The 72089-nt window shown below is 37.6% G+C and overlaps 2 protein-coding genes across 2 annotated transcripts; both read left to right on the plus strand.

Annotated features, from left to right (window-relative positions):
* Positions 1 to 18544: 18544 nt before the first annotated feature.
* LOC311292559 (peroxiredoxin-6-like) lies at positions 18545 to 23938 on the plus strand. Its single transcript, XM_084412284.1, has 5 exons — positions 18545 to 18931; positions 21316 to 21472; positions 21544 to 21690; positions 23414 to 23560; positions 23654 to 23938. The coding sequence occupies exons 1-5, from the start codon at positions 18840 to 18842 to the stop codon at positions 23795 to 23797; spliced, it is 687 nt and encodes a 228-aa protein (XP_084268410.1). The 5' UTR covers positions 18545 to 18839; the 3' UTR covers positions 23798 to 23938.
* Positions 23939 to 52710: 28772 nt separating this feature from the next.
* LOC311292534 (protein NLRC3-like) lies at positions 52711 to 59392 on the plus strand (the record flags this gene model as incomplete). Its single annotated transcript, XM_084412254.1, has 7 exons — positions 52711 to 52893; positions 53731 to 53860; positions 54469 to 54573; positions 54952 to 55059; positions 56790 to 56874; positions 57153 to 57348; positions 57444 to 59392. Exons 2-7 carry the CDS (start codon positions 53802 to 53804, stop codon positions 59390 to 59392), a joined length of 2502 nt encoding a protein of 833 aa, XP_084268380.1. The 5' UTR covers positions 52711 to 52893; positions 53731 to 53801.
* Between the last annotated feature and the right edge of the window lie 12697 nt (positions 59393 to 72089).

The raw sequence follows: 72089 nt of genomic DNA on the forward strand, positions 1-72089 counted from the left end.
ACAGTATCATTTCTTAATAGATTATCGTTATGGTAAAATTTCATTATATCTTTATACTCAACACCCCGTGAAATATGATACAGAAAAAATACACAATGTTGTCCACAGGTGACTGATGTAAAATCTTGGACTTGTCTGGTAGAATAATGAACTCGTGTAGAATTGTTTTTTAGAAACTCGAGAATGGATGAAGGAAAAAAATCTGAATACGGAGGATTCCCAAAGCTGTCGAAAAAACATCCGACCCCATCTCGGTCGATATAGATAGCTAGCCAATGGCGTCCCGGTTCGTCCGATCGATCCGTATTACAGATTAATAGAGTCGGGAGATCTGTCAGCGGTTCTTTTGGAAAATGATCGCTAGCGAGTACTCCTAAAAAATTTACATTACATGTGATGTTATCCATAATTTCCGTTAACTCCACAGTGTTCATTTTCAGTAGTGTTCTGCCAGCACCTGTCTCCGATTTGATATTTCAAGTAGAGAATCGTAGATGGCATAGATCAAAATGTTTACTGTGTTTTGTAGAGGTTCTCTAAAACGGACTTCTAACCTAATATTTCCTGACCTAATCAGGGACACATGCTGGGAGCACTCCTCGTCCGGACAAAGATTATAGGCAAACAGTGTATAACCGTTAAGAAAATCCTCGCGATCTATGGCCAGAGCCTGATTCTTTAGATGTCTCGCCGTAGCGGTAACCAATTGATAATATTCCCGGACCGCGTTGCCTAGATTAAATTGTGGCTGAAAGGGGCGATTTGGGATATGCCCCCCGTCTGAGGTAAGATTTAAATATTCAACATTGAAATGTTTGAACGAGAATGGGTTTTTTTCGTATGAGCCAGTAAAAGCATCGTTATCTGTCAGTCCAATAATGATAGATTTTGGTAAAGTCCCGAGGAAGAGATTTTCGTGATTTGAGACGCGTGCTCCAGCCGGCACAGAAAATGATTTAACACACACTTTGTCAAAAGAATACTTGGCTGTCGATGACAGTAATGCCTGTGCATGACCGAGGCGAAGAGAAGGGGAGACAGATACTCTTTTGATAAAAAGAGATGCGGAGATTATTTTTAGTTTATAATCGATCGCGTCCCCGCGCATAAGGCAGAATTCGTCTTTTGCTCTAGTTAAACGAATACGAATATCAACCCCGTTCAATAGTAATTTTGGCTGAAAGAATATATCGCTGTGTATCGGAGCTAGTAACTCAACAACATTGCCACCGTCAGTAAACGCAGCTCTCTTTGTCAGTCCTGCATTCGCACCTGCCGGATCCGTAGCATCCATGTGTCCAGCTGTGTCCTTGTAAAACAGTCCTGCTGAAAAGTTGTTTTCTAGGGTATCTTTTCCATAATTGATAAGCATCTCCAAAATGGATCTGTAAGGATACGTGTTGGAGGACTGTGATACCAACCGATCTCCCAGCGACACATCCACTTGCGAAAAAATACACGCTCCAGGATAGTTGACAAGACCCACTGGGGCTCCCTGCGGGGGGTCAGACCCATCTGGCAGGGTTATTTTAACGCGAGTATATAATAATGTATTATTCAGATCAGTGTAATCTTCACCAGTCCCTGCAATGAAAAACTCAATCGGAGAAGCATCATTAATCGCTGACATTGGGGGGATTTCCACATAAGTGTTTTTCTCAATAGCTGTCTGAGTTAAGGGAAGTGTAAAAATATCCAGTTCGGATTTAATACATTCGTCTGACAATGCATGAATCAACGACATGATTAGAAGATAGTCTTGCTTCGTCTTTTCAAACTTGTAGATCTTTTTAGACGCTTCGTCCGGCTTCTTCCTCTGCTTTTTGCAACTGGGCGTTTCTTAGTGACGCGGCTAGTCTTCTTTATACCATGACCACGCCCCCTCCTCATACGGGTCCCTGGGGGCTTCAGCCCCCTCCGCATGATCATAAGACCGTGACCGCTCTGCCCCTCTCCCCTGTCATTATTATTAAATGACTTTGATAAGGCACTGGTGACTACATCACTTACTATATTTTTTGCCGCAGCTTTTATGTGGGGCTTTGCAATACTGAAACCCCTTCTTAGAAACGGGATTGCCATACGATATAATCCACGAAAGAGACCTCCGATCCCTGACGCAAAACCGGAACCATACATGACTCCACTTCCGGTATAGCCTGGCATTCCATGCCCCGTCTGGGCCTGGTAATATGATATGTACCGGTGGGGGTCTTCTTGGTACGGATGGAGATAAGCCATTTTTAAAACAAATGTTTTCTCACCGGTCTAAAGTGAAGCTTCGTCACAACTTTTCCGTAGGTGAATCGTACGTCTGTATTATTATCCCCTTTAATTTCGATCCCAATGTCTGAGATGTAGTTCTTATTAAGACGAACGTAATGAGGCTTGTTGTATCTGACACTGACTGCTTTGTTAATGATCGGTTCAATGTGTACAGTCTCTAATAATGGAACATACGCATCACCGACTGCTTGATATTCTATTATATCTATGTATACAAATAGAGTGTAAAATCCTCCGCTTATATCAGCCTGATGTGGTGCGTATGTGCGCTGTTCTTCGTGTTCATCAGAACTGTTTAGATTTTCGATAGGAACGCCGGGTTTTAATCCTAGAATAATGGCTAGCTTTCCGTAAAACGTTAGCGATGCTCTCTGATTTGATTTCAGGGATATCTTATTGTTTATATTATCGTACCTGAGTTGCACTCGTGGTGGAAGAGCTGCATTTATTTCCTTGAGTAATACTAAAATATCCTCAAAATAACCGTATTTTATTTTTAGGTCTTTCCGAAAAGTTTCAACACTATCCCCGCGCACTTTGCTACGTTCATCCATGTTTAAACATGGTGTACATTCAATAATAAAAGTAGCGTCTTCCTCGTTGAAAGTATACCAAGTTTTTGGATAGTGGAACTCAACCAACGCCACTTCCCATAATCCTTTTAAATGTATTGCTCTTGCCAGTCTAGTTCTGTAATTACCTATCTGATTTTCGGGGTAAACATGACCTGATGCATTACACGGCAGCGTGACGTAGAACCCCTCCTCCTCAGACATTTTTTAAAAAATGAGAACGTGAGCGACTCTCCTAATGTTTTAAAGGAGTGTGAAGATCAATCACCTGTTTTTCAGGAACCCAGCTATTGAATTTTGATGGCCATCCAAACCATTTCACCAAAACATACGTGGCTTTTCCGCGTCGCTTTTTATCGAGAATTTTTTCGACCTTAAACGATTTATCATCGCTCACAATGATTTTTTGGAGTTCTTTTTCGTAAAAAAAACCCTGTATTATTTCTCCATCATAGTCTTGTAATTTATACACCGGTACATCCCTTGGTATACAAGATGCTATTGTAAAATATTCTTCGGTATAGTTCTGCTCATAGCCTTTGGCAAATATATTCCGTACTTTAGATATTCTGACCACATCCCCCACTGAGAATTTAAAGATGGGTGTCTTTTTAACCATTTTCCCGTATAAATTGTTGAATACCACGGATTCGTTTTCTTTATTTACGTCCAACGGTCGCATTTTTATGGATTTGTGATAACTGGAATTATAGCCATCTGTCAAATCTTGCAATATATCACAGTAGCGTTTGGAATTTATAGCTGTAAGATACCTCCACATTCGTCCTTTTAAAGTTTTATTAAACCTTTCGACTACACTCGCTTTTAATTCAGAAGCGGTTGCAAAATGTGTTATATTATATTTTTTCATCATCTGCTGAAAAGGCCTGTTGAAAAACTCTGAACCCTTATCTGTCTGTAGTTTGATGGGTACACGTCCCTCTTTCAAAACGGACAAAAAAGCTTTAGTTACTTCGGACGATGATTTATTTTGGAGCACCCTTGTCCACGCGTATTTTGAGAAAATATCAATTATAGTTAAAATATATTTAATATTGTCGTTCTCTTTTGAGTATGCGGTCATATCGACTAAATCAGCCTGGAACTGTTGGTCTTTCCCATACACCACTACGCGGTTCCGTTTATAATGTATTGGTGCGGTTCGATGGAGTGTGTATGTGTCCTGACTAGCGAGCCAATCACTCACATCTTTATCAGATAATCTTACACCGTGTTGTTCTAATACAGCTTGTTTTAATCTATCTTTACCCCCTAAACCTCCAGAGCTCGCTGGGTCGTAATATATTTTTTTCATTAGTTCTGCCATGTCAACGCTATGAGATTTCAGTCATAATGATTCGAATTACAAATTTGTTCAGTATTTATTTTTTTATTTTTACAATATAAAAGTCACAAACATTTTTTTCACAATATAAAAGTCATAAACATTTTTTTCAGACCATAAAAGTTACAAAAACATTTCCAGACAACAAAAAATGATTTTTTTCTTTTATTAGAATGTAAGAAGTAGAATGTTACAAACATAATGTGAATTATATCACACAAACAAAAAATAAAATTTCACAGACATTTCAAAATTCTTCTCCATAATGTATTCGACTATAAAATCAATAATATTACATACATCAGGGTTTTCGTTACTTAACAAACTACAGACATCTGTTACATACGTACAAATACACAATATATTTCCTATTCTAAAAAGAGAGTTCTGATCTTTAGACATTAGATCGATGATGTTTTTGATGACAGCAGATGGCATGTTGTTGGAAGTGACAGAAATGTTTATCATATGATCCCATTCGTCCGATAATCCTCTCACGACATTCATTAAATCCATCACCCGTTTTTCATCCGAAGTTATGACGGTATTTGTATTCCAATTATTCCGGATAATCTTGTGGAGTAGGTTAGATATTCCCCATTTAACACGTGATTTAAAGAAATATTTTGTAATCCATGAGGTAGAGCAGAAGTTTCCCATTTTCAAACCTGTGTGATTTCCGGATCTTCAGATACAGCAAGTTTCCATTTATCCACAGCCGTGTAAATTATTTCCTCGCATGATTCGTCGATTAATTTCTCACGGATTAAAGATAATTGTTCCACTATGTACATTTCATCTTTGAGGCCGTATAAAATAACCTCAACAGCTCCCTCGATCCTCTGGAGATGAGGTTTGCCTCCGTACTGACTCAAGGCCTGAGCCAATATGTTTTTTAATTCCGGGGTGTGAAGTTTCAGACTGATTTCTTCAAAACATCCGTAAAAATAATATGCAGAAGGTTCAAACAAACAACTGTGTCTTGTCTGCGAAGGATGATCCACTGTGCAGCCCAGACAGTCTTTCTTCATTTGTTTGTCTATCAAAATTTCCAGAATGACAGCCAAAATAGCTTTGATAATCCGGTGACCTGTATCCCCAAGACAGCCATCTGTCTCATCGTTTGTTGTGTCTGGGGTCTCGCTCACGGGACAGGGTGTTGAAACTCCGTAGTTTCTGAGGAAAGCCAAATTGTGGTATCCGAGATCTGTACAAAATTTATTTATCCAATCGATGCTTTTCTGAGGTAATCCATCTGTACCATCCGGTAATCCATCAGTAGTTCCAATTAGTTGTGAAGAAGAGTCACTTTCTTGAGACATGATGCGTGAATGAGGTAAGGTTTCAAGAGACACCCCTTTTAAAGTTTGTAGATTGTGGGTGGAGTTATCCGAGAGCCCCGCCTATACGGAATATCCCACTCTGGGTGAAAGAGCTTGACTTTGATGTTTGTGTAACGTTCGTATGCATGGGTCCAGTGGAAAAGCTGATCTACCTTGGAAAAAATCTTAGCCATCACAGCTAGATCTTTCCATTGGAACATGAATTTGAGATCATATAATTTCAAATGATCTTTTTCACATATAGGCCATTGAAATTCCGGATTTGCACCACAGTCGCTACAGAGAATAAAAACATAATCGTTCGGGTGCTTGTTTATCTGATCCCCTAAAATTCGGTATCTCGTACCCATAATTAAACCACTCCATTCACCGATAAAAAGAGGGGTGTCCGTACCTTCTTGTAAATCCGGCCACACTTTTGAATAGAATAAAACCCAATCTCTTTCAGTGAATTTTAACGAAGGATCATCCGTGGACTTGCTGGTGAATCTCTCGTTGTTATCCACGTTAAAAAATCTGACTTCTCTGTTGATTTTGTCATAATCATATGTACACGCACGTCCATCTGACAAGTGAAAACTATATATCACAGAATCTTCCGGGTCATGAAGAAATTGCGTTAAGCATGGCCCGACCGTTCCTCGTTTTTTTCGTGGAGCTAAAGTCAAATCTTCCATACCTTCAGCAATGTTTCTCTCTGGAGTTTTCGGAGGGGCAGCCGTTGCCATTGTAGATTATCTTGTAAAATCACAGGTAGTATTTCACTGTAAGTTTGCGGTCGTTTTTAAACAGCTCATGTGACTGTGACGTTGTGGGAAGGGAGGGAGGGAGGGAGGGATGGGGGGATTCCCACGTGACGTCATTTTTACACACACCCTTAAATCAAAATTGACCTCTCAGCTTTGAGAGGGGTGTGTTAGGGGGTGTGGTCTCTTCGAGCCGTTGCATCGGTTTTCTTTGGTCATTTAAGTTCGACCACGGAGATGACCACATGTGTTTTCTATTTGGGAGCTTGAAGGGGGTGTGGGGTTTTCCCACGGTGACAGCTGTTGGGGCGGGGCTAGGGGCGGGGTTTGTGTCTGTCTCTCTGTAGGCCTGACAGAACTTTATTTCTTGCTGACCTCCGGAGTGAGAGGACGCTCTGCTCCACTGTGCTCCAACATAAGGAAACACTTTTGTATCTTTTAAACTCTGAGTACTTTAACGAATGGTATGTAAAAACGTAACACTTTTTAAATTAGTTTGTGTTTCATGTAAAAGTTTTACAAAATAGCCTACTATGTGAAAGTTAAATGCTTACAAGTCAACATTTTTAAAATTATCTTTTTGTCAATGTTGTTTTAATGTTTTTAACATCTTGAAATAACACTAAGTCATTTTTTAATAACTATTTTTAGAGAAAAAATGCAGTTTCAACTCATTTCATTAATGTTTTAATGTTTTTTAACGTTGAAAGTTTAACGTTTAAAGTGGTGAATGTACATCTGTCTTCTTTAATAAAAAAAAAACACTGATCTCACACTCTGACTATGTTTTTATTTCTTAAAAAAGTTTTAAATATACACTGTTTAGAACTACTGAGCGTGGGAAATTTCTCACGCTTCAGATGTTCAACCCATAAGGAGGTGTGTCACAAGTCCGATTTTCCCATGTTGTACGTACAGCCCCTAAGTGGGAGGAGCTAGCGTGGGAAAATTCCCACGGTGTACGTACAGCCCATAAGTGGGAGGAGCTAGCGTGGGAAAATTCCCACGGTCAAAAGGGGCGGGGCTTTGAGGGCCATAAAGCAATAAAACTGTCAGTTTTTTGACGAAAGGTGCCCTCTATTCTCTCTCTGCCAAGCTCAAACCCTCAGGATCTCCCTATGACGCTCTTCCCCCACGGTTTTTTAAACAAATTTTTGAGGTGATTGGGCCCATTGTTCAAAAGATCATGAACAGCTGTCTTGTAGCAGCAACGGTACCAGATGACATGAAGCATGCAATTGTACATCCACTTCTCAAAAAGCCAAATTTAGATCCGGCAGTTCTGACAAATTTTAGGCCAGTCTCAAATCTTTCTTTTATATCTAAGATTTTAGAGAAAATAGTGTTTCATCAATTACAGAACTTTCTTAATGAAAACAAGATATTTGAGGTGTTCCAATCGGGTTTTAAGAAAAACCATTCTACAGAAACAGCATTGGTTAAAGTTTTAAATGATATTTTATTGACCCTTGATTCCGGCAAGTCTGCAGTGTTGGTGCTGTTAGATTTGAGTGCGGCGTTTGACACTATTGACCACTCTGTTCTAATTTCACGGCTGGAGCATTGGGTGGGCATTCGGGGAAATGCCCTTAAATGGTTTCAATCCTATTTGAGTAACAGAAGTTTTTCTGTTAATATTGGTGAGTTTACTTCAAATGCAGCGCCGCTTACGTATGGGGTCCCTCAAGGTTCTATCCTTGCTCCGATTTTATTTTCCTTATATATGCTTCCCCTGGGGTCGATTTTTAGGAAGCATGGCATCTCCTTCCATAGTTATGCTGACGATACCCAAGTTTATCTGCCCCTGGGATCAAATAACTTGGGTTTAGATAGTCTGTTGGCTTGTCTAGCAGAGGTAAAGGCCTGGATGTCGCTAAATTTCCTTCACCTTAATGATGGTAAAACTGAGATCATAGTTTTTGAACCATCAGAAGCTGCTAGCTCCCTTTGCCCTAATTTTGGCTCTTTATCTCCATGTGTGAAACCATTAGTGAAGAATCTGGGTGTGGTTTTTGATAGTGCTCTCAAATTTGACAAACAGATTAATACGGTAGTCAAAACCAGTTTTTTTCATCTTAGAGTTTTAGCCAAAGTGAAATCATTTCTTTCTTTTAAGGACTTTGAAAGGGTGATTCATGCTTTTATTTCGACAAGGCTTGACTATTGTAATTCCCTGTATCTGGGCACTAATCAAGCAACTCTTAACCGTCTGCAAATGGTGCAGAATGCAGCTGCCAGGCTCCTTACTGGTGTGCGCAAACGAGAGCACATTACCCCTGTTCTTAAATCTCTGCATTGGCTCCCAATCCGTTACAGAATTGATTTTAAAGTTGTGATGCTGGTTTTTAAATCCTTGAATGGATTGGCTCCTGTATACGTCTCTGATTTACTTTCCATCCACAATCCTGGAAGGTCTCTTAGGTCATCCAACCAGAGACTGTTAAATGTTCCGCGGGTCAGATTAAAAACGAGAGGAGATCGAGCCTTTGCCGTTGCTGCACCAAAACTTTGGAACAGCTTACCTGTTTTTATTAGAACTGCCACTACACTACATGAGTTTAAAGCTAAACTCAAAACCTATTATTTTTCTCTGGCTTATAATTGTAGCTGATTTGTGCGGTGTCTGGTATGTTCTGTGTTTTGTCATGTTTTCTTATGTAGTAAATGATGTTAATGCCAATGTTTTGTGCAATAATGTACAGCACCTTGGTCAACAATCGTTGTTTTTAGTGGTGCTATATAAATAAAGTTGAGTTGAGTTGAGTTGAGTGCGAGTCAAGAGCGAAGTGATTGACATGACCAGGCTACCATAGCTATGGCTTGGATTCATTAGCAAACATTGCCCCCCTGTGGTATTTGCATGTTACTATCACAAGCATAATGTTGTGGCCTGCCCAGAAAAACGTTGTATCTAATAATAGCCCCGGGGCCTGTTCTTCGTACGTTGCAAAACATCCGAGATCAAATGAGACATCCAAGATGATATCATCGTGCTAATCATGATCTGGCTAACTCGGTTCTTCGAACACACTTGCCGGATATGATTAGTATAGCTGGTTTGAGTCATCTGAGATAATTGCGCGTTCATGCGCTGGTTAAAAGGGATATGTATCGATAGTAGAAACATTGATCAGCAACGCTGCTATTGGCTGCTCAGCGTGGGCGTGGCCAAAGAGTGCGCACAGTTTTTTCTCCTCAGCAGAGCAAGAACTAATAGTCAAAGTTTATTCGGAATTTTAATGTTTAATTAAAACGCCAGGGAACACCTCAAAGTCTGCAAAAGCCAGGAGAGAGGGCTGGCAAAAAGTAGCAGACAATTTAAATCCGTTAGAAGTGGCCATGTTAGATGTTTTTATCACTTATTAGCCTATATTTTTGTATTTTAATAATTGCATAATTACTTTGTTCATTGTAATGTCAGAGTCACCACACTAGAACATGGGAACAAATAAAAGTGAAGTACAAAAATATTCTACATAATGGTATTTTTTGTTATATAGTCTCTTTTATAAAAGGCACTGTTAAATAAATGGTTGTCTGAATTATAAAAGCAACCAAGAAAAAGGCTGAGAAAAGAAAAGATCTTAGTAGCCTACACTGTAAAATAATTTTAGCTGCATTAAATGAAGGCCATATAGTCATTTCAATTGCTTTGACTTGTGAAAGTGAAAACTGATAAACTTATGTTAATGTAAAAATATTAACACTTGTATCTGTTCCCAAGAAAGTGGTGGCTGAAATATGTGCAGTAAGTGGACATTTTCTAACTTTCCAAAATAAATAAAGTATAAGACTTTATAATGTCCATTTGTTTCCATTGCACTGGGCAGTGAATAAACCCTCTCAGATAACTGTCATATGGAGGAACTAGCCTACCTGCAAGTGCATAAATAACTTTACTTCATTTATACTTGTATGCTTTATGGCTGCAATATAAGTTGCAGGATTCCACATCTACAGAAAGGCCTACAGAAGAGTCTGCACAGACAGAGGAGACATAGGCCTACAGGTGGCCAGTGTATAGCCAACTTTTCCTTTTTATTTGTTGCATGAGGCATGTGTCTAATATCACTTGACCACTGGCTTTTCTTTACAAAGAACAACTGAAATAAAACTCAAGGAACTAAGCATATTTGTATTTTATTAAACATTTAATGAAAAGTGTGTTTTTTTGGCAATGTTGTGTAATATGGCACATGCAACAATGTCACAGGCCCTGTCAGGTGTGCAACCCTCAAGAGTTTTCAGACACTGACATCTTCCCTTTAGTTAGCCAAAGTTCATTTCAATGTGTGCCCTTGTCCTGGAGCTGCATTGTAACTGGTTTGGGTCAATGGGGTCATAAAACACCTGTCTGCAGGCAGGAACATGTCATAATCATCTATGAAAAAATGCAGTTCTGTTAGGATCAGCATAAGTGTATGTAATGCAGTGAGCTTGATATTTAATTGTGTAACTTTTCTTACCACTTTCAAATAATGTGCATAAATGTGAATCTCTGAAAATGCTTAAGTCATGCACAGACCCTGGCCATTTTGCTTTCACATTTGTGATATGGAAGATTTTAGTCAATTGCCTTCTTTTTTTTTTTTATATAATATTACTAATCTGGAATATTAAGAATCACAATAGTAACTGGGCGGCACATTTACATTGTGAACCCCCTTTCTGTTCACATAATCCCCTTATTGAGGCCTTGATGGCAGTCTATAGCCTATAGTCTACCAATCACGTTAGTGAAGCCTGAGTGACATATACTGTAATCGGCATGGTCATGATTGCATGATCTTCATAAAAAAATTATGACAGCCTAAAAAAATAAAAATAAAAAAAAAACTTTAAAAAAAAATGCTTTACAACATTGGGTCTTCAGTGGCTTGGAAATTCCACACAAAAAAAACCTAAAACTGTTTTTTAAACCTAAAAGCGCCAGGTAAACTCCGAATGACACGACAGACAGCACTTTCCATCAAGTTCTCCGCATCTCCAGTAGTGTAAAGGAAAGAGCCACTCGCAAATAATCTTAGGGCAATGCAAACAGTTTGTGCTGTAGTTAAAGCCCGACTCCGACAAGTCGAAAATAAATGTGCGTTTCCAACAAATTAATAATGTAAACGACAATCTCACGAGTCCCGAGAAAAAATATATATCTCGGAGAGTGCACTATCGCGCTGCGCTGGACTTCCCGTATCAGCTCCGCTTATGAAGCCGCAGTCTAATCCTGTTAACATGAAATAAGCTGCTCCCGAGCAGGTTTAAGATTGCGCACCTGTTGCTATGACAGCAAGTCTAGGATGAGCGTTGAAGAACCAAACAATCCAAGATCATGCCAAATCGCCAACAATCAAATCCAGCTAACTGAGTTAGCGACGTACGAAGAACGGGCCCCCGGCCACTATTAGAGACCGGCCTTTATTTACCTCCGCCAACAGCGAGACCGGCCAATGTTAGAGACTCGGCCACTAATGGAATACAGGCCACTATTAGAGGATTTACGGTATATAGCCTGATCTCGTTAATGAATGCGAGCCGTACGTCATCCGCCATGTTGGCGTTATCATGTGACCTACAACGTTATCACAAGCGCAACAACTTAAAAGAACTTAAATCAACCCTAAATGTATTGGTTAAACTACAATCACAAAATAAATGGGCACTTGATTCTTCAACAAAACCACAAAATGATCAAGTTTCATCAATATCAAGATATTTACAGAGAGATGAATTAAAGCTGTCGCTCATATCTTTTATTTTAACCCTATAATGTGACTCACAGTTTTATCCTTAAATATATAATTTTTTATTACGAAAACCCCAAATCATCATCTCTTGAATATGTTGTTAATTTCTTTATTTTATATGCAAAATGTTTCACCCACAAGCAAAAGTGGCTTAAATCTCATTTATGTTTAACTCGTTTCATCCCTCAGGTTTATAAATGATAAACTTTTTTTTAATGTATTATGATCAATTATTCAAATATATTTAACTTTGTCATTGTGCTTTTTCCCCTGTGTATATAATCTCATACTATGATGAACGCAAACCCATGATATTTATGTTTTCTTAGTTTGTTTTGTCTATTGTCATTATGATTGTTCATTGTTAAAGAACTGGAATCTTTCCCTGATCTTGTATGTAACTATAAGTTATGAGTGACAGGTGCACTAACACTTCAGTAACTCAGTAACATCAGTAACTCGCCAGCCTAGAGCAGTTCTCCTCAGCGTGTGTAATGTGTGTAATGTGTGTAATGTCTGCACAGAGGAGACGGCGGCTGCTCCAAGATCTCGCCTTTGGAGAAAACTGGTGATTTTATACTCCAAAAATGTAAATATCCCTCCTTAAAAATAAAGATTACCCCAGAAAGAATTGCATTGCTAGCCCACCCCAACACTTACACACCATTATAATGATAAATGCTGACCAATACTTAATTATATTACTTTTCTAACTGAAAATTATATATTTTAGTAAAACAAAATGTCATTTGTTTGTTTTGTCATATGACATAGATATGCATGAATACACATTAAATAAATGCAGTGAACATATCTCAGTTTTCAATTAATGCATAAATTAATGAAATAATTATATTTTATTTACTCACAATAAGAAAGATGAATAAATGAGTAAAAGAATGAATAAAAGTAACCATCACAATAAACAAATGCATGGTTCTAATGACAGAAGTGAGAGGGAGAGGATTTTTCAGGAGTGATGATATTACTGCGCCAGTCGAAGCGCTCCCAGTGTTATTCCGCTACACATTATAGTTATCCTTTTTACCCGCTTAGAAAAGCGCCATGTTTTATTTTGTGTCACCATACTTAGTCGTGTAACTACTCGTGTAACTGTATTTAAAAAGGGAAACCGTGGAGGTGTTTGGTCGCTTCTAACTTCATCTCTGTTTGGATCCTAATGAATGATCTGGGCTAAGCTAAGCGCTAGCAAAGTGTTGCCGCGCGCCAGAGCGATTGAGTGCACACACTGAGACGAGAGAGGTATGTGTCAACTCGTCTTAGTTAAGGGAATAACATAGTTTAATATGAAGAAACGGTGGAGTGTTCCTTTAATAGTGCTGGCAAATGTCCCACACTAACTGAACTCTTGTGCATGATTTAGGGCCCTATGAAATCCGTTTTATTTTTTCTCAAATTCCGTTTTATTTTTTTTCAAATTCCGTTTTTTCGGATTTATTTTTAGCCCTTTCGGATTTTTCGGATTTGCTTGTTTTCTTTTCACTTCTAAGCTGTATTGACCTTTAAAAATTCAGTTACACAAACTCACAATTCAGCTTTTTTATTTAAATTGTTAATATATTCAGCAAAGCACATTCAAAATTCTCCAAAATTCAGCCAAACCTTCAACAAATCTCTGGCCAAAAATAAAAGTAACATGAAGGTAACAATTACAGGGTAGGATTGATGAATATTAAATGAAAGATTAAATTAGCCTTTAAATCATTTTTCACAAAGAATGCTTTATAAAAATATAAACCTCACATATTTAAGCCTTTAAATCATTTTTATAAAAAGAATGAGTCAAAAAAGATAAATTACTGACATTTAGGCTACAAATACAATGCATATTAGCTTATCTTTAATTATTAATAGTAAAATTCGGTCCGATTTTCCCGTGGCGTCTGTCGTTGTTATCCAACCATGCACTGCACTCTCCACAACAACAAAGAAGTTTAAGTAGCTAATAGATTTCCACCACCGAAAAACTCTTGCTGTAGCTCTGCTACAAGATTTATTTACGGAGAAGAGAAAAACACCTAGTGTTTGTGGTGCACCCCCATCCTTTATGTTGACTGAGCTTTCAATGTTGTTACGGAAAGGGTGAAGTTGATACGTTGGTTCTTGTCACATGAACTGCGGTGCGCTTGCGACATTCTGAAAAGTTGAGGTGTTTTCATCTCGCTGCGCTTGGAAAAAATGAGCGCGTCGCTTCAATTATGAGCGCGCTTGCCGCGCGCCTACATTTGAAATAACGGACTTGAGCGCGCAAAAGACACAACATTAGAACGGCCCCTTGACGTGCTAGTTACCTCCAATCAGGCCACGGAGACGGTAAAAGATACGCAGCAAGAAGAAACACTAGTGGTTCACGCGTGCGCGCATGCTGAAAAGCGCGCTGTTTGCATCCCTGTATATAACTGTATTGACGGATGTCTCTCTTTATGGCTCTGGGTTTAGGTAGAGACCTTTAAATAATAATAAAAAAAAGTTTATTTAATATGTCAACAAAATATATGCAAATTCCGGGCGATTCCGTGCGTATAAGAGAATTCCGTTTTCATGTGTAAATTCCGTGATTCCGTCCGCGTTTTCCGCATCACGGAAATCATAGGGCCCTAATGATTGTCATTTGTAAGGAATGGAGTCACATTTGAAATGGTTTCTTTTGTTACAGGCTCATCGTGTCCACCATCACATTTCTCTTGCTCACTGTTTCTGAAGAGTGGGCAGAAGGCAAGACGAAGAAGATCAATTCAAACAGACTTTATTAATACAAGGAAAACCTAAACCAAACTCAGAACTAACCTTAAGAAGAACCGACAAGAAACACAGGCAGAAATATACTGGGAGAAACAAAGAGCACTAATTAGGTAACAGCTGAAAACAATGACTAATCAAATTGGAAGCCATGGTGACGAATAAAAGAGCTAACTCAGACAGGGTGATGGTGACATCAGAAAATACAGTCCAAACACAATGACCTGTTACACCCACAGATCAGTCTCTCTAAACCACAACAGCCTCACAACATCTCCATGACCAGACCAACACCATCAATGAGAATCTGATCTTAAAAGACAAACTGACGCTCTCTCATCAGACAGACTTACCACTTTCTTTTAAAAAGCAGGGTAAAAGACCACCGAAACAAACAATATTTATCATTTATTCACGTTTTCAAAACTCTTCACAGAGTTCTCCTAACCAACTTTCATCTTGGTATGTCAGTTTATTTAAAATGATACAAAAAGTTTATTTAAAGTTTATTTCAGTTTATTTAAAATGATACCATCATACCAAAATGCACTAAAACTATGGGAGTAAAATCATGCCAAATGTTTTTGAAACAAAAAAAGCTTGTTGAATTGCACTTATTGAAAAAATATGCATTGCATTAATGTGCTTGCATTTTAATGCATTGTATTTTCAGGGCTTGCATATTTATGGGCTGAAATTCAACATGGTTGTATATTTAAGCTGTGAATATTTAAATTCAAAACATTTCACATAATTTCATTATTAAAACAACCCCCAACCCAACGCAAAACATCATCAAACTATGCTCAATCGTTTGTGCTGGTTTGTGCTGTAAAAAGTTTCGTTTGTGCTGTTTCATTTTTTTTAGATATTAAAAGAATATTTTTAGGTCATTCTGAGGTCACTCAGCCCCCCCACATGCTCCAAATTCACCCAAAATAGTCTCGTTCGTTTGTGCTTCGTTTGTGCCGGTAAAATTTTCGTTTGTGCTGTGTCGGGTTTTAAAATATAAAAAATTGAATTATAGATGATGACGTCACCAGCCCCCCCACATGCTTCAAATTCACCCAAAATAGTCTTGTTCGTTTGTGCTGGTTTGTGCCGTTAAAATTTTCTTGCCCAAAAATGCTGAAGTTACATTAAACTACGACTTGATGGCACACGCGCACAAATCCATTTTGCTCAGAGAGAAAGAGTGGCAGAAAAAAAAGAGTCTGACATAATGTCTGAACAACATGACGTTTTTAATAAACACTACAGGGACTACAAAAACACTTATAAGAAGTTGATGTTCTATTAAATCATCTTTATCAGCATCTAACATTTTAGAGATTGAATAAATGACAAACCCGATAAAATGCTCCTACATCGTAGGCTAGGCTACTCAGAGCCGGCCCGAGGCATAAGCGAATTAAGCGGCTGCTTAGGGCCCCCTGGCCACCCAATCGAGTTTTTTTTTTTTTTTACATATTAATTCATTTAAACAAGTGACATGAATGAATTAATGACTAATTCAAGACAAGAAAATTCTGATTTCATGATCAATATACCTGCCTACAACTGCTGCGGTGTCTGCCAGTGTTTGAGTCATGCGCATAACCTCGCGTGCATATTCGTGCGCAAAGTCACGGTAATGTTAAGCCATGTCACAAAATTTTGATTTGATCAGTGATTGATGATTGACATTTAAATTAATGATTTATCCTTTAAATTTAATAATATTCAGAACAGAACAAGAATAAGGCTCACGTATCTCTCTCATTAGAATCAAAATGTTTCAACATTTGCGATGTATTTGGATTGTAAACTATTCTTTATTATAGCCTTTGTACTTAACTCACGTTCCAATATCGACGGAAAAAATCCGTCTCTTCACACGCGCAAAAAAGTGCTTGGAAACATCCCAGTGGAGCGGAGCTTACGCTGAATGGTACAAATTGTACTACTGACTATTTAAACAGAGCAGCGTAATTTTTATAGGTTGACTATTTTATTATTATATTTTATTTCGGCTACAATGAACAGGCTGCGATGTCAATATTACAATGCTGGAATGTTGTGTGTGTGTGTGTGTGTGAGGCGCGGGCGCGATCAAACAGTGGAAACATAAAAACATACTCCGTCATGTTCATACAAGACATCATTCAAACTGCAAAGTGTTGCAAAACGTTGGAGGATATTTTGCAAATAATTTATTTAATGTGTTTTGTGACAATTTGTTTTCAGAAGTTTCAAAGAGTTAGTAAAAGAGTAAAGAAAAACTTAAAACTTTTTATTTAAGTAGGCCTATCTATTTTGTATTTAGTATTTATTTTGTATTAATACATAACCTCATTGTATTCATTTATAATGTAACATTATATTGTGTCAAAAATCATCAAACAGGTGACTCCGCGTGGTGGGAGGGGGCCCCCAAATCAAATTCTGCTTAGGGCCCCCAAAAGGCTCGGGCCGGCACTGAGGCTACTGACTAACTTCACACAAAAATACAGAGCTGTCTATTTTTGATCTTGTGACCGTTGATTGATCTATTTTATTCAGTCAGCCTTGTATAGGCTTAAAAGAAATCAACATTTAATTTGATTTAATTTCTGATATTTTAAAACCCAACGCAGCACAAACGAAAATTTTAACGGCACAAACCAGCACAAACGAACAAGACTATTTTGGGTGAATTTGAAGCATGTGGGGGGGCTGGTGACGTCATCGTCTATAATTCACTTTCTGATATCTTAAAACCCGACACAGCACAAACAAAAATTTTACCGGCACAAACCAGCACAAACGAAGCACAAACGAACTAGACTATTTTGGGTGAATTTGGAGCATGAGTGACCTCAGAATGACCTAAAAATATTATTTTAATATCTAAAAAACGGAAACAGCACAAACGGAGCACAAACGATTGAACATAGTTTGACGACGTTTTGCGTTGGGTGTGGGGCCAACTTCAGGCAGGTTTGCTACCTGGGTCAGTCAGTCATTCATTCATTAAAACGGATTTACAGAAATGGAGCAAGCGTCAGTATTTGTGATGATTATCAGGGCCAGTATATATGTGTGGAAAAGCTGATAAAGACACAAAAGCTGTGTTTACATTTAAGTCTTCACTGTTACTTCTGTACATGTAAGCAGCTTTCTCTACCGTGAACAAGATTATAATGTTATTCCCTGATGCTGACATACAGATCAAACTGGCCCGTCTGACAGTCTCGATCACTGCCTCATGTGTCTGGGCCATAAGCATGATGAGGTAGTGTTCATGGAGGAGTCATGAACCCACTGTGGGAAGATGACCATAGCGATGCTGAGATCGAGACTCCAGTATCTCGAAAGAGGAGGAGTCCCCTCTGCTATTCCCCGATCTGAGCCACTTCAGGTAATACACAGGGTGAACTGAGGGTTACGGTGGGCCCCCCACCCCACACACATACACTGATGCTGTGATCACTGTGTGAAGAGTTTTCAAATAGTGACATAGGTATTGAGAAACAGGTCCTGGTGACTGTATAAAACTGTAATGTGTGAGAAAAACACAAGTAAAATCATCATACCTGTAGAGAAAATATGCTTGCAAATCAAGTGCTCTCTCACACCCTCCCACACACCAAACCACACTAACATGCAATACAGACAAAGAGAGAGAGAGAGAGAGAGAGACAGAGAGAGAGAGAGAGAGAGAGAGGACAGAGTACAAGTCATGTCAATAAAGCTCATTTGAATTTGAATTTGAGAGAGAGAGAGAGAGAGAGAGAGAGAGAGAGAGAGAGAGAGAAAGTGAAAGAGAGAGGACAGAGAGAGAGAGAGAACAGACAGAGAGAGAGAGCGAGAGAGAGAGAGAGTGAGAGAGGACAGAGAGAGAGAGAGAACAGACAGAGAGAGAGAGCGAGAGAGAGAGAGAGTGAGAGAGGACAGAGAGAGAGAGAGAACAGACAGAGAGAGAGAGCGAGAGAGAGAGAGAGAACAGACAGAGAGAGAGAGCGAGAGAGAGAGAGTGAGAGAGGACAGAGAGAGAGAGAGAGAGAGAGAGAGAGAGATGCTTCAAGATGCCGGGGATGCTGTTAGGAGACATCGTTCCCAATTTCGAAGCCGATTCCACTTTTGGCAGATTGAAACTTCATGATTTTCTCGGGGATTGGTAAGTGTAATGCGTTCATGTGTGCTTGTGATATGAGAGTGTGTTGTTTGATATGTGTTATTCATCATAGATTACAATACCAGTAGTTTTATTCTCAATAGCATCTTCCTGAGGTCACACTAACAATATTCCCTCTTTTCTCTCCTCCTCTGTGTTCTTCTTCTTATTCAGTATTGGTTATTAGTGAATTGTGTGGCTCGGATATAAGACACGTTTCTCTCGTAATGTCCTCACAATGGACAGCATGTGCTAGTCAGGTATCTTTGATAAAACCGTACATGGTCAAAGCCGTTGTGTGTTCCTGTGTGGTGATTGTGTTTGTAGGTCATGCGGTCGTGACTCGTGACGCCACTGTTACCGTCTCTTCAGCTTCATCCAAACGCTGACACGGCTTGACACACATAAAGAGCAGAGTCGACAAAAACACTCTGAACTCTCTGTTATGAACACTATCTCTGAGAATCCTCCCGTTCGCCACCGGACGCCTCCATCTCCTGAGTATTAGTACAACTGGACTACATTTCCCAGAACCACATGCCTGGACTTATTACACACACACACACACACACACACACACACACACCTGTTAACTATATTAGCACTGAGCATGCTTGGCTCACTGTGAAGTTTTGTCTTATCACGGCTAACATTTCCAAGCATTGTTTTGCCTGTGTTCTGACCCTTGGACTGTTTATGACTCTTGCTGGCTGTATTTTTATCCCTGCTCTGTTTACCTGGATATTGACCCGTTTGTTTGCTGCCTGCTCTGATACTTCTCCTGTTATGACCTCGACTGCTGCTTTGCCTACGCGTCTGCTTGTATATCTCTCTGTTTATCAACCCCTGCCTGTATACTGTCCTCCGAGTCCTCATCACACACTGACAAAGTGAAGAACCTTCTGGCCTGTCCTCACTTTCTGAGACCCTGTTTGAGGGTCAAGACTTGCTTTTAGGGCTGAGGTTATAATTAGGCTAAGGTTAGGGCAAGGGTTTGGGACTAAGTTGTGGGTTTAGTGATATCAGACCCTGTTATGCTGAAGCTTCTCTGTGAACAAAGCAGAAACTTGCGTAAATGATGCACTAAACAGCTGCTCTTTGCTAGAGTTACTAGATCAGAGAAACTCAATCACAAATGCTTTTTTATCTCTCTTTGCATGTTTTCACAGTCCTTTCTGTTTTAATGAGATTCAGAGAATATTTTAATAATCAATGATCTTCGGTTGGTTATTCATTTATTGAACATCAAAACACTCATAAGTCACTGATAAAATGTCTTCAGCAAATGGAAATTGACCCGCTTCACATTTCCAGTTTCTCAGAAGCAGAAGTGCTCAAAGTTGGATAAACTTCTATAGTGGCGAAAGGAAACTACAACAAATACAGTTTTGCTATAGCATCTCTATGACATTAAAGAGGATAAACGTGGAGAGATTGATTATGTTGGTCAGAAGAGAGCACCAGCGTTAACTAGTTTACTGTAATTTAATACCAAAGCAATACAACTTTTAAAAATAATCTTTTAAAAATGTAATGTACATTTATAACACAAAGTATAGTGCATTTATACATCACTGAAAACTCCTGTAATAATCTACAGTTCTTTGTGAAGAAACAGTGTCTGTGTGTCTATGACCAAAATATGCAATGCACAGAAATGCTGTAAGTCTTAAAATGTGTTTATGATTCTTACTCAGATATGTATGAACGCACACTTCTGCCACAGAAGAAAATCATGCTTTACTAAATCTTAATTAAGACATTAAACTTCATAATTATAAGATAAAAATTGTAAGTAATTTATTACATTCATAATAATTCGACTTTTGTCAATTATTAGTAAGTTATTATTATATTAGTAAGTTACAATTATTATTAAAAAATAAAAAGATGAACATAGCCTAGTAAGTCATAATTATGCAATTAAAAAGTCAAAGTTATGGCACACTAAGTCAATTACAGTATGACGAAATTATGGCATACAAACGTCATAATTATGAAATACTAATAATTGACATGAGTCAAAATAAGATAGTATATTTGTCTTTTTATCTCATAATCATTACTTATTATGTCACAATTCTGACAAAGTCATAATTATGAGATTAGAATCTAAATTATTACATTAAAAGACAAAATTATGACATACTAATTATCATGACATTAAAATTTGGAATTATGAGAAAGTCAAAAATATGACATACCAATTCATAATTTTGACATACAAAATACTTTTACTACATACTTGCATACTAAATACATACTTTCGATGTCGCAATTTCATATCTATGATTTACAAAGCGTGATTTCTTTTATTCTCCTGTGGCGGTAATGGGCTCCCACAGTTCTGTCATTCCCCTTGAGTGACCTGAGTTTCTCCTCGTCAGCTGGGGCGTCCTGTTCTCTCATCCTCGAGACTTCACTCCTGTCTGCACCACTGAACTCGGCAGAGCAGCTCAACTCAGTCCAGAGTTCAGCAGACGCAACGTCAAGCTGATCGCGCTCTCCGTCGACAGCCTCGAAGACCATCACGGCTGGAGCAAGGTTCGCTTCTTTCAGTCTGTAGTGTCTCTCTGAATGACCTGCTGCTAATGAGTCTCCATGGATGATTTCAGGACATCTTGGCTTACAATAACGCGGAGTCCGGAAGCGAGTTCCCTTTCCCAATCATAGCGGATGCTGGGAGGCATCTGGTGGAGACGCTGGGCATGCTGGACCCGGAGGAGAAGGATCAGACCGGGATGCCGCTCAGCGCGCGATGCGTAAGTGCACTGCACACATGAATAAAGCTTCAAAAACAGAGCAAATTTCAGTAACACTTTAGTTTAGGGTCCAATACTCACCAGAAACTAGTTGCTTAAGTTTATTACTAGGATATTGGCTGTTTATTAGTACTTATAAAGCACATATTAATGCCTTATTCTGCTTGACCATATTATCCATCCTTAATCCTACCCAATACCTAAACTTAACCTTTACCGTACTAACTATTAATAATCAGTAATTAGGATTTTATATTAGGAGTAATTAGGAGCCAACTTCATAGTTAATAGTCAGAATTGGACCTTAATCTAACGTGTGACCCAAATCTCAAATAAAAATGGCGAATAAAAAGAGAATGTTGTGGCCAACAATAGTAGCTACAATTACTGGGACTAACATAACATGCCTGAAAAGAGTGTAAACCTGGTTGTGTGTTTGTTGATTCTGTTATTTTTGCAGCAAGAAAAAAAAAATTAATAAAAAAAAAAAAAAAAAACTGAATATTTACTTAATCAAAAAGTCACACTTTACATTTGCTGTCTTTAACTACTATGTGCCTGCATAAAAAAAATAGTTAGGTACATTGTACTTACTCTGTTCATGTTGTATTGTAAAACACTTGTGCTGCTATTGAAATGGGATACGGGTAAAGTTAGGAACAGGTGGTCATGCCCACGCCCGACTATCCCTCCAAATACACCCAAATTCTGATCACAGACACCGGTCACATTCACAGCCACAATCAAGGACTCAATAAAACCTGCACTTCCAATCAGTCAGTGTCTGGTGTCCAAAAGCATACAGACTCTTGTAATGTCTCCATCGGTGGTCATGCCCATGAGACATGACTAACTGAGACTTGTTACAGCACTTGTATACTGTTTTACTGTTGTTGGTCTGATTGCTTCTATTGTTCTCCTCATTTGTAAGTCGCTTTGGATAAAAGCTTCTGCTAAATGATTAAATGTAATTGTGTATGCCCTGTCCCATATCGACTCTACATCCGAGCCACAAGAACCTCCTGACACAATACTGCCTTCATCCAATATTGTCAGTCCCATACACTGGACCCTGAACCATGAGATCGCAGACGGCTCTCTAACCGAGCCTCCTCCACCAGGCTGCCCCGCCAACCATGTCTACATCCCATCCTCACTCCGTCTGGATCCCATGGACACCGTTCACTCCTTACTGGACACTGGCCACCCTGGGACCAATCAAACCCTCTTGCTCCTCCAAGATTGGTACTCGTGGCCTAATCTGAAGGCTTGTTCTGGGAATGTGCCGTCTCCGAGAGTCCCTGCCACTTACCATCTTGTAAACTTCTCCTGTTGCCCATTCCAGACCATCCATGATCACATCTAGGAACGGATTTAATCACCGATGAGCCTTGATTACTTGTGTTCTCGTCATATTGAATAGATTCTCTAAATCATGCAAGATGATGCTCCTCAAGGGTCTCCCCATGGCTATGGAAACAGCAGAGCTACTTTCAACCATGTCTTCCGTATTTTTGGTCTGCCTAAATATATAGTTTCAAACCGAGGACGACTTAGGGAGTAGGGGGATGATGCCATTTCAACCTGCTCTGCATGCTTGGTGGTTTACTGAATAAGAGAAGAGTTTAACATATCTGAAAAGGTTGGGTCACTGGTTTGGACAGAGCCATCAACCCTTTACACTGCACTAATTGATTTCTTAATGTGTGCATTTTTCGTTCAGGTATTTGTGATTGGTCCAGATAAGAAGTTGAAGCTGTCCATTCTCTATCCTGCATCAACGGGACGTAACTTTGACGAGATTCTGCGTGTGGTTGACTCTTTGCAGTTAACGGCACACAACCGTGTGGCCACACCTGTGGACTGGCGGGTGAGAAATGTCAAGCCTGGTCTGTTTGAAGTGTGTGTGTCTGTTCCTGTCATCAGTGTGTAATGAGTGACGCTCATCTGCTGTTGTTTGAAGCCTGGAGACAGTGTTATGGTGCCGCCCAGCATCCCTGAGCAGGAGGCCGTGACGCTCTTCCCCGCTGGAGTTTACACCAAAGACCTGCCCTCCGGGAAGAAGTACCTGCGCTACACACCACAACCAAACCCCCATCAGGAGTGAGCGTACAGACGGCTGATGTGTGGATTCAGTGATGCTGTGTGTGAGCAGCTGTTCGTAAAACACCAGTGCTGTTCTCAAAGGAAGAGGCAAAGTCCTCACATGTTCCACACACAATTTACAGGTTAAATATTACTTACACTCACAAAAAAATAAAATAAATGAACAATACAATTCTAATTTGTATTTTTACATTTTAAATGTAATGTTTTATTTATTCAAACTATGTATTTCATCAACTAACATCAAATTTTGTATTTCATAACTAACACAGTTGCATAGTTCAACTATATAGTTCAAGTATAGATTTTAAAACACACACATATATAAATATATACACACACACACACACACATTTTAGTCCAATTAATGACTAGCAATGGCTTTATTATCTTAAGTGTGGTGTTGGCATTGCATTTAAATACATTTCTTTCATATAAGGAAAACAAATAGCACACTCTACTAAAGAAAAATGAATGTGACATTCCCCATCTTCCAATTTAAAAATATTTTGGTGGGCCATAAGAGATTACACCCGTCCAGGTGGGATGAAAGTAAAATTAGAAAAGTGAGAGGACACCTTTTCTCGAGGCCGGAAGGACACGTCACATTTCAGAATCCCAGGGAAAGGCTGCACACTGTGTGCATCAAAAGGATTCGTTTTATTTCTTTAAAACTGACACTTAATTACTAGTGTAGGTTAAAAAAACAGTTTTTATTTATTTATCTCTACCGCTGTGCATATCACTGGATATAAATACAAATATAATAATCTATAGTCTATAATACTGTTCTGGAAACAAACTTTTGGAATAGTGAGAAACGATCCTCATTTTTATAATGAGTTATTAACAATTATCAAATCACTTCTAGGCTATGTTGTAAAGTTTTTCTTTCTTCAAAGCAGACCAGGAGACGTTGGGATCACGTTCAAACAGAAGAGTTTCTTTATTTGAGCGCGGCTGCGGTTTCTTCCAACATAATCTAAAGTATATACAGTATGCATTGTAGTTATATACATTCCAAGGGGGAGGGATTACATAGAGGTGGAGACTCTGAACAAAGCATGCAAATGAAGTAGGAACACACCCTACTCTGAGTCCAATTGAATCAGCATGACTATTCACATGCTGATACTGGCCAGGAGCTCCAATTCCAAGGGCCATCCCAGAGCCATTAAAGAGAAAAGGTGAAAGTAAATCAACCTAACGATTCAACATCTGGGCTCCGAAAGGTGAGAATCAAGTGATCTAACTCATTTAAAACACAATAGAGAAAACAGGTCTGGCAGGAAAGGAGACTCTTTGCTGGAGACTCAATAATCATCTGAAATCAGTCTACTAAACTTTATCAGGTTATATACTATTGCAGTGGAAAAACTAAATTAAACCTTTAATAAAAATGTAATCCAACACTTCCCCCTTTGAGAGTTCTAATAACTCTCACAAAAATACAAATTTATACACTTAAAAGTTAATTCTTGTAACTTGTGTAAGTTACAGGTACGTATAACTTATTCTGTGCTGTGTCCTTGATTTACATGAGTGTCATAGTTCTTCTCAAAACCATAACTGTTGACACCTGCGACGCAGGGTGTAAAATGTCATATAAACTACATGATTACACAGAAAACCATGTAGCATAAGAGTGGAATTCTTGAAAGTCCATGGCGCCTGAATAGCTGTGAAGTCTGTTTCCTGTAGCGTCCATTTCCCACGTAGAGTCGCTCTGATGACTCGTCCCTCATGAGGCTTGTTCACCAGGTTTCTGCTTGCGAAGACATCAACACATACGAGTAACACAAGAAAACAAAGAAACAGCAGAACAGCAATATTCATGCATAGACTTCATCCTTCCATAAGTCATTTGATCGTATAGTGGTTTTAAGTCTAACTTTTATCAAAGTACACTTAAAAGTTCATTCTTGTAACTTGAAAAAGTTACAGGCACAAACATGATCTGTGTTGTTCATCTGTAATTGCATGCTGACACAGAAACATAACATGCAACTAGGGTCCGTGAATTTTCTGCGTTGTGTATTTTTTTCTTTTTCTTTGGTGATAGTTCGTTCAGCAGTGGGTCTGGTTGTCTTCTTGAAGTTGGGGCTTCATACGCAGATGAGACGGTCGTTGCATATGGATCTTGAAAAAGCCATCAAGTTTTATCTGTAAGACAGAAAACAGAAAAACAGAGAGCAGTATTTCTTCAAAACACTACGGTTGTAGCAGTTTAAACATTATGGTTCTATCGTTTTCAGAGTCTACTGTTGTCGTTTCATTCTTTCCTTATTTCTTAATTTATTTGACACCTATGGACCAGTGAGGTAAGGATGGACTAAATCGGGAAAGGCCTATGAGGTAGTGTCTTCACCCTGGGTTCACCCCCGAAGCCTGTTGCGTCAGTTCCTCCCAGGGCACCTCACTTGTCCGTGTCCTATCCTGTCCCTGTGTTGTGTACACACTGTACAGTGTGTGAGAAAATTGGCACATTTCCATTCTCCAGTGAAACATCAGTCCTAATAAACATCATTAACAGAGGATGGTTGTCTGACTGCAATATTCTGTGTTCTGCAGTTTAAGGCTGTGAGTATACTGAATGTCCCCCAAACAAAGGCTGTGACAGTCACTAAGTCTTTCATCTTTGTTGTGAGTTACTGGGGAGATTAAGCAATCACAGCCCAAATGGTTAACACCTCAAAAAGCTTAGCCACGAGTCCAATGACGAGGGGAGGGGTTGCTTTAAAGTAGCAAACAAATGTAGTAAGAGCTGCATAACAATGTTAACTTGTCTTAAGTTATTTTTGTTTTTTCTACATTCATTTCCAAAATGTCCGTGCTTGCCACAGTAAGAACAACTGGCTTCTCTAGGACTTTTGCGTTTCTTTGGCTTCTCTGAGTTGACCATAACAGAAACTGCTGCAATTCTTACTCTCTCTTTGACATCAGAATCTCTTTCCCAAATAGCTAAACTGTCCAAGTTGTCTTGCAGAGTTCTCGTACACCATGTGATGTTTAAGTAAGGCAACGCCTTTCTGTGTTCTGGCAAAAGACAATGAAACCATGTGCGAACCAAAGGACCATTATGACCTAACACCTTTTCTGGAGTGTCGGCAATTCCGCTGTAAACGGCAGCGATCTGACAGAATCGTTCTGTGTACTCACAAACAGTCTCACCCTTCTTCTGTACACAATTGGTTATTTTTGACCAGTCCACGTTCGGTCCAACAATGTTCTTTAAAATTTTCAGAACTTCCTCTCTCAATTCATCTTTACTGGCTTGTTGCAGTTCAGAATTGTTTACAGCACTTTCAAAATCATTGAATTCTGACTCAGTCAAGATCTGTGATATTAGCTGAGTGACTTCAGCTAGAGTCATATCATAGAGCCGCATCTTTTTGGACAACTCTCTCCTAAACTCAGAAAAATTTCTTTGCACTGATGGCAAACTTTCAGCAATTCTCTCAATATCTTTAGGAACTAAAGATGTTTTGACTGCTTGTGGCTGCAATTTGGGGTTTGCAAATGGAACTGTATCAATACCTTTTCCCTGAGGCTTTTGTCTAGCTACGCACACTTCAACTGCATTTACATCTGCAATTACATCTGCATTGACATTGTCCTCTATACTATCAAAAGACTGTAAATCAGGATAGCTTTCATCTGACTGTTGGTCTTCTAAATCACATTTGGTTGAGGCTTTGTTATGGCCCACGTTTGTCTTGAGACAAGACACCTGAGTCTGCAATTGTTTGATCTGATCTTTCAACTTATCAATACAACGAGCTTGTTCTTGTACAATGGATAAGCTAAATTCTCTGTGACAGAAGATAATGCCTTTGACATTTTTCTTGCGAATACTTTCTCCTAGTACCTTCTTACAATCTTCAATTGACCATACTTTGTCTACATCAATGTCAAATTTCTTTGTTAAATTCAATCTGACTTTCTCAGTCACGATTGTGTCCATGTGCTCTGATAACAAAGACTTAAACTCATTGTCTGTCCATGTTGTGGGAATCAGCCTAGCATTCATTCTAACCATTTTGTGACTTCCTTTGTTACTTAACAATCACAAAACACTAAAACTTCTCTACTGTCTTACAAAACAGAGGGTACAATCTTATTAGCACATGACGCTAACTCTTCTCTAGCTTACAGAGGATAGGTCTTCTCTTAGCAAGAGGATACACACAATATTAACATGTAACTGTTAAACTTCCCTGCCAACAACAGAGGGTAAATTTCATCTCTAAAAGCAAACTTTAGAGGCTTATCTTTAGTCAACCAAACTCTACAGCTGTTTGTTAACTACTTCTCTGAACGGCGCAGAGGAAAACATTTTTTGTACTGGTCTGCAAAGGTTCTTTGAAATGGAGTGAAACTCACCAAGTCTTTCGTTTGTAGAGAAAGATTCCGTCTGGAAAAAATTCAGTCTTTGAGATCTTTTTGGAGCTTGAAGTTTTCAATCTGGATTCAGAAGATTCAGTCTGGAACTTAGTCAGGCTTTGTTGAGATCTTTGAGTTAAGTTTCCTTTTTCTCCATCCGGGTCACGGCACCATCTGTTGTAAAGTTTTTCTTTCTTCAAAGCAGACCAGGAGACGTTGGGATCACGTTCAAACAGAAGAGTTTCTTTATTTGAGCGCGGCTGCGGTTTCGTCCAACATAATCTAAAGTATATACAGTATGCATTGTAGTTATATACATTCCAAGGGGGAGGGATTACATAGAGGTGGAGACTCTGAACAAAGCATGCAAATGAAGTAGGAACACACCCTACTCTGAGTCCAATTGAATCAGCATGACTATTCACATGCTGATACTGGCCAGGAGCTCCAATTCCAAGGGCCATCCCAGAGCCATTAAAGAGAAAAGGTGAAAGTAAATCAACCTAACGATTCAACATCTGGGCTCCGAAAGGTGAGAATCAAGTGATCTAACTCATTTAAAACACAATAGAGAAAACAGGTCTGGCAGGAAAGGAGACTCTTTGCTGGAGACTCAATAATCATCTGAAATCAGTCTACTAAACTTTATCAGGTTATATACTATTGCAGTGGAAAAACTAAATTAAACCTTTAATAAAAATGTAATCCAACAGCTACATCTAATCACCAATGAAAACACTGAAAATAAAGGATAAAAGCAGGTTCGCGCAAACTACAGGATTTTGCTTGTATTGCATCAAAATAGTGATATTGTATTACAAATACAATATTTAAATACATATATTTAAAACCGTTGTTTGCCCAGCCCTGTTCTAGATGTACTTTGTCAAATGGTGCTGTAATGGGGGGACGGGAGGCAGGGTTCGTACAGATACTGTAAAAAGGACTTTCAAGGACTTTTCAAGCACTACTTTTTTGGATTTCAAGGACTACAATAAGAGATCGCACTTATCAAACAATATCTTTAGGATTTTTTTAAGGAAAATAAATTACAGATATATGGTATCCAAAATACAACTTACAACATATTTAATAATATATATTAAATACAAAGTTTATAATGGCTATTATTGCTCAATAATAATAATATTTTATATTATAATGTTGGCGTATTTCAAACGATCTGATGGGGTTTATCAGACGGGCAGCAGTGTTAACTTAGCTTGAAAGATTGCATTTGTGTTTAAAAAAAAAAAAAAAAAAAAATCATATATATATTATATTTAAATAAGTAAAGCACTTTTCAAGTACCTCTTCGTAAATATGTCTGTTTTCAAGGGTTTTCCAGGACTTCAATTTCAAAAAATCCAATTTAAGTACTTTAAAGGGATACAGCATTTAGCATTAAGCTTTGTATCAGTAGAAAACCTGTAGTATTTTCGAATTACCGTGAGACCAGAGATTTATGTCTTTTTTTGTCTGGAAAAAATCCTCCGATGACTCAAAAATCGTCATTTTGCATCATCGGAGGGTCTTTTTTGTCCAGAGGCGAGAGACTACAGCCAGTAGGAGGGGCTGTCCCGCATGTCCTCAACCCGCCCATAGGGGGATCTCACTCACAGAATGTTAGTGTTTACATGAATGCTAAACAAGTGATCGGTTGATGTCCGTTTTAACATTGCTAAGAAGATTCCCGCTCCTCCGTTAGAGATAGCCTACGAGACCGGTGTGTCTCACAGGTGTTGCTCATCAGTAATCACGCCACCGGCCTCGCGCCGTTATCCCGCGGCCCTCAGCCTCGTCCTGCTCGCCACAGTAAACATGATGAATGAAGACTGTAGAACGCAAAAGCCGAATCCCGGACATTTTGGGCGATCTCAAAATCCCGGGCAGACTCATCACGGAGACTAACGATAAAACTGCGTCTTTTAAGTTTCGAGTCAACTAGTAGCCTAGCCTAGTTGTTTAACTGTTACTGGTAGGCGTGGCCTCATAGGGCAGTGGGAGTTGTTTTCTTTCATCAACATGAGCCGAAAATACATTTTCAGGCTTTTCTCAGTCTAGAAAGCTCCAAATTCAAAAATAATTTCACATTTCTACTACATAAATGACCCATTTTAAATACACATTCATCTTTCCAGAGGTGAAGTATCCCTTTAAATCAAAAGCACTTTAAGCACCTTGTATGAACCATGGGGAGGGGTCCTATGCAAGCGATTCCAAGGCTGAAGCAAGGCCTCGTTTATGCCTAAGGCAGATTCCAGAAGTCATCTCCAAACACACTTTATGCAGTTATGTGCAAATACTGAGACAATATCATGGACTTTTTTCTTATTAGCATTACTTAAACATTAATCACTTCAGTTAGGCCTACTCAATGTCAGTGGAAGAGAAACATGCCAACAGTAGTTCAGTATCGTTATAGTAAATGGCATCTGATGTCGTTTCAAAACAAGTATCGGTGTTTAAATAATCAGAAACGAACACGTTAAGAACGGAAACTTTACACATATGAACCACGCTGTGCATTGGGTCCTTCGCAGATATTTTCCAGAATATTCTAAATAAATACCTTTCTACAAGATTCTCTGAAGACCTCTGATCAGGAAGCTGCTGGGTGTTTCACATTCTTTCTATTATACTATTAAATCTTTCACTCATATCAGAAACGTAATCTCGCTTCAACGACAGCCTGTAACAAACCAGATGGCAGATGTCGATGTCGATGCATATCTGTGTGTCTGCACACTAGTAGGGGAGGGAATAGCCCTGTGATTGGCTGTTGCTTAACAAGCAATTTAGCAGTCTATAAAAGTTGAGGACTTTTTCGTTATTTGCTTTAGGTGCTGTTATGTACAAAACTACATTTGATTACACTTATAACACAGTTCAACATTCTAACAAAATCTGATCTCATTCTCTTATTACAGTTCGTTGTTAAATTCACAGTTTCAAAACACAAGATTGTTGTAACCGGTAATGAGAGCATGTGGTTTAATCACCAAAACACATCAGTATGATTTTCTTGTGATTCATTACTTAAAATAAGTTTATCTCTTGTGTTGCAGTTTATGGTCTCACTTTATATTAGACGTCTTTAACTACTATGTGCTATCATCAAAAAAAAAAAGAAAAAAAAAAAAGTACAATGTACTTATTGTGTTCATATTGTCTTGTAAAACACTGGGCTGGGATACAGGTAAGGTTAGGGACAGGTTTGGTGGTATGGGTCGGTTTAAGGGTGGGTTGAGGTGTAAGGGACGGGTTAACAGTGTAGCCTAATTATAAATGCAATTACAGAAGTTAATTACAGCTGTAATTACATGCAAGTATTTTCATGTTCATGTTAATTTTATTTATATAGCACATTTTACAACAGCCACTGGCTGACCAAAATGCTTTACAGAACAGCCAAATTAAGAGAAAATAATGCCTGCATAACAACACAACACAAATAAGCAACAAAGCTAAGAGCAACCTTAAAACAGGAGTGGTAAAACAGTATCAGACTCACATATAAAATAGTAAAACAGAGATGGCAGTGTCAGACTCCGATATAAAATGGAAAAATAGGAGTGGTAAAACAGCATCAAACTCAACATTTTAAATCAGAGGTGGCAAGGCAATATCAGACTCAAATATATAATGGAAAGAACCAGGAGTGGCAAAACAGTATCAGACTCAATGGAAAATAGTAAAACCAACCTTAATTATAGGCCATGAAAAACAAGTGTGTTTTTAGGCTGTCCTGATTTCTAACGTCAAATTGTTCCAAAAAAAAACAGATAATGAACATTTTCTGTTAAAATACGGACAGTTGGACTCTAAAACGGAAAATTCTTTATATCAACAGTACATTTTCTGTACTATTCACGGATAATCCTTATACAGAAATGTCTATTTTTATAGAATTTTTATAGCATATCTTTTGGTAGCAAATAATTCAAGAAAGATATATACAAATTGAACATGGTTTATTTTCGTAAACATTTTCATGTAAACATTCTTAAATGCATTCAATAGATATATGACAAATTAAACAACGTGCAAAGCACCATTAAAAGTGCTTGTATTGTGGAATATGTATTGAGACATTAAACAAACAAGGGACAGAATTAAAAAAGAAAACATGAGCAGGTACTTGCACAATATTGGTGTTGCACCAAATAGCTCACAAAATTCTTCACAAAACATGAATAATAAACTAAAAGTCAAGATTCAAATACAATACAAATACAATACAATACAGAAAGAAGGAAACAAAAACAAATGGAATACGAAGACAGGGCTGCTGCTTTTATCATTAAACATTGCTTTAGACTTGTAGTCAATAGTAGAGTGAAATATTACAGTGTTGATGCCATTTTTCAGTAAGAGAACACAATTTTCCTTCAAGGGTTAGTTCACCCAAAAATTAAATTGTCATTAATTACTCACGCTCATGTTGTTCCACACCCCACAAGACTTCAATTCCTCTTCAGAACAAAATCTTTTTGAGGAAATCTGAGAGATTTCTGTCCCTCCATTGACAGCTTACGCAACTACGACTTTCAAGGTTCAGAAAGGCATACAGACATAAATGCAATCCATGTGACTCCAGTGGTTTAACCTCAAATTTAGGAAGTGGCACAAATGTTTTTTGTGAAAAACAAAACAAAAAAACAAACATATTTTCTCACAAAATATAGATCGCTGATGCATGATCACAAGAGCGCCACAATGCACGCGTGCTGTTGACCCAGAAGCAGGGTGAGAGTGCATGGGTGCAATGCAATTAGATTTTTTTTTTTTTTTCACGCACAAAGCATTTGCATCACTTACCAGTGACACCTGACGATTCTAGTGACGTGACGACGTTGCAGCTGGAACAACACTACAAAAAAATAAAGCATTTGCATCACCAGATAGTTGTTGTGCGATTGGTTGCACTAACCGCAGATGAGATAAGCACAGTATACACGTCTGTGCAGTGATCATTCCATCACTCCATCAAACGTAATTTCAACATTTGTTTGAATACAATGGGTGTATGATCATGTAATTAATCGTGTCTTTAAGTTACCCTGTAGTTTCGTCAATCAACATCACCAGCTGGTTCGGCGAGTCAGCTGTTTGTGTTATGAGTCTAAGCTAGGCTAACTGTACGTTCACACCGCCGCCGGCAATTTTGAAATCGCTATTAAAAATGAATGACTTCCGGACACTTTGACGCTCTCGCCGGTGGCGGTGTGAACGCACAGTAACAGCTGTCGTCTTTTGCTAACAACAACAAAAGTGTGTGACGGTTGTTTTGAGGTTTGTGATATCTATGGTTTTCAATGAGAACCAGAGATGACCCAACAGTAGAGCTAGATTATTTAGGGAGGAATTATTACTGCTCGATTATCTTAAAAAACCTTGTCTGCTTTACACAATTGAGCTACCTTGGAGTTAATCCTAGTCCATAGTTATGCAGCTAGCTCGCTAACAGACTTGACAGCTACTAGAAAGACCTGGAACTACAAGACTCTACGTTGAAAATACCCGTTTGTTGCCCGCCAGGTATCCATGGTAGTCACGTGACTGCAAAGTATGAATTCTATGACAAAGATAGTTTCAATCACTTGTACTTTAAATGATGTTTAAATGGTGCAATATTTATGAATCTGATAACGTACTTATCCATTTCATTGTGAGTGCTGTGCTCTTGCCAAGAGAACCCGCCCACACGCTGTTCTGATTGGCTGTGGTTTTTGATTGATTTTGTCACATTACATAGTCGCAACCAAGCGTGCCGCACAAGCCCTGAAAAGTGAAGCCAAAACGTCTCGATCCCCCCCCGGTGACTGGTCCTAGTATAGGTCATAAGCCCCGCCTCCCCGTGCTATTCAACGGGACGTGAGACCAACTAAACAATTAAATTACACTTCAAATATCTTTTTTCCAAAGGTGGTTTCTGTCATTTGCTGTCGTTTTTATCACGCTGATGTAAGTTCAAGTGTCTGTTTCAAAAATAAGTTGGTTTTTAGTTAGTTACGTGATGCGGTGGTGTAACGTCATGATTGACAGCTGTGATTGACAGGTTCTCTGAGCGAAGTAGTCACTGAAGCACCAACCGACATTTTTTTCGGGATCTTCGGAGGACTGAGGAGATTGTATTTACTTTATTTTAACAAGACTCTTGTCGTACTGCAATCAATTTTTTCAAAAGTGTGCAGAATGCACTTTCTCTGCGAGAGTGAGGGCGGAGCGTTGATTTCGCGGCTTTACTTCCTGCTCACTACTGCGCAGGTCTGGTCCCGAGATCGCTACTGCGCGGGTCTGGTCCCGAGATCGCCACTGCGCGTCTGGTCCCGAGATCGCTACTGCGCGGGTCTGGTGCTGGTCCCGAGATCGCCACTGCGCGGGTCTGGTCCCGAGATCGCTACTGCGCGGGTCTGGTCCCGAGATCGCTACTGCGCGGGTCTGGTGCTGGTCCCGAGATCGCCACTGCGCGGGTCTGGTCCTGAGATCGCTACTGCGCGGGTCTGGTCCCGAGATCGCTACTGCGCGGGTCTGGTCCCGAGATCGCTACTGCGCGGGTCTGGTGCTGGTCCCGAGATCGCCACTGCGCGGGTCTGGTCCCGAGATCGCTACTGCGCGGGTCTGGTGCTGGTCCCGAGATCGCTACTGCGCGGGTCTGGTCCCGAGATCGCTACTGCGCGGGTCTGGTGCCGAGATCGCCACTGCGCGGGTCTGGTCCCGAGATCGCTACTGCGCGGGTCTGGTCCCGAGACCACTACTGCGCAGACTCAAATTCCAAGATGTCAGCGCCATATCGGGACACTGGCGGCTTCAGTTCTCACCAATGGAAGAGAGCGAAGGGGCGTCGTCCATCTTTTTTTACAGTCTATGGTCGCAACGCATTTGGTGTGGACAGAAAAACTGCTTGCTGCTAGAATCTTAAAAAGATCATTTTTGTCCTGAAGATGAACAAAAGTCTTGCAGGTTTGGAACATCAGGTGGGCGAGTAATTAATTACATTATTTTCATTTTGGGGTGAACAACTTGCGTGAAAAACTTTACTTTTCTGTATGTTCAGTTAAAGTCCCATTTTGAGATTTGACAAAAGCTTAAACTTAACAAGTTGTTCATACAGGAACTTCAGCAGTCTTGGAGGAATGTGTAGATGTTTGGTTTCCTTCATCTCAGCCTTTTCGACCTTCGTTCAGGATTTCTGCACAGGAAAGTTGGATATGAAGAAAAAAATGGATATGTTTTTAGCTACACAAGAAATTAAATGGAGGAAACTGAACTACAAAGCATCATGCAGACCAGATTGAGGTTGAAAAACAATCGTACTTTATTTTACATTCGTTAAATTATCAACTGCCATCCCTAATTCTTTCAGATTCAAACACTGTATAAAACATGCTAAGACTTCTGTTTCCAGTGGACCCCAAGTGCATGTCATGTTAGCTTGTCTGCTCAACTATACCTTATGTTTCATTATTTTCAACTGAATAAACAGTAACAACAACATGCTCTATAAATAATTTCATTAAAAATGTGTTGCTTACCTTTATATGAACTCCATGATAAGCTGCATTTTCTTCTGGTATTTTGTAGCTCACTGCCTCAATGGGGTAGGAGATGTGGTCAATAATAACTTCTTGAATGACAGAAATCCTGAATGCCCATCACCTTACACAAATATTACAAAATGAAAAACAGTACAAGATCACTTCAAAAAACTGCTCCAAACATAGTTGTTTAAATCTTCAATATACAATTTGTTTTTCTACTGACCATACAAGAATAAAAATCTTTGAAGGGGGTATTCAGCAACCACATTTTTCTATTAACATTTTTCCTCAGACTTTAAATTTAAATGTGTTTTGCCGATATTGAACACTCATAATAATTAATAATAAAAAAATCCTAATAAAACAAAATACAAACCATAAGGAGCATGCAGGTTCCCAGGTGAAAAAAAAGTGCACTAAAATACATTTTATTTAAGTGCACTTAGTACACTTCCATAATACACTTTCATAATGTACTTAAAGATGATTTCAATTATACTTAAAGTAGTAACAAAATACATTTTTTTAAAATATGAAATAGTATATTAAAAATACACTTAAATTCATCTTCAGTGTGTCTCAAAAAAGCACAATTGAGTACACTAAGATGATTTTAAGTTTATATTAAGCAGTACTAAAGATAAGCTTTTAGTATATTAAGTGCAAAATAAGTGTGTCGAAAATAGAGCACTTTAAATACAATAATAAACTATTTAAATTATAATAATAATAATATTAAATTATATACAAATTATACTTAGAATGTATTCCTAGATTAAAAAAAGTGCACTAAAATACATTTTATTACACTTCCATAATACACTTCCATAATGTACTTAAAGTGCTCTATTTTCAACACACTTATTTTGCACTTAATATACTAAAAGCTTACCTTTAGTACTGCTTAATATAAACTTAAGATCATCTTAGTGTACTCAATTGTGCTTTTTTGAGACACACTGAAGATAAACTAAAGTGTATTTTTAATATACTATTTCATATTTTCAACAAATGTATTTCGTTACCAGTTTTAGTATAATTGAAACCATCTTTAAATACAATAATAAACTATTTAAATTATAATAATAATAATAATATGTAATTATATACAAATTATACTTATAATGTATTCCTAGATTAAAAAAGTACACTAAAATACATTTTATTTAAGTGCACTTAATACACTTCCATAATGTATTTAAAGTGCTCTATTTTCACGCACTTATTTTGTACTTAATATACTAAAAAATGTTCTTTAGTACTTCTTAATATAAACTTAAGATCATCTTAGTGTACTCAACTGTGCTATTTTGAGACACACTGAAGATGAACTTAAATATGCTTTTAACATACTATTTCAGCTTTAATTTTATCTTTAGATTAAATCTTTAATACATTTTTAAATACACTTATAAATTATTTAAAATATAAGAATATATCAAATGTGCTATTTTTATACAAACTTAAGATGAACTTAAACATGATTTTAAAATATTATTTCAGCTTTAATTTGTTTTCCCCCTTAGAGCAATAGAACCCATCTTTAAAACATTTTTAAATACACCTTTAAATTCTTTAAAATATAAGAATATACAATCATATTATATTTATGGAAACTAATTTATTGTAAAAATGTATTTTAACTATGTCAAAAGTACTTTTATAAAACATTTAAATGTTAATGTTTTTTTTTTTTTTTGTCAAGTACACTATTACTGTGTTATCAGTAGCATTTTCTGCCTCATTTATGCTGAAGTTATACTGTTAAAATGTAAATGTTAAAATTGTCCACCATTGATGAAGGCGTTTAATACAATAATCATTTTAAAGTTAGATGTAATGCATTTGATAAAAATAACCGGTAAATGTAATTCATGTAAATGAAAACACCTATAGTTTAAAAGGATACAGGAGGAATGGTATGTGTACAAACAAAAAGCATCTCTTTCTTAAAAAACACTATTTTTTTTAAACATTATTAAAGTCCAAACAGACTGTTGGGAAACAAAATAACACAAGTGGCAAGCTTAAACTAAAAGCATTAAAGGAGTTCACCCAAAAATCAAAATGATCTCAGTTTTTACTCACCTGCGTGTTGTTCTAACCCCGTATGGCTTCCATTTATAATTGCATAACAAAATATTATATTTATGATGTAATCTGAGCGCTGGATAAGTCTTCCATTGACTTCCAAGGGGCTTAAACTTGCTCGATCAGAAAACATATAGACATTGTTTAAAATAGTCCAAGTGACTTCAGTGGCTCAACCATCGAGAATACTTTTTCTGCGCCAAAAACAAACAAAAATAACGAATTTATTCCAATATCCATTTACTCGTGTTGTGCTTGAAAGTTGTTTACGTAGTCTATCTGCGCAGCGCTTCTGGGTTCTACGTCACCACACAGGCTCACTATTGGCCAACGCAGGTCATGTGTGTGACGCCTGGTGACGTAGAACCCAGAAGCTCGCGCAGATACACTACGTAAACAACTTTCAAGCACAACACAAGTATGGATATTGGAATAAATTCGTTATTTTTGTTTGTTTTTGGCACAAAAAAACTATTCTCGTCGCTTGATAAATGGATGGTTGAGCCACTGGAGTCACTTAGACAATTTCAAACAATGTCTTAATACGATTTCTGATCGAGCAAGTTTAAGCCCCTTGGAAGTCAATGGAAGACTTATCCAGCGCTCAGATTCCATCATAAATATAATATTTTGTGATGCGATGGTTAATGGAAGTCTTAAGGGTTTAGAACAACACGCAGGTGACTAAATACAAAGAACTTTTCGATTTTTGGGTGAACTAACCCTTTAATAAAATGATTAAACTACAGATTACTGTACGTATCTTATATGAACAAAACACAAATTTATATGCACTAAAAATACATTTAAAATATCAATGGTATTTAGTATACTTTCTTAATTACACTTAAGTACTACTTTAGTATTTTCACTAGGTGAAAATAAAGTGTACTTGAGTGCACTAAAAAAACACTTAATTACAAGAAAGTAATTTGTAGTACATTCTTATTTTTTGTGCTAAAAACAACTAAAAATAATACATTATAAATAAACTAATTAAAAGTATGTTTTAATTTAAATAGTAATTAAGTGTAATTAATAAAGTAAACTAAAAGCCTTATTTTTTAAAAATGTATTTTTAGTGCATTAAAAAAATATATACTTTTGAAAAAATAGACAGAAGAGTTTTTTAGTGTATTTCTTACAAGTACATTTTAACACATTAAAAATTGTTCATTGCTAGTGTACTTTTGATAGCTATGTAAATGTACACTAACAATGAACTATTTTTAATGCGTTAAAAATGTACTTGTAAGAAATACACTAAAAAAACTCTTCTGTCTATTTTTTCAAAAGTATATATTTTTTTTATGCACTAAAAATACATTTAAAATATAAATGGTATTTAGTATACTTTATTAATTACACTTAAGTACTAAAGTAAAAATATACTTTTAATTAGTGTATTAATAGTGTATTATTTTTACAGTTGTTTTTAGCACAAAAAATATGAATGTACTACAAATGTACTTTCTTGTACTTAAGTGTATTTTTAGTGCACTAAAGTACACTTTTTTTTCACCTGGGTTGTGGTGCTTGGGAGTTACAGTACAGCAGCAAAGTCCTGTCAATAGATAAGAAAACAACAAACTCAATGAAACAAACTAATGAGGAGGGAACTGGTAAAGAATGACTAGCGCTACTAGCAGAAGTATAAATAATAGGAGTCATGTTAAATGTAAATTAATATTTCAAGGTCATTAACTGGGGTTTAAAGTCATATATATAAAAAAAATATGTGAGTGTATAATGTCTGCTTGTCGTCTAAAACAGAAACAAGACAATAAAAAGTCTAACATAAACATAACGTTTCCTCATTTGGCAGAAAGGGTGGTGGTGTTTTCCAGCTGTATTGCATCTTCACGTAGGCCTACAGTCTCTTCACGCTGTATCTTCATGCCTTTCAAACAAGCGGCAACCTCCCTGTCTCTCTCTTGAAACCAACACAGAAGTGAATTAAACGGCAATTCATCGACTGGCCGCTTGAGGCTGGGTGCAGAAGTGAGTCAAATCTGTATCTCCCCCATATATACATAATATCGATCAGTCAGTGTTTTTCAACCGCGGAAAGAGGTAAAACAGCTGGAGAACAATTGTAACATAACATTTACCTCAGGAAAGCCATTTAATTACCATAATATATAGCACGTTAGTAGAGTATTTTGCTTAATATGTGTAGGCTACTATATTACATATTTATTATATTTTACTTATATCATTAAATAAAGTTGTTATTATAATAAAAAAACACATTATATTTTATTTTTGTTATTTTTAACCCTAAATAATACTACCAGCTGATAGGGCTCTCTCTGTGTTTACAGCATTAGGTGAGTTTTTTTTTTTTTCTTTAGAAAAAATAACACCTATCTTGTGTACCTAATATTTATCCAAATGAGTCAATATTGAATCAAATCACAAGAATTGAAATCGTGAAATTTGTGTCAAGCAATAATAAAAAAGCGTAGCTTACCAGAAATTGTACCATGTAAACATTGTAACATGTTGTCACTAAAACTAATACAATTCTGTTTAATTAATAAAATGTTTTGACAATCACAATACACTTATTGTGATGCAAGATTTTTTTTTTTTTTACATCCCCCCAATCCAAACTGGGCGATATTAACCAAAAACAAGTCATTAACACTCAGTTCAGTTCATGGAGTCTCTCCTAATGAGCTGATGATCAGATTCAGGTGTGTTAAATAAGGGATATATTTGCCAGTGGTCTTTAGGAAGTGAAATAATTCCAATGCTCTTTCTGTTTGATTAGGACCATCACCCATCAGAGTTTTAACAGAGAATAAATCAACTCCCAGAAAGTTTAGACCAATGAATAACAATCCCCTTTCTTCAGCAGTGTTGGGAGTAACGCGTTACAAAAGTAATTAATTACTGTAATGCATTGCTTTTTGCTGTAACGCGGTAATGTAAGGCATTACAGGGGGAAAAAAAGTAATATTTTACTCGGTACAAATGTCAGTAACGCGCGTTACAAGCAATGTTAGTTAACCTGGAATAAAGTGGTAGTTTTTTTTTTCTTCATACAAATTCGCCAAAATCACCGCGAGATCAGCAGAGGAGAAACGTCCGCGCAAAATGTTTCACTTCCTGTACGTTAATCAGACAGAGCCGAGATGAGTGAGCCTGCAGCGGATAGTACATTCTCAACAGCGAGAGAGGGAGTTTCCTGCTTACCAGTCGCAGTGGTCCAGCGCCGTTTCCATGGCAACTCTGCGCCGCGGCCGTTGATTAAACCACGTCAAAATCATGCAGCATTTACAAACATCTAGAATTAGAACATTACTTAAATAAAAATCTCATTAATATTAAATTATACATTTAAAACTGATTTTGGAGATCTATGACTCGTTCATAGACCAAATGGCCTATGCCCACACTACTGCAGTCACTCACAATAATAATTAAAATAAAATAAAAATATTTGGCTTAGCTATTATTCATTAGTTATTTTTATTTTTGCTAAAGTTTAAGCCTAAAGTTTACCCCGGGCTTAAAGTAAAAAGATGTCTGTACCATGCGTCCATGCAAAGTACCATGGTAATATTTGAGGTACCATGGTTATATCTGAGGTAGTATGTACCATGGTAATATGTACGGCAGAATGTACCATGGTTATATCTGAGGTACTAGGGCATGTACCATGGTAAATCTGAGGTACCATACTATGTACCATAACATACTGTACAGTATAGTACTTCAGATATTATCATGGTTCCATGATAATATCTGAAGTACTATAAAGTATGTACCATCCATGGTAAATCTGAGGTACCATACTATGTACCATAGTAACATCTACAGTACCATGCAATGTACCATGGTACCATGATAATATCTGAAGTACTATATAGTATGTACCATGGTTAGATGTAAGGTACCATGGTACTACCATGGTACTACTATGGTATACCATGGTATGTACTATAGTACATCATGGTAAAATTTCTTATGGGTCCAAGCTCAGTCGGATACCACATCACCTTCTACTGGATGTGTAATGAGCTAATTGAGCATCATACGCTACATTTAGATTGCCAAATCCATATTTGCTGTTATTTTGGTGAGAGTAACTTAAAAGTAATGCAATAGTAGTGTAATGCCTTACATTTTAAATACAGTAATATTGTAATGTAACAAATTACTTTGAAATGACAGTAACAAGTAATAAATAATGCATTACAGTTTCGAAGTAACTTGCCCAACACTGTTCTTCAGCATATCTCGGACAGAACATGATGACATGCTTGACAGACTCCTGTACTCCACAGGCTTGACACTTGCCGTCGAGGGCCACTGTCCTACAGAGTTTAGCTCCAACCTTGATTAAACTCACCTGCCTGTAATCCTGAAGAGCTTAATTAGCTGGTTCAGGTGCGTTTGATTAGGGTTGGAGCTAAACTCTGCAGGATGGTGGCCCTCGAGGACCAGGGTTGAGAATAATCGACACTGCAATTTCATGGAGTGCAAGAGATCAGCAATAGCATATTTTGTACACAGGGAACAGCGACAAATAATAAACAAGAAAAATCGTATATGAGGCGAAGAATCATTAGTAACCAGGAAAAATGAGTATAATTGTGTGCGCTGCAGCGATGCAAAGTCCAGTTCACAGTTATTGCATTGGTGGAGAATATGAATAATAGATGGATTAAGTGAGATCAACAACAACACAAAAACAGGGCAAAACGATATACAACAAACAGGGAAAAGGGCATATGAGGCAAAGAATCTCTATTAACCAGAAAATGTGTATAATTGTGTGTGCTGCATCAATGCAAAGTCCAGTTCCCAGTTATTGCAATTGTTGGATCAAATAAGTAGTCATGTTGTCTCGGCTGCAAGATGCCTAGCTGGATTCAATGATGAAACTGGCAAATATCAACGTCCATCTCTTGCTCGCAAACCACTTGTAAGCTCGCGCTCGATCGGCCCAAAGTCCGGCGTCCGACCAGCGCGGAAGGTCTTTGCGTGTTACTGTCCTTTTCTCGAGGCAAAGTATTTTTTGATTAAATGCAATACATTTGAATATGTATTCTCTTGTTCTTTCATCTGACTCCATAAATGAAAAGGTTTTAATGATATCTGTGGATCATTAATTGTTTGACTATTCCTTTTAACTCTTTAGTAAAATAATGTCAAAGTCAGTTAGAATAATCAAATGTAACAATTTATTATGTCAGGTAAATGTATCATGCCAATTTCATAATCATTTTGAAGATAATCGATACAAAACATCAAATTCTCTGGAATAAAGAAAAGATGCAAACCCAACATTAAGAAATAGACATGAGGCTGAGAGATCTCTCTCTCTCTTACTCTCTCTCTCAGCCTCACGGGCGAATCTGAGTTACAGAAAAGGCCCCGAACTCTCTGCTGTATCTCCTTATATAGACAAGCCTTTCACAAGGAAACATGTACTAACAAAATAAATTTGCATGCAGTGGTCGCACCTTCATGGGGGTGTGTGACCATTTGCTTGAGAGACCACCTTCCTTTGTAAGTCAGTTATCCATAAACTCTTAAAAACCTTATTACCTTTTGTTTTACTTATTTGGAAATGAGAAATTTATCCCAGTCGCACTGTGACATTTTAAATGATACCAAACATGAAAATACTCTGTGATAATCATTCACATTAAACTATACATTTTATTGGGTGATTCAGGTGATCATCTGAGCCTGAGAGAGATGGGGTGAGGGGAGAGGGAAAGAGATGTAGATTAGATGACTCGGAGGTGAGACTTTCGTCTCGATGGTGCATGAGGAGGAGTTCAAATGGTAATCTCCAGAGAGGTCCTTTGTCCTCACAGGGTCTGTGTGCTCCCCGCTCCAGACTGTCCGGCATTTCTCAATTCTTACACATGTCTGCAAGGAAAATAGCATCATCTGCTCTCCCTCTGTCTTGCTGAGCAGACATTTCAAAGATGCTATACTGGAAAGGAAGATAAAAACACGGTCAGACAAAAAGAATTGAGGACAGAGTATAGGCTATATAAAACTACATTTCTAAAAATGTTTTGGACAGTGAGAGAGAGTAAGGTGAAAGAAAAATAAAGAATAGAGTAACAATACTTACTTGAAGACAGTGAAGCGTTAGAAGAAAGAAATGGAGAGAGAGAGAGAGAGAGAGAGAGAGAGAGAGAATTAGAAATAGAGTGTGAGAGAGAGAGAGAGAGAGAGAGAGAGAGAGTGAGAGAGAGAGAATTAGAAATAGAGTGTGAGAGAGAGAGAGAGAGAGAGAGAGAGAGAGAGAGAGAGAGTGAGAGAGAGTGAGAGAGAGAGAATTAGAAATAGAGAGAGTGTGTGTGAGAAATAGAGAGTGTGTGTGAGAGAGAGAGGCAGTAAGAGGAGTATAGGAGTGGCTCTTAAAAGAGCCGTTGGTTTTCTTATAAAGAGATACAGGTGGAGGTAACAGGGAAGGATGGTGGGTAAAAACAGGAGCTGTTGGACAAAGGAAAACAAAAACACAGTTAATTCTCTTGCAGCAAGGCTTCCTGGATTTGTCATATTATAGATGCAGAACTGTAACAACATAAAGAAGATAACTGTGGTTCTGTTATTGCACAATGCATATTCAGCATGTAAACTGCATTCATGAACAGAAGCAGTGTGTCGTGATATATGAGGTGGTGAATGCATCATTAATATGCTAAATGTGAATACATTTTCATGACCTCTAAAATAATTGGTGATTTGTGCTCTCGATGCGCCTGTAATTAGTCGTGTGTATGGTTACCGTAGTAAAACCATTGTTCATTTTTAAAGGACTGCCACTGTTGTACCCCAATAGCTAAAACTTTTGCACATTTTCTTCTGACAGATTTATTAACAACAATTACAGAACATAACACAATCCATTTGAACTTTAACGATCAATCAAAATAAACTGAATTGCACAAACTAAGGGTGTCACGATTCTCCAAATCCTCGATTCGATTACATTTTCGATTCTAAAGTCACGGTTCGATTCGATTCTCGATTAAAAAATGTATACACTTCAGCCGCGTCCAAATTGGCGCGCTCGAGGTTGGCAGGGCGCCAGGCGTGCAGGTTCGTGCAGTTGCCGCAGCACAGCCAATCAGCTCGCCCAGACGAGCTATGATGCTCTCGCTGTGCAGCTGCAATGAGAAAAGGAATTTGACCTATTACAGGCATTCAGGCAAGCCGAGCTGACGTGACATATGGGGCGTGGCAGCATCGACGATTTCATTTTTTGATTCGATAATTCAACGTGACACCCTTAGCACAAACTAGCATAATTATAGTAAATGTTACATGTGCGCTACTTTTCAAAAGTTTGGGGTCAGTAAGATGTTTAATGTTGAAAGAAGTCTAATCTGCTCACCAAGGCTGCATTTATTTGACCAAAAATGCAGTAAATCTTTGTAAAAACAAATATTGTGAAATATTATTGCAATTTAAAACAGGCGATCTGTTTTCCATTTAATATGTTAAAATGTAATTTACTCCTGTGATCAAAGCTGAATTTTCAGCATCATAATTATTAGGACAGCATTTAACGTTACATGAAATATATATATTTGTGTAACAATGCAAAAGCCTTTACTGTCACGTTTAATCAATTTAATGCATACTTTCTGAATAAAATAAATTCGTGCTAAATAAATAAAGTTGCTGGTTTAAAAAAACACCTTAGGATCGATATTTTTTTGTGTGTGGATAGATCCTTTAGAATAGATACAACATCAGGATCGATATTTCAGGATCGAAATCCGCGCATATATCATCATCATCATCATCATCATCATCATCATCATCATCAACATCATCATCATCAACATCAACATCATCATCATCAACATCAACATCAACATCATCAACATCATCATCATCATCAACAACATCATCATCATCATCAACATCATCATCATCATCATCAACATCAACATCATCAACATCATCATCAACATCATCATCATCATCAACATCATCAACATCATCATCATCAACATCATCAACATCATCAACAACATCATCATCATCATCATCATCATCATCATCAACATCATCAACATCAACATCATCAACATCATCATCATCAACATCATCATCAACATCATCATCAACATCATCATCATCATCATCATCATCATCAACATCATCATCATCATCATCATCATCAACATCATCATCATCATCAACATCATCATCATCATCATCATCAACATCATCATCATCAACATCATCATCATCATCATCATCATCATCAAGCAGCGGGGTTTATCTAAAGTTACTTCCCATCGACCATAACAACTTTTTATAATGTTAATATAACATAATATGCAGTCACTGCAGCTTTCTGTGATTAATTAATTAGCCAATTAATATCTATTTCCATTAACGTTATTTACCACGGTAACGTTAACAGCACCATAGATTAAAAAGCTCCACAGTACACACACACACACACACACACACACACAAATATAACGTTAGGCTACAGCAACATTAGGATTTCTTAAATGACAGAATAATAAAAATATGTGGCTTTGACCGACCTGACGCGGGAATTTTGGAGAATGCAATATATCGCTTCTCTCTTTGGTCCGTGGGGAGTTGTTGGCATTGAGGAAATCATCGCCCCCTGCTGGTACTCAACCTTCATCATGCGTGTCATTTTCACGCCTAGAGGAGGCAAAGCGTAACATTGACACGCATCCGCTAGTGGACCAGCGTGTGTATTACACGCTTTAGCGTGATACGTGTCCCCCACTATTCTACACTTCTAACAGCACAGACGCAGCCTAACCGAGGACAATGTTAAAATGATGCTGATTGACAAATTCAACAGCAGAGACTCAAAATAAGCTCCAAACTCCACACACATTCAGTAGCTTTTCTGATGTCAAATGACTTTTTCTGATGTTAAATCACTACCGATAGTAAATTACTATTTTATTAAAATATATTTTTATGTATTTATTGAACTGTTCTGTAATTGATTGTCACACCGGTATTTATTTATTTATTTAAAAGTAATTTATAGCTTTTAAAAGTAGTTAATTACTTCATTTACTTAGGTAGGTATTTATTAAGCTCTATTGTTGAATGATATGCAATTGTTTATTTAATGATTTGTGTACAATACAATTGATAAAGTAATATTTCCTCCGTCGTTTAGTGGATGGACGATAAGAGAGATCTGGTTTTGTTTTAAAAAGTTGTTGTATTTGTATTGTAAACCTTAAATAAAAATTAAGAAGTGAAGATTTTATATTTTATTTTGTAATGTTTTCAGTTCCAATACTCTAAGATCCGTTTAACACATTTTCAAATCCATTCTGCATAATTCTGTAAGATTTTTCCAAATATTCAGCACATAAATCACAAAAAAAGTCGGCAGATTCTGTGTGGCCCTGATTGTGGGATAATAATGGGATTATGGGATCATTTGTGTGGATAGAGGACAGGCTGCCAAGAGCATAGAGGCAATGCTATAAAAAACAAACAAAACAAAAACACAGGAAAAGATTCTTCATAATACAGGTTTATGTGATGAGTGTCGGGGAGCAGAAACTAGAACATTAATAGTATGTCCACATATAAAACAAAAGGATTGAATGTATAATACAAACCTCAGGATATCAGTCATTTACAATATCCAGCATCTTAGGTAATAGTCCAGAAACAGGGAATATAACAGATGCACTGTTGAAATGTCTATTTAAGAGGTTTTAACCCTCTGGGCTTCTTCGCCCGAAAACGGGCGAAAACTTGAACGTTTCGAATTGTTTAATTTCTTTGCTTCATCGGATGGGGGTGAAACTTGGTGACTTTTGTTTTATTACCTATATGAACACACAAAAAAATCAAGGAGATGATTCTGATATGTTAAAGGGTCGTAAAAAAAAAAGTCACACTTAGCTTCCTCCCGCCCGAAAACGGGCGACATAGGAAATGAATGGGAAATACGAAAAAATAGGAAAACTCAGAGAAACTTTTGGTGGTACAAGCTACAGATCAGCCACTGTGCTGAAAAAAAGTGTACAGCAATGAAGGGGTGACACTCTAAAACATCAAGAGTGCAAATAAGACACCCTCCCCCCCCCACACACACACCCACACACACAAACACACACACACACACAGAGAAATGAACTGGTAAGACTGAAACAGCAAATTTTGCCCCAAACTATATAAAAATTATATAATCATAATTAAAGCTGCAAGCAGCGATGAAAGGGCCCTCGCACCCGTGCCATCAACACTCGGTGGCTTTAGGAAGACAGAGCATGGTTGGGAAATGTACATTTAAGGAGGTATATATAGTAAGAGTATGTCAAAGTCAGTTACAAAATGTTTTGTATAATGGTGATAATAGCATGCTTCATGACTCAGCTAAGTGTTGCTAGCATGTTTAGTCTGTTTCTAGCATGCTCAGTACACAATACTTATGTGGTTAGTACTGCATTACTGTGTTAACCATGTCAGTTTCTGTTGCCAGTAGGTGGCGTTATGACTATAACTGAATATGAGCATGGATGTGTGTTCAGGACAGAACTCTTATCAAACGTGTGAAGTTTGGTGCAAATTGGACATTGCCTTCTTGAGTAACAACAAAGTCATGTTTCATTGAATTAGCATTCTTTAGCACTTAGCTAAGCATTGTTAGCATGTTTTAACATGTTTCTAGCATGTTTAGAACTCAATGGCATTTTTAACATGTTGCTAGAACGGCATCAACGTGTTAAACATGTCACTTCCTGTTGCCAGTAGGTGGCGCTATTACTATAACAGAAAATTCTCATGTAGATGTGTTCAGGCCATGACTCTTATCAAAAGTGTGAAGTTTGGGGCAGATTGGACATTCCATGCCTGAGTTACAGCAAATTCCTATTTAATTGCAATAATAGCATGCTTTAGCACTTAGCTAAGAGTTTGCTAGCATGTTTTAGCATGTTTCTAGTATGTTGTTAACATGTTTAACACTTGCTGGCACTTTTTTATATGTTGTTAGGAGTCAAGAACAGTGTTAAACATGTCACTTCCTGTTGCCAGCAGGTGGCGCTATGACTGTAACTGAATATAAGCATGGTCATGTGTTCAGGACAGAACGCTTATCAAACGTGTGAAGTTTGGGGCAGATTGGACATTCCATGCCTGAGTTACAGCAAATTCATATTTAATTGCAGTAATATCATTCTTTAGCACTTAGCTAAGTGTTTGCTAGTATGTTTTAGTATGTCTCTAGTATGTTGGTAGGATGTTTAGCACCTACTGGCATTTTTGTATATGTTATTAGGAGTCAAGAACAGTGTTAAACGTCACTTCCTGTTGCCAGCAGGTGGCGCTATGACTATAACTAAATATGAGCATGGACATGTGTTCAAGAGATAACTCTTATCAAACGTGTGAAGTTTGGGGTAGATTGTACATTGCCTTCTTGAGTAACAACAAAGTCCTGTTTCATTGAATTAGCATGCTTTAGCACTTAGCTAAGTATTGCTAGCATGTTTTAATATGTTTCTAGCATGTTTAGAACTCAATGGCATTTTTAACATGTTGCTAGAGCGGCATCAACGTGTTAAACATGTCACTTCCTGTTGCCAGTAGGTGGCGCTATTACTATAACTGAATTTGAGCATAGACATGTGTTCAGGCCATGATTCTTATCAAACGTGTGAAGTTTGGGGCAGATTGGACATTCCATGCCTGAGTTACAGCAAATTCCTATTTAATTGCAGTAATAGCATGCTTTAGCACTTAGCTAAGTGTTTGCTAGCATGTTTCTAGTATGTTGCTAACCTGTTTAGCACTTGCTGGCTCTTTTTTATATGTTATTAGGAGACCACAACAGTGTTAAACATGTCACTTCCTGTTGACAGCAGGTGGCGCTATCACTATAACTGAATATTCTCATGTAGATGTGTTCAGGCCATGACTCTTATCAAATGTGTGAAGTTTGGGGCAGATTGGACATTCCATGCCTGTGTTACAGCAAATTCCTATTTAATTACAGCAATAGCATGCTTTAGCACTTAGCTAAGTGTTTGCTAGCATGTTTTATCATGTTTCTAGTATGTTGTTAGCAATAGCATGCTTTAGCACTTAGCTAAGTGTTTGCTAGCATGTTTTAGCATGTTTCTAGTATGTTGTTAGCATGTTTAACACTTGCTGGCACTTTTTTTATATGTTTTTATATGTCCACAACAGTGTTTAACATGTCACTTCCTGTTGCCAGCAGGTGGCACTATGACTGTAACTGAATATGAGCATGGTCATGTGTTCAGGACAGAACGTTTATTAAAAGTGTGAAGTTTGGCGCAGATTGGACATTGCCTTCTTGAGTAACAACAACATCCTGTTTCATTGAATTAGCATGCTTTAGCACTTAGCTAAGTGTTGCTAGCATGTTTTAACATGTTTCTAGCATGTTTAGAAGTCAATGGCATTTTTAACATGTTGCTAGAATGGCATCAACGTGTTAAACATGACACTTCCTGTTACCAGTAGGTGGCGCTATTACTATAACTGAATATTTTCATGTAGATGTGTTCAGGACAGAACGCTTATCAAAAGTGTGAAGTTTGGGGCAGATTGGACATTCCATGCCTGAGTTACAGCAAATTCCTATTTAATTGCAATAATAGCATGCTTTAGCACTTAGCTAAGAGTTTGCTAGCATGTTTTAGCATGCTTCTAGTATGTTGTTAGCATGTTTAGCACTTGCTGGCACTTTTTTATATGTTATTAGGAGTCCATAACAGTGTTAAACATGTCACTTCCTGTTGCCAGCAGGTGGCGCTATGACTATAACTGAATATGAGCATGGTCATGTGTTCAGGACAGAACTCTTATCAAACATGTGAAGTTTGGGGCAGATTGGACATTCCATGCCTGAGTTACAGCAACTTCCTGTTTCATGGCGAAACATCGAAATTTGTCAGGCCGCCGAGGACCCGCCCTTCGACGAAAACTCAAGATCTTCGCAATTTAACGTCGCAAAGGCCTTAAGATTACACTCACCAAATTTGAAGATGATCAGATTAAAACTGTAGGAGGAGTTCGTTAAAGTACGAGGCATGAAAATGGCAAAAACTGCACAAAAATCTGAGAGGAAGTTGAAAATGGCTGACTTCCTGTTGTGTTTAGGGCTATGCTCCAAGAGACTTTTTTGTAGGTAGTAGGTCCTTACATGTATGTACCGAATTTCGTACACGTACGTGGAACATAGCGGGAGGCGCACTCCGTTGAACTTTTATAGGTGGCGCTATCGAGCCATTTTGCCCCGCCCAATTCTGAAACCTATATCAGATGTAAATTTTCGCCAGTTCTGACGCGTGTGCAAAGTTTCGTGACTTTTCGAGCATGTTTAGGCCCTCAAAAATGCGATTCAATGCGGAGAAGAATAATAATAATAATAATAATAATAAACAGAGCAATTCCAAGAGGGTCCTCACACCATCGGTGCTCGGGCCCTAATAACTCCAAAACTATAGCAAGGAGAGTCAAAAGGTAGGTATCGTTTGAAAGAACTCTTTTTAAATTTTTTGAAAATGTAAATTACATTACATTTGGACATTGTCCTGCCAAGAAACAGCGGATAAAATACAATATATATATATATATATATATATATAATTTTTATTATGATTTTGCATATCTTTCTTATTTGTCATAGAATAACTCAGGAAGGAAATAAGGTAGGAGGAAAATTCAGTGAAGTCCCCCTACATGTTAGCTGCATCTGGATAAAAAAATGATAATTTTTGGATAAAGGAATCAAAAGTTACAGCATTTGGAAAAGAGACAGCCTTTTTGTACAGTCTTTGACACCCCCTCATGGGCAATTTTTTCTCCACGAAGAATATCTTGTCATAAAATCAATAGATTATGTTTATTTTGGGCTCATTTTAATTGTAATAATATGTTGTAAAAAATGAAGTGCCATTTTCAATTATCTGAGAATGTTCCATGAGCTGTATGATGTTTTTGATACATTGCAGTACATTATTTTATAGAAGATGAAAAAAAAGAAATTCTATTTATCAGCAAATAACTCAGCAATACTTAAGAGTTTTTCAAAGTGGATACATTCACTGTAAAGTTCAGACTCTAAGCTTTCAAATGACATCAACTTTGTGTTAATCAAGGCAAGATTTTTTTTAAATATGGTAAAGAATATTTTCGCAGCTAGGTGGCGCCTGCTGGTGGTACACTCGATTTTAGAGGGATTACTCAGCACTCGTTAGGAGTTAATACATGTAATTAGATGCATTAAAAAGCTGAGATCCTAAGCTTTAAAATGATATATAATTTGTGTTGTTCCATTCAGTGGTTGCTTAGTAATAAAAAAAAATCTTTCCAAATGGGAATAAATCAAATAAATAAATAAAAAAGCTATAGGCCGCCTATAGGCGGTTATAGGACATGACACAAATTAATACATTTTGAAGCCACTAGATGGCGCTCTTCTCACTTGAATTTTTTTTTTTTTTAGGCCTGCACTCTATTTTGATGTGAAATGTTGCATTTATTGAAAAATAAAATAAATAAAATAAAAAAATATATATTAATTCTAATGGAAAAAATAGCTCATAAAAATTATATAATTAATGCAAAGTAGGCCTATCATAAAAAATTCTAAAACTTCTAAATAATAATCAGAAAACATTATAGAACAAAAATATATTTGATTGGTTATCCTGGGAAAAAGTAAAGTAAAATGTTAAGGCTTCGCCCGTTTTCGGGCGGGAGGAAGCTAAGTGTGACTATTTTACGAAGAAGCCCAGAGGTAAACAGGATTTAGAGATGTGGTATAATATCCCGCTCCAGTGCAGTAGGTGTCGGTGTGCAACTGTTCAGCTGTTCCAAACCCTCCTGTAAAACACACGAAGAAGAGGAAAACGAAAGTAAAACTGCTGAAACCTAAACCTGTTGCTCACTAATAACACTCGCGGCCATTTATGAGTTTAATCCACAATCCATCGAGACCAGGAAGAGATTCTGAGAACGACGCGCGCGGACTGACAACAAGCGTTACTGAGTTTAAAATACTGATAAACTCTCTTCTTAGTGGACAAGACTGCAAGTAAGTTTAATACATTCTCCATTAAAGTCATTTGTAATTATTAAGAACTTTATATTGTATATTAAGCGAGATTTAAATGTGAAGTTACAGAAGGCTGTTCTTCTGCTACTCCGAACAGACGAAGAATCTGAAAGACATTACAATCTTTTGAAGTTAAAACACAAAACGTTTTATTGAGAAAGGGTTATTGAAAACAAACATGTTTCTGAAAGTTTTCTCCCATTTCCTCTTCCGTTTTAGGGTGTTGTTTTTGTGATGTGAAATTGAAAGTATTTTTGAATCAGACATTTACAGTAGACAGACAGATGAAGCCTAAAGGGAATGAACGACAATCTGCTGTTATTAAACTGAATATTTCAGTTCAGATATAGCAATTATGATTAGTAGTTATACAGTATGTCTATTATAATTCAGGTTACTTTTACTCAATCAGTTATTTTAGGATCATTTAAAAGTAATGAAATCAATCATCATTGTGAACTTGAAGTAATGATTAAATGACAAACGATTCAACAATTAATAAAGATTGGGTAAATATGATTGTAAAATGATAAACTGTAATAGAGAAGATAACACATTGGGTTCAATTTTCCCACTCAAAGTTTTAAACACAATTTCTGTTCCCCAATGAATTAATATTTAGAGTCAGTTAAACTCACTAAACAATCAGAAATGATTAAGACCATTCGGTTATTTTACATGGCAATATATTTGTCTGTAACTCACTTTATTTTATAGATTGTTTTTGCTGTTGCTGTTGTTGATGATAACTCAGCATTCTTCATTATTGTCTTAAATAAGATGTTCTTCATCTGTGTAAAATGGTGTCATTTCCAGGTGATGCTGAAGGATTGAGTGTTTTCAGAAAGCAGTGCTGATCAGTTTTTCAGTGTCAGTTTAGCTGCAGTATGTCAGAGGAAAGAGGAAAGGACTCTCTCTCTCAGATGAGTCTCTCAGAGAAACACAGGTAAGACTGCGTCTGTTTTCATCAGTTTAAACTCCACTGGACTTTGTGTTTCCCTGTCAATAACTAAACTTTAAGCATTGTTTTATATTTGCACAACTTCAATTTTTAACTTCTTAAATTAACTCTGACATTGTCTATAAAGACCTGTTTGCTCTATAGAAAATATCACAGTTAATAATTTGTTAATAACCTTCTAGATGCTGAATTAATCCAAATAAATGACTTTAGTTTTTAGATCATAAAATTATTGGCAGACATTAGGAAACAACTATACACTTAATTTAATTCAAGTATGCTAACACAACTGTGTCACACAGACATTTCTGCTCTCTATTTCTGTCAATAAACAAAAACTTGACATGTTCTCATAAATTAGAGTGAAGTATTTTTTAACATGTTTAATCTCACTCATGTATATTAAAGAAATCATTTAACTAATGTGAGCCAGTAAATAAAATAGTAGTTAACTATTAAACAGTAAATTGTGTGAGTGTGTGTATTTCTGTGGAGGATTAGATAAAGACACAGATGTGTTTCACACACAGTTGATCCTCCTTTACTAAAGTGTTTTCTCTCTCTCTCTCTCTCTCTGTTCTTTGTGTCATCAGTGTAAGATCAGGCTCACATGTGTCCAGCTCTGTGTCTCTGAAGAGTGATCGGTCTAAAGATTATCCACCACACTTCAGTGAGAAAACACCATCATCTAATAAAAGGTATTTTGTGTGTTTACATTACATTATATTGTTGTATTATTTGTCTTCAGTGGTGTATATGATTGATCTTGACTGAATAAAACAATAAGTCTCAATAAAACTCAATTCCTGGGAACCTTATGAAACTCATTCAGTAACACAATTACACAGGCAGCCACAAGGAGAAACACTATTTACTATGGAAAATTCACTAATTCACTATGGAAAATAGATCATGAAACTAAACATGTATATATTTATCCATCCGACTGTAGTCATAAATGGACAAATGCACAGCTATACTGCATTTAATTACTATTTGCAATATTAAATCTTTTCAAATGAGACTAAAGTATCTCCTTTACTAAAGTGTTTTCTCTCTGTTCTTTGTGTCATCAGTGTAAGATCAGGCTCACATGTGTCCAGCTCTGAGTCTCTGAAGAGTGATCGGTCTAAAGGTGGAAATCCACCAGACTTCAGTGAGAAAACACCATCATCTAATAAAAGGTATTTCATGAGTTTCAAATTTTTTGTCACACATTGACTGTGTTTAAAAGTTATATCAGTGAATACCAATCATGAAACATTTTTAGATCAAATATTTATCATAAATCCGATCAAATATTTATTAGAGTATTCACTAGGGGTGACCCCGAATAGTCGAAGATTCGATGCTTCGATAGGAGGAGCCTGATTCGACTACCGATCTCACGGTCGAATCTTCGCAGAGGTGTTATGAAACGAGGATCATGCCACTTTGGCTATATGAGGGCGCTCAATGTCTGATTTCTCAAAGAACTATCGGTTTTCTGTCAATACGTTAATATTCAGCCTATTATGATAATGCTGTATATAAAAATGTGCAAAGAAAGAAGTGTTTTTAACGTGCGTGAATAAATCCAAACACCCCGTGACAGATTTAAGTTTCACTTTCAATCCGTGACCGACAGAGGAGCGTCTTCGCGGCAAGGATTTAAATCTTTAACAATGTCTGGGATAAGAAAATGTAAAGTGTGGATATACACCATCAGAAAGGATATTCTCCAAGGCTGGATTTAGCATCAGGAAAACCATGATCGCACTTCTGCCGGCCAAAGTTAACAAGTTGGTTTTCCACGGGACATTCTAAAATGCTTAACGTGTAAAAAGCTTTTAAAACGCTTAAAAGGCACTTTAACGCAGTGGCTTAATGCATGTACACAGTAGGCCTACACACTTTATTAAGAAACCATACTATGTGCAGATAAGCAGATGAACCCAGAATATGAACACAATGCGTTCCTACTATAGTAAAGCGTTTTCATATTTTAATTTAACTATTTTAGGAGATTAAGTCATTAAATGTTTTTCACGTTAAGTGTTTTAGAATGTATTTTATCCGCGCGCACAATTTAAAAAGACTCCAATGGACACAGACAGAGTGAAAGACTGGATTTGTTCTCTCGATCAGGTAGGGTACAAGTGATTTCAAAACTTTCAGCCGGTTCTAATTTGATTTTTGGATGCTGTGAACATTTTTAGCTAAAAAGACTGCCACTCCAGTTTAGCATTTATTGTTGTTTCTGCAGTTAAAAAGACAAAGTTGACAATTCTGACTAACTCTCGTTATTTTAATAATTTCTTTTTTATTTTTATTTTATTTATTGATCTGTCAGGGTTATCTAATCTAACTATTTGTGGCTTGTGTTTTGAATATATGTTCCCCTGCACTTTAGGCATTTTGCACACATTTGCTCCTCATGTTGTGACTTGATTCTGATTTATTTCGTTTTGTATTTTTATGTATTAGAAAAGTATATTCTGTTCTAATTACATTTTGTAAATTAATTGTTTATTTTTTCGGTGCATCGATGTTGTGCTGTTCTTAGAGCCTGCTCGCACAGCCGGTAATTTAGCCGATTTAATTTGATTTGCATGTGAAATGTAAATTCTGTCTGCAGTGTGGCCTTTCTGGAGTTATTTATGTTATTTCTTAGTTTTATTGATTCAAAATGTTTTTATACATTTTCTTCTATATCTTTGTGATTTTCTGTACATCGCGGCTTTGAAATGTTAAAGCCCCGCCCCCATTCACATGATTCGACTATTAGTCGACTATAGACAAGATTTAACGATTCTGATTCGACTATGAAAATCCATAGTCGGGGACACCCCTAGTATTCACAGCAAATGCTTATTTCTCTTTCTGTGATATTTTGACCGGAAAATCAGTATTTATTTTATTTATTTGATTACAGGCTTCAATATGAGACATTAGACTCAGACGTTCAGACTCACAGGAACCAAGAGAATTTCAAAGACAATCTTCTAGGAATCTTCCAGGTAGGAAAACACATTTTTATAAATGTTTAATATTTACAAAAAACAAATATGTTATTGAAAAACAAATTTAATTCCTCTAGATCACTATTTTTCCTTTGAAGCAAGTATATATTTTTTATTTTTCTATTTGTTACAAATAACAGCTGGTTAACATGTTAGTCTTTTAACTGGATTTTTTTATTTTTTATAGATATAATAGTTATTGAATAAATTGTGTTGACCAAATGTAGATGTAAATTTGGTTTAAATTGTGTCTTTTTTCTTACTTTTGTTTGTAGGATCTTGAGAGCAAAATAATCACATTTCTGAAGAATGAACTGGAGAAGTTTAAGAAAATATTACAAAAAGAGAACACACAACACTTTGTGAAGGACTTTATTGAGAACAGATCCAGTATCAAAGAATCAGCTCTTGATCTCACACTACATTACCTGAGAGAGATGAAGCAAGATGAAGCTGCTGATGCTCTAGAAGGTAAGAGACTCATGATCATCTGTCTGATTGTCTCTTATAAATGTAGGAGAGAAAATGAAGACTAAAACTATCTATTTTCTGTTCCTGTGTTTTAGAAGAGCTGTTCTTCATTCCTCAGCTGAAATGTGGCCTAAAGAAGAAGTATCAATGTGTGTTTGAAGGAATTGCGAAGCAAGGTGACTCCACACTTCTGAATAACATCTACACAGATCTCTATATCACTCAGGGTGGCAGTGAACAGGTCAATACTGAACATGAGGTGAGACAGATTGAAGTTGCTTCCAGGCGTCATGAAGCACAAGAGATACAGGTTGAATGCACACATTTGTTTGAAGCTCCTGAACAAGACGAGGAGATCCGAACTGTACTGACAAAAGGAGTCGCTGGCATCGGGAAATCAGTCTCTGTGCAAAAGTTTGTTCTGGACTGGGCTGAAGGAAAAGAAAATCAAGATATCACCTTCATATTTCCTCTTCCATTCAGAGAGATGAACTTAAAGGAGAAAGAAAAACTAAGTTTGATGGACCTTATAACTCAATTTTTCCCAGAGACAAAAGGACTGAACCTTACAAGAAGGAATCAATTCAAAGTGCTGTTCATCCTTGATGGACTGGACGAATGTCGCCTTCCTCTGAAGTTTGATTGTAACGAGACGTGGCGTGATGTGTCGTCACCAGCCTCTCTGGATGTTCTCCTAACGAACCTCATGAAGGGAAATCTGCTTCCTTCTGCTCTCATCTGGTTTACCACCAGACCAGCAGCTGCCAGTAAGATTCCTCCTGACTGTATCGACCGGCTGACAGAGATACGAGGATTCAGTGACGCACAAAAGCAAGAGTACTTCAAAAAAAGATTCACTGATCAGAATCAGGCCAACACAATCATAGATCACATTAAACAATCAAAGAGTCTCTTTATCATGTGCCACATCCCAGTCTTCTGCTGGATTTCAGCCACGGTTCTCCAGAACATTCTGGAGGAGAAAAGAAATAATGATGTGAAAAACACTCAGGCTGATGAGATCTCTAAAACACTGCAGGAATCAAACACTGAAGACACTCCCAAGACCCTGACACAAATGTACACACACTTTCTCCGCTTTCAGATCCAGCAGAGCCGCCGAAAGTATGATGGAGAATACACACCAGATGTTTCCTGGGATAAAGACGCCATCCTTTCACTGGGGAAACTGGCATTTCATCAGCTAGAAAGAAACAACCTGATCTTCTATGACACAGACCTGGAAGCCTGTGGTATTGACGTCTATAAGGCATCAGTGTACTCAGGCATGTGTACCCAGATCTTTAAGGAGGAAACAGGGATCGTTTTTGGTACCATGTACTGCTTTGTTCACTTGAGCATTCAAGAGTTTATTGCAGCCCTTTATGCACATCTGTTTCTAGGCATCAACAAGACAAGTGTGTTTGATCATGAGTCTACAGAACAGGAAAACAGAAATGAAACCATGATTGATTTTCTCAAGACTGCAGTGGACAAGGCGCTCGAGAGTGACAATGGACACCTGGACCTTTTCCTTCGCTTCCTCCTCGGTCTGTCACTCCAGTCCAATCGACGACTCTTACGAGGTCTGTTGACACAGCAAGACGACAAGGTGCTCGAGAGTGACAATGGACACCTGGACATTTTCCGTCGCTTCCGCCTCGGTCTGTCACTCCAGTCCAATCGACGACCCTTACGAGGTTTGTTGACACAGCAAGATGGCAATGACCAGAGGAACAAGGAAATAGTTCAGTACATCAAGCAGAAATTAGAAGATGATCTTCCTGCAGAGAGATCCATCAATCTGTTCTACTGTCTGAATGAACTGAACGACCAAACTCTGGTGAAAGAGATTCAGACCCACCTTAGCAAAGGAAGTCTCTCATCTGGTGACCTTTCACCTGCCCAGTGGTCTGCTTTAGCCTTTGTGTTGTTGACATCAGAGGAAGAGCTGGAGGAGTTTGAGCTTCAGAAATTCAAGAAATCAGACGAGTGTCTCATTAGATTATCGGCAGTCATCAAAACCTCCAGAAGAGCTCTGTAAGTCTTTTAATATATTTTGTCATGTTTTGCTCTCATCTGAAAATGTCTACATTACTCTATAGTGATTCCTCATCATGAACATGAACTTATCCCTGTAAAGCCTGAGATATATGAAATAATAGTCTGATTTTTATTTTTTTTTCTAGTGGAGACAGTTTATCAAACCTTTAGAAAAAATATAAAATACCTTGTAAAAATGTTTGCATGTTTTACATCATATGATACACCAGACTGTTATGACTTATATAGAATTATATATTAGCTCATACTCATACTTGAGGGGAAAAAAGTATATATTTTATTCATATACCCAAACTGGGGGAAAGAATGCTATTTGGTACATATGTTATTTATATTGCCAAAATGAAAGATGAAATCTTTCTGAAATTTTGAAAGGTTATAATATAAAACATTGATATTTTTATAAAACAGGCTATACATACATTATACATTACTAATACATTATCGGTTGCTACTGTATCTCCCAATAATGTGATATTTTAAATGCTTAGTTTATGTAAAAAGTGTTTATGTAAAAAAATTATAATGGAAAATATATTTAATATTTATTTTTTGAAAAATGTATTGAATGTGCTCCATCTATTTCTGTGGTGTGATTTATTTCCCTTGTAGGTTAAATGATTGTAACTTAACAGACAAAAGCTGTTCAGCTCTGGCTGCAGTTCTTGGATCAGATGCCAATCTGAAAGAGCTGAACATGAACAATAATAATCTGCAGGATTCAGGAGTGAAGCTGCTCTGCACTGGACTGAAGAAGTGTAAATTAGAGATACTGAGGTAAGTTGAGCCACAGGAGTCACATGACGAGAGTGAGGCTCGATGACTGACAGAGCGATGCTGGAGACAACAGCGCAAGAGAAATTCTTGGTTACTAATGTACGCCTCATTCCCTAATAGAGGAAACAGAGACATTATGTTAAAGACTGACAAATGGGGTCAGTTCCAATCACCTCTGAGTTCTAGAAAAATGGCCAGTGGAATTTGCATGCCCAGCAACTCCCCCGTACATACGGCTGTATAAGATTGCGGCACACATCCACTCATTCAGGTTTATGCAGAGGAGCCGAGACGGGGTCCCGGCCATTCAGTGGGATAGTTCAGGGTTGTGGCAGGAGGTACATGACGTCTCTATTCCCTCCATCAGGGGGCTAACAAATGGGGTCCCTAATTCGTAACTTCCCTATGACCCCACGAATGCCCAAAATGCTAGTCCTTCATGCCAACGGGATGGTAGGGACAGGGCTTACCATGGAGATGGTCATAGCTGCTGTTCTTGATTATGTTAGTTCACAGGAAGAGTTCTTTGGCTCTCTTCTTCATTTTCCTTACAGCCATAAAAAATATTGGAAACTAGCGAACATAACATAGGGAAACTGCTCTTTATGCTGAAGCGCCAAGTGGGGAATCGCTGCACTTATCCATGCAATACGCCAGTGAAACACCACTGAATGTGCCATAGACCACCAGAAAGAGAGGCTTCCTTATTGTAGAGGCGACTGGAAGAGCGATCATTCAGATTTATATTGTTCAGGTTTAACTGATTAATCAGCTGAATGTTTTCCTCTCTGTTCTAGACTCTCTAACTGCAGAGTGACAGAAGAAGGTTATAAAGCTCTGGCTTCAGCTCTGAGATCAAACCCTTCACACCTGATAGAGCTGGATCTCACAGGAAATGATCCTGGACAATCAGGAGTGAAGCAGCTCAGTGATTTACTGCAGGATCCAGACTGTCAACTGAAGACACTGAGGTGACACAGGATGAAATAATTAACTAAATTAGCTCTATGCAGGCTAAATATTCATATTTGTTGCATCAAGATCAGATCAAATGCTATGGGCTCTGTCATGATGATGATAACTGTCAACACAGTTTAGTTGTGATACGAGCTACAGGTCAAGTAGACATTATGGGTCAGTATATGTGCTGATATTCTGGAGTATGTTATACCTTGAAAATTAACATGGACAATTTTGTTTTCGTGCACACTTGTCATAACCTTTTCACTAGTTTGCCTGCCCATTCAGCCTTAAAGATTAATAGTAAACTAACTTGGCTTGCCGTCCTTGGAGGAGGCTCGAAAAAGTATTGCAAAGACAGCAAGCTGGGCAATAAACCGTGAATGGTTTGGCGATATAGGTATAGGTAGAAAAGACTTAAGACATTAAGCCCTCTCCCCCTCAAAGATGAGTAGAATATTTTGCTGAAGTCACTATGGAGAAATATACAGTGGCTCATGGGGTGAATCTCTTGTGGAAGCTAAGAAAAAACGAAGGGGCTCCAGCTTGGAGCAGGGGTAGAAATCACTGATGCAGCAGTGAAAAGAATGGAGGTTATTGCGAGCGGAGTGAGAAATCATTGCTGTGCCAGTTAGAAATATAATTTTCTTTGAAAGTTGGTGCGAAATTGCTGTTGCGGCAGCAGAGATACATTTTTATTCTGAAAGCTGGTGTGGGAGCTGTGGCTGAAATCACTGCTGCGGCAGTGAGAAACAAAGTTCAATCTGAAAGCTGGTGTGAGACCACTTGCTGAAATCACTACTGTGGTAGTGAGAGAAATGTAGTCTGAAAGCTAGCGGGAGACCAGTGGCCAACATCACTACTGTGGTAATGAGAGAAAAATACTCTGAAAGCTGGTGTGAGACCAGTTGCTGAAATCACTACTGTGGTAATGAGAGAAAAGTACTCTGAAAGCTGGCGTGAGAGCTGTGGCTGAAATCACTGTTGTGGCAGTGATAAATGAAGTTTACTCTGAAAGCTGGCGTGAGACCAGTGGCCAACATCACTACTGCGGTAATGAGAGAGATGTACTCAGGGCCATCGCCAGAACATATAGAATGGGGGGCATTTAATTTTCAAGGGGGAGGGCACACTTTTTTATGATCACCAGAACAGACATTCACCAAAACAATAACATCCTGTATTTAGCCTAATAAAACAGAAATAGACCAAGTTCTATATTATAACAACGCCAGAACACAAAGTAAAATGTAAAAAAAAAAAAATACATTTTCTAATCATAGGCGGAGGGTGAACCAACACCATGAGGATATGCGATTCCCCTTTAAAAACATTTACCATTTACAGAATTTGGCATGGCAGAAAACTTGCATAGAGCGCTCATTTTATAATAATAAAGCGGTTATACAATTTCATTGCGATTTCACAAAGTCCCATTATTATCAGTTAAGCTGATGCACAACGAATGTCTTACTGCTTATTATAACGAGAGGATTGCCAATATTCTTTATTACGGAGAGAACTGATCCTAGACCAGCATTTATGGACAGCTTTTCCTTCTAAAAGCAATCAGAATCATATGGAAGCTTGTTTCCACCACAGAATAAAAATAAATAAAAGATAATTGCGACTTTTTATCTCACAATTCTGAAAAAAAAAAAATGCACTCATTTGCGAGTTTAACTCACAATTCTATTATACATGCAATTACTACTGTATATCACACAATTCTAACTTTATTAGGGATGGGCATTTCAAGCAAAAATAATATTCGATAATCGCTGGGAATTATTCGATTATTACTCAAAAATCGCCCCGCATGCTCACTGGTAAAACGTGTTCACTCAAATACCGGTCCGACATTAAGTTTCTCTGTACTTTAATAGGCTATACGTGTTGTAGTCAGTAAAGGAAACATAGGCTATCTAGTTTCAAATTTATGTTTAAATATATAATGTTATTTTTAAATTTCATCTATGTTGATTATATGAAAAGGGAACAGCATGAGTAAGATAGGATCATAAGATGCGCAATATATCGGGAGACATATTGAGTGGGTCAGACATGATTTTGACCACTTCATTAAGTTTTGTTTTGTTGAAAGCCTTTCTTTAAAGTAAATTTCGTTTTGTATAAATTGTATCTTAATTTTAATCAGTGTTTCATCAACAAATTGCCTGGATTTAAAAAATAAGAAGCAAATATAGCCGACATCAGGACATGGAAGCGCCAGAGCGATCACTTGAGTTGCCCGTGAACTGGAGCTTATATTATAAATTAATCGAAACTCAGAGTAGTATAGGCTACTTGCCTCACAGACATGATGAGAAATATATATATAGAAAGCTTGAAATGTTTAAATCAAACAAAACAATTCAAAATGAAAAGAAACAGTTGGCTATACTCTCTGCTTATGTAATCCGTATCGTATGAAATGTGCATTTCTCTCTAGAGGCGCGTTCACTACTGCGAACATGGCAAGTCAGCATCGTCAACCGACACTGACACAGAAAACACTAGTTTATTAATAAACTATTAAAATGTCTCCTTGCTATATTTGACACATTGATAATCATTACTTTTGCCGGTTCTTTGTGACAGTTTTTTAGTGTGTAATTGGCAGCGACGTCACCCACTGGTTACATGAACGCGTCACCACCTCATCATTAAGTCCGTGGCCAGGGGTTAGCCTTGCCTGTTGCGGCTCCGACTGATTTCCGATTCATAATACTGAAGACAGTTTAAACTTACCATTGTCGATATTAGTGCTCCTGTGAGCTAAATAACCTACTGCTGAAGACATCATGGCCAAATCCACTGAATTAAGGTTATTTGCTCTCAATAGTAAATTCACTGAATGACCATGATGATTAGGGGGGCACTTTGTGTCATCACAATGCCCACCCTTGGCGACGGGCCTGGATGTACCCTGAAAGCTGGCGTGAGAGCGGTGGCCGAAATCACTGCTGCGGCAGTGAGAAACAAAGTTTACTCTGAAAGCTGGTGTTAGACCAGTAGGTGAAATCACTACTGCGGTAATGAGAGAAATATATTTTGATGAGGGGAGAAAGCACTGCTGCGGCAGTGAGAAATGAAAGTTTAACTGGAGAACCTGAAGGGAAACCCATGCTAGGTGGGCTCGCAGCACTTGAACAGAGATATAGGGTGGAGGGGGAAAATAAATTCTGCAATTGCATAGGTAAGGAGGAGTGCAGGTGGAATTGATTGATTAATTAATGAACACGTGCGCAGCAGCTACATTGCTGAGTGGGTAATTGGTGAGCTTGTCTGTGTCATTAGTTTGAAATTATGTCTGTCTGGAGAGCGTTTTGAAAGAACGTTTTTAAAAGAGATGGGAGTATTATTGTCGTCGACGAAGAGGGGATTGGCAGGAGATAAAATTCTGGAACTTTTGTGAGCTGAAAATAAGGAAACAGACTGTTAGGTTGGAGGGGTGTGGGTAAATTAACAATATTGAATGGTTGCTCATTAACTGATCCGTTTTGCAATGCTTGAAATTAAAGTGGATAGTGTCTCTGTATAGTACTTAAAGATTGGAGAAAGACTAAATGGATCTGCGGATCAAATTTTAGAACTGCAAGTAGATTCTGCGCATCTGAGAAATCAGAAGAATGTGAGGATGAATAGAGCGTTGATTGTTCTGGTGGTGTTTTCTTAGTGACTACCTGAACAGAGGAGAAATAATCAGTTTGCTTAACACTGTACAGAGCATCTTACACCTGGCGCACTGCAGCGGCAAGCGCGATGCAAGTGTTTTTTGCTAGTTTCAGTCCGACGCAGTTGTCATTTTTCACGTTCTGCGCCACATTGTTTAAATAGCAAATGCATTTGCGCCCATTTGTTTGCCCATGGGCGTGGTGGTCTGAAAACAAGGTGTGTTCTGGCGCATTGTTGGCGCGTTGCTATTTTGAGGCAACAGAAATAGACTCATCATTGACCAACTGAAACCTGGAAAGTCAATGGCACAATATTATTATTTTTTATTTAAAGAGCGCGTTAGTAATGTGTGCACCTATAGGCGGGTCCACAACGTGTGTACATTCTGCTTATTAAACACACAGGGGTGCACAGCAGCACACAAACATGCCAAATATTAAAATTAAAAGGATTACAATGTAAAAGATTATTATTGTGTACATAAAGATATGGTGGAATCTGGTTTGTTCCGTAGATCATAGGTCTTCAACCCTGCTCCTGGAGGCCCACTGTCCTGTAGAGTTTCGCTCCAACCCTAATCAAACACCTGAACCAGGCTCAACCAGCTAATCAAGGACCTCTGCCGTAGATGGTCTGCTTGCACACTTTTTAACTTGGACACGAGCAGTTCCGTTTGCGCTCTGGAGACGGCTTTGGTCTTTCCACTATCAAATTCCGTCATGTAAATAGCGAATCTGCCATGGCGTGAGCGCAACTGGCATTTAAGGGGAATGGGAGATGAGACTCTGATTGGTTTAATGCACGTAAATCCCAAAACACACCCATTACTCATTAAGAGAATAGGGACAACCCTTTTAGACCATGCGCCTGGCGCGCTGACCATTGTTCCCGTCGTTAAACTAACAAAAGTGGATTCGGACACGCCCTAAGTGAACCTGCGCCCTACGCTTTAGACCATGCGCTTAGATAGTTAAAATAGGGCCCTACGAGTGACGAAAATCTAAAGGGATGGGTTCAGATATTTGGATGCTTTTGATAAGGAGGGAATTTGTCGGCTCTTAATAGCTGGGCACTGTTGACAAAAATTAGTTTGTGGATAAATGGGTATGATTGAGAGGAAGATTTACTCGGATGTCAGGTCCACGTAGAGGCACTGGCGTGCATGACGGGCCTGTATATGGAGCCAATTTCCTAAATCTCTGAAAGGCAGAATTTGAAAGAGCAATTTGGATTTTAAATCCTGCTATATGTTCTGCTTTATTTATGAAATAATTGCAAGCATAAGACCAGATTGGCCGTCTGAGGAGTTGCATTAGTTCGGAGGAACTTGTTCTGCATTTGTTGATGCAATAGACTGCAGTGGAGTTATTACAATAGAAGAGAATGATTATCCCACAGAGTAGCGGCCATGATAAGCGGAGGGAGACATCTCTGCTGCGGCAGTGAAGTAACACGGTTTAATCGAAAAGACTGCACGTTTCGGTAATGTAACAGTTGAGATTTGACGATTTTGACGAAGGCCATTTATGAACCTTTCAAAGTATTAGATGTTGTACTGTTGCTGTCTGTCTTGTTAAATTTGTTTTATTATAAATGAGCATGCTAGCGGTGTAGGTACGGCATAATGAAGAAATCTTTTTTAAACCCATAAATGGCATATTACTTAACAATTAGTTAATAGTCATGTGCCTCAACAAGTAAAGTCATAACATAATGATACATTTGCAAATTATTAGTTAATGATTAATTAAAGAAGACAACTGGAAGTTGAAGTACATTGCTTTGACCAATTGTGGTAATTAACGCATTAATTTACACTTTTAGTTAATAAAATATGTTGAGAAATTAATACATTATGACACATTTAATTAATAACAATTCATATATTACTTAATATATTAACCATAAAGAATCTTTATTAGTTGCTGATGCAGTAATCATTAATTAATGGTTAAGTTATTTATGAGTCATACATTAACTCATGATTATCTGTACATTAGTTAAGCATGAATTAATGCATATTAGTGCACCCATATTGTAAAGTGGTACCGCATTATTTAATGATATAACTTTAGAAATTGGAACTAAAACTTGATAATCATGCATGAATGCATATTTGTCATTTTAACTGAACTTAGGACTGGTGGTGGTGCTTAAGATATTGTTGGTCATTCAGTTTTTCGGTAAAAAAAAAAGAAAAGATAATAATTCTTATTAAAAGATACTACTAATAATGACAACATACAACACATGAGGTACTGGATCTACAGTAAAAGACATCATGGCCATCTGTTTGACAAGCCAGAAAGGGGGTGTCATTTAAGGCTTAGAATCTTTTACACTGAATATAAGGAATATAACCAATTCTTGACAACAGCTTTTAAATTTGCTGACATATTAGGAATGCTCTATTTTCATGGCATGAAAAATGAACACTTTACTTTAAGCATTATACTCAACAGATAGTTTTGTGTTATTTATATAGTCGGGAAGATCTTAACTAGCAGAATAGAACAAGCATATTTGTTTGAATTAGAGATCAAACTACACTGAGTGTTTTGTAAGAAGAATTTTTTACATAGGCAAATGTAATCAGTATACACTTAAACTTTGAGCGTGTGAAATTCATCATAATTTCTTATGATGCCACTTTAAATTCAAAATATAACGAACAGTAATACACTAAAAATGCAGAAAATGTACAATCTACTCGACTTTACTGCAAGCCTAGAGGTCACGCCATGACGTATCGATCTTCTACTGGTTAAACGTCACGTGATGCGAATTTGAAACTTTTCGCATGAGCTTGTGTGCATTCAAATGGAAATCCATAGAACAAAAAGTGCAGTTTGACTGCCCATAACAAATGCCAGTTGACCAGGAGATTTAAAAACGAGCAGTTAATTCATTAAAAAGTAGATCTTAATTACCTTCGTGCTGTGGAAATACAACCCGTAAGACAGAACACAACGAGCGACCCAGGTCAATATAAGTTTAAGCACCGCTTAGACATGAACTCATTACAAAATCATCTGGAAATTGCTTGGAAGGGCGTCTGTGAGCGTGAGGAGAGGAGAGACGGATACATTCTCTACTTTGCGAATCGAGGATTTTTCATGCATTAAAACTCTATCCTAATTTTAATAAGAACATGCTACTTCATCTCATCAGTTACGTCACACGCCAGCGCCCAGTAGTAATGTTCTTCTTCACACAAATATCCGGATTTCAACTAGCAGCGCCCTATTTATGTTATTACAAAAATGGCTAAACCACTTTCTATGATGCATTTAATAAAGAAAACATCTTGACAAAAATGACAGGACGCCGTAACAACTTGACACTTTTGTCGTTTGAAAAGAGAACTAACAGATAGGCTAATTAGTTTATGACGATATCAATATCTTCAATTCAAAACCCAGGCGACTCTGACTTGTTTAGAACAAACATCAGCCATACAAGGTAAGCTGTGGGTATTTAGTCTGGCCCGCCGTGCCATGGTTATGCAATATTTTTTGCATGTAATATTTGTGAGCAAGGGGTTTTCTGAAATGTATATAAGCCACGTGAATGGCATTGCGATACAGGACACAGATATTGTAATATAACTTAGTTGTTTGTCAGGACTCGGGTCTCTCTCTCCTGCAATGTTATTGTTTTCCTTTTTCACATGATCGCACTGAGCAATAGCGCTTAAAGCTTAAAATGAGTGATTAAAGGTGAAGTATGTGGTTTCTGCTACTACACTAGTGGCACCCAGTGGAATTACACAAATAAAGCAACATTGCAAACCCTTCTGCCTGGTTACCGGATCCCCCTTTAGCCTCAGCCCTGTTGGTGGCTCGGGACTCGGCTGCCCGACTGTTTAAAAGTTGATTTTCAATAAATGCATTGTTGATTTGAATTCTTCGCTTCTGGGTCCTCTCTGTTGCAGAACCTGGCAGTGCTTATACTGGAAACCACCTTGCCATACCCAAGTGCTAAAAAATTTTTTATAAATAAACTGCATCAAGATATAAATGATTAAATTAGTTGTAAATTAAATATCTTTAAATACTAATACAAAAAGAAAATAGTAATACATTGACTTGGGTATATAGGCCTATTATTTGTTCTAACGTTCACGCAAAAACTGTCATTCTGACTGTCTGACGACCTGAGCACCACAGAGATAAATACACATACTCTTCTGAGGTTTATACTGGAGACTTGTGTAATTAAAATGTATTAAAGCTGAAATCCTAAAAAAAAAAAAACATAGGCTGATTTCTCCTGGGCGCAGTGGCACGAACTGCTGTGCTCTCGTGTGTATGTAGCAACGGCGAGGCCAAGATTTTCACTTAATAATAAATAACATTATCGGTTTGTTTCTCGTCAAACCCAGTATACATTCAGAACACATATAGCATATTTGTTATAGTTTTGTCTTGTTCTTATCTGTCGTTTTTGACTTTCTTGAATTGATATTGTCACGTATTGTTGTTAGATTAAATAAAGTCACTTGAACTTGCCATACCTTGACTTTTAGTGAATTGGCGCCACTGAGGGACAGTCCCAAATTAAGCCAGTTGAAAAACATTGGATGATGTGAATTATTCTGGCCCACCCACACTTTTAGAGGCCCACCCATCATCACTTTCTGCCTCCGCCACTGTCGGGTTGGTTGGGACAGGGTTCAAAGGGCAGGGCGGGGTCATCTGCCGGAAGTATTTGTCAATCGGAAGAATTTGTCAATGAAATGACGTGGTGTTTGCTGCTCATATAGTATGCTCGTAATGATGATTGACAGGACTGAATGTTTAGGCTCCTCCCGAATCTACGTTTTAAACTTTAGTTTTCCATCAAGCCCAGATTCACTGCATCTCTCTACAGCAGGGCTATGAGTCTCCAGATGTTCACAGACATGCAGTTTCACAAGCCAGTTTTCTCTGTGCGGACATTTCTCACTCCTCCTGCTTTAAAGACAGAAAGATCTTAATTTCACACTCTGTATTCACACTGAAAATCATGATCTAGTGAGCTTTTGCCCTTCTGCTCTGTGAGACGTTTCTGTTCTAATGAGTTTGCTTTAGGACTGAGTGTCGCTCTAGTTTATTTTAAGTTTATGTTAATTTGTGTATTTAAATGTTTAAAGAAAAAGTTGACATCTAAATAACTAACTAGAGCTTGTCTTTAAAACAATAATGAAGTTTTTTTTATCATATCAATCATTTTTGTATTGCAATGGACATTTATTTGAGAACTGAGTTGCCTCTTCTGCAGGTTTGTGAGTCCTGCTGCAGAGGAAGCCTGTCAGTATGTGAATAGAGTTGTGGGTATAAACCCGTTACTCCAGAGAGAGCTGAATCTGAGAGGACATGAACTAGGAGACACACGAGTGAATCAGATCTCTGCTCTACTGCAGGATAAACACTGTCAACTCAACACACTGACGTGAGTATTGCTCATTTATTTATAATATCACTTTTTTTTTTTAAATGTTTCCCTCAGCGTCACACAGAGCCACAACAATTTAAAGTAATACAATTAAACGGTGATTTAAAAACACACAATTAAAACGTGATATAAAGCTTTAAATATTTGATTAAGACAGTTTGATCATGGGTCAATAATTATTTCAGTTTCTGTAGAGGCAGAACAATGTTTTTTTCTGACATCAGAATCAGAACTGTTCATGACTGCTTTCAGTTCAATGTTTGTATTTCACAAAATGTTAAATGTTTGGTGCAGTGACGTGAGCTTTCGAAACACGCTTCATGAAGCTATGAAACCTTTTTCAATTTCAGTTTATTTATAAAGCACATAATAGCGCAACAATGTTTACCTAGTGCTGCACAAACAATGAAATATTGAAATATAATAAACACAAATAATTATTAATACAGAATATGCAAAATACCTACTCACAGATAAAGACCCACAGACTCTGAGGAGTCTCAAATACACCTAAACCATCTTCAAACTCTTAAAACCCACACCTGAGACAACAGTGCCTCGACACTCATGTATGATCAAAACACATGACTCATGTATGATTAAATGTCTTTTGAGCTCACTAAGGGTAGATGCTAATCTGATATATTGTGACAGACTGATCCATAACCTCGGTGCGGTCCCCTCTTGTTTTCAGATTCATTCTCGGAAAAACTAAAAGATTTTGTGACTGAGATTGTAAAAGTCTCTTTGACTTCTGCTCCTGAATCCGCAATATACGGAGGGGCTGTACCATGTAAACATTTAAAAACAAATAATAAAATCTTAAAATTAATTCTAAAAGAAACTGGTAACCAATGCATCTTAATACGGGGGTGATATGATCATGGCTGCGTTTCCCGAATCCTTCTTAAGTCGTTCTTAAGTTACACCTTAAGCTGCACCTTATCGTTAATACATGTTTCCCGAAACGTTCTTAGTTAAGTATACCTTCTGTAAGCAGAGGTGGGTAGAGTATCCAAAAACTGTACTCAAGTAAAAGTACAAGTACTTATAGAAATATTTACTAAAAGTAAAAGTAATAATCTTTATAGTTACTTGAGTAAGAGTAAAAGAGTATCCAATGAAAAAAGTAGCTAGTTACTTCGGATCATATAAGCATATATATATATATATATATATATATATATATATATATAGTCTCTTCTGTTTTTGTTGCAAAGATAGCCTATCTACTTTTTTTACTTTTGCATCATGAAGTCGTCATATATATAAAATGATATTATTTAGATTTTTTTTTATTTAAATGACTATTATTATCATAAGTAGATAGGCTATCTTTGCAACAAAAACAGAAGAGACAAGCATTATTTCTGCCATCTGTATAGCCCGAAAATCATTGCCTGTCCTTTGGTTTGTATAATAGTAACTTATACAACTACATTTGGATTATTAGACAATGTCGAAATAACGTGAATCTGCAGAGTGTTGCATTCAAAGGCATGTAATTGACAGAGAAGAAAGAGTTAAAGGTCCCATTCCATGGATTATTTTTATTATTTTATAATGTTTCTAGGGGTGCCCTTATAATGTTAGTATGTTTTTTAGATCAAAAATTGTTATAATTTAGAAATAAAAGGCATATTTCCTAGCCTGATTTCATTCCCTGGTTTGAACACTCTGTTTGAAGGGGCGTGTCTGCTGTGAGACTTCAGTGTAAACGCCCTCTGCTGTGATTGGCTGACATGCTTGCATATGAAATATCTGACATTACATGTGGAACTATCTGGAAAACTTTTACTATTACAGCTATTATACGTTTTTACTAT

The sequence above is a fragment of the Rutilus rutilus genome (genome assembly GCF_951802725.1).
Source record: "Rutilus rutilus genome assembly, chromosome: 6".
Taxonomy (NCBI): domain Eukaryota; kingdom Metazoa; phylum Chordata; class Actinopteri; order Cypriniformes; family Leuciscidae; genus Rutilus; species Rutilus rutilus.

Coding starts and splice junctions, on each gene's coding strand:
- LOC311292559 (XM_084412284.1), top strand. CDS start 18,840: ATGCCGGGGATGCTGTTAGGAGACATCGTTCCCAATTTCGAAGCCGAT. Junction 21,473..21,543: donor ACCATCACGGCTGGAGCAAG/GTTCGCTTCTTT, acceptor GGATGATTTCAG/GACATCTTGGCTTACAATAA. Junction 21,691..23,413: donor TGCCGCTCAGCGCGCGATGC/GTAAGTGCACTG, acceptor TTTTTCGTTCAG/GTATTTGTGATTGGTCCAGA.